The sequence below is a fragment of the Aricia agestis genome, chromosome 10 (genome assembly GCF_905147365.1).
Source record: "Aricia agestis chromosome 10, ilAriAges1.1, whole genome shotgun sequence".
In the NCBI taxonomy this organism is placed as follows: domain Eukaryota; kingdom Metazoa; phylum Arthropoda; class Insecta; order Lepidoptera; family Lycaenidae; genus Aricia; species Aricia agestis.
In genome coordinates this window covers 216,746-288,834 of record NC_056415.1, presented here as the reverse complement: position 1 = coordinate 288,834, position 72,089 = coordinate 216,746, and the positions used below count along the sequence as shown (strand labels likewise).

The 72,089-nt window shown below is 38.3% G+C and overlaps 2 protein-coding genes across 2 annotated transcripts; one reads left to right on the top strand and one right to left on the bottom strand.

Annotated features, from left to right (window-relative positions):
- The first annotated feature begins 6,959 nt into the window (after nucleotides 1-6,959).
- On the top strand, nucleotides 6,960-10,834 carry LOC121731264 (esterase FE4-like). The gene is made up of 3 exons (XM_042120625.1): nucleotides 6,960-7,230; nucleotides 7,924-9,197; nucleotides 10,554-10,834. Exons 1-3 carry the CDS (start codon nucleotides 7,006-7,008, stop codon nucleotides 10,720-10,722), a joined length of 1,668 nt encoding a protein of 555 aa, XP_041976559.1. The 5' UTR covers nucleotides 6,960-7,005; the 3' UTR covers nucleotides 10,723-10,834.
- A 30,511-nt stretch (nucleotides 10,835-41,345) lies between these two features.
- LOC121731148 lies at nucleotides 41,346-66,536 on the bottom strand. The gene is made up of 21 exons (XM_042120504.1): nucleotides 66,383-66,536; nucleotides 66,147-66,310; nucleotides 63,862-64,037; nucleotides 62,709-62,874; nucleotides 62,020-62,229; nucleotides 61,626-61,798; nucleotides 61,281-61,533; nucleotides 60,636-60,920; nucleotides 60,237-60,406; nucleotides 59,874-60,093; nucleotides 59,652-59,753; nucleotides 57,564-57,714; nucleotides 57,145-57,293; nucleotides 56,538-56,624; nucleotides 56,072-56,185; nucleotides 55,467-55,703; nucleotides 54,052-54,225; nucleotides 53,500-53,736; nucleotides 52,695-52,750; nucleotides 47,167-47,230; nucleotides 41,346-43,122 (listed from the first exon to the last, which is right to left on the bottom strand). Exons 1-21 carry the CDS (start codon nucleotides 66,438-66,440, stop codon nucleotides 43,030-43,032), a joined length of 3,339 nt encoding a protein of 1,112 aa, XP_041976438.1. The 5' UTR covers nucleotides 66,441-66,536; the 3' UTR covers nucleotides 41,346-43,029.
- Nucleotides 66,537-72,089: the final 5,553 nt, after the last annotated feature.

Genomic DNA, 72,089 nt, shown 5'->3' with positions numbered 1-72,089 from the left:
AAAATGTATTGAGAAGCAACAGTTAGAATACCAATTTCTTTAAATTTATCTCTCAGAGATTCTAAAGCAGACATTTTATAAATAGAACGTATGGCTCGCTTCTGCAGCACAAATATTGTATTAATGTCGGCAGCGTTTCCCCATAAAAGGATTCCATATGACATCCTACTATGAAAATAACTAAAATATACTAATCGTGCCGTGTCTTCGTCAGAAATTTCTCTAATTTTTCTGACTGCATATGCTGCAGAACTGAGCCTACCTGCTAGATTAGCAATGTGAGGACCCCACTGTAATTTACTATCAAGTGTAATACCTAGGAATACAGTGTTATCTACCAAATTCATCTTCTCATCATTTAATAGCACATTGGTTTGGACTTGCCTAACATTGGGCAAAGTAAACTTTATACATTTAGTTTTACTAGAATTTAAAAGTAAGTTATTAACATTAAACCAATGTACTATTTTTGAGAGAGCACTGTTTACCTCGTCGTAGTTCGACTGTTGTCGCTTCACTTTAAAAATAAGTGAAGTGTCATCAGCAAAAAGCACTATCTCATTATTATTATCCTTTAGTAGATAAGGTAAGTCATTTATATAGATGAGAAAAAGAAATGGGCCTAAGATAGATCCCTGTGGGACACCTAATTCTATTTTGGTTCCATTGGACCTTTTACTATTTACCTCAACCCTTTGAGTCCTATTTTTAAGGTAAGAAGTCAAAAGGCTGAGAGCAGAGTCCTTTATGCCGTAGTGGCGCAGTTTCCTGATCAATGTAGCATGCTCAACACAATCGAAGGCTTTGGAGAGATCGCAAAACACACCTAAGGCATCCTGCGACTCCTCCCAAGCTTCAAAAATACTACAAAGAAGTCCTATACCAGCATCCGTTGTGGATCGACCCTTAGTAAATCCGTATTGGTTATCGTGCAGCAAATTATTTGAATTAAAATGCACTAGTAATTGTTTTAAAATAATTTTTTCAAATATTTTACTAAAGGTCGGTAGAATCGATATAGGCCTGAAATTAGTGGGATCCGATTTAGTCCCGGCTTTAAATAAAGGAACAATCTTGCTATGCTTCATCAAGTCAGGAAAAACACCATTTTTTATGCAGTTATTAAAAATCATTGCTAGATGAGGAGCTACGATATCAATTATTGATTTAATAATTTTTGTAGACATGCCCCAGAGATCTGCAGTATTTTTAATATTCAACAATTTAAAGGTATCAATAATATCTCTGGGGTTAATTTCTCTAAACTTAAAATTGACATCACACTCCTTTACATTGTCTCTGAGTAGCTTTTCGGCAGCTTCAGGTGAAGAATTTAAATTTTTAGTCGTTGAGACCGGAATGTCAGCAAAAAACTTTTCAAAGACCGTCGCAACTTCTTGATCATTAGTAATCTTTTTATTTTCAAAGTATAGTTCAAAATCAGAGCTGCGACAGGATACATTTCCAGTCTCACCAGCTATAACCTGCCATGTTGTTTTTATTTTATTTTGAGAGTGTTTAATTTTGTTTTTTATGTACAGGGCTTTAGCAGCTTTGCAAACTTTTCTAAAGGTTTTTGAGTAGTTTTTAACATATGCTTTAAATACTTCACTATTGTTATTACACCTTTCATCATATAGTTCATATAATCTTTTTCTACTAATTTTAATCCCCTTTGTTGCCCATTCAATAAATTTAGTTTTTTTATTACTGTTTCTAACTGTTTTAGAAGTAAATATTGAATTAAATTGAGTTCTTATCACCTTAAATAATTTATTAAAAGCTTCATCAGAGCTATGTGACCTATCCAATAAATGGATATTTGAATTTAATTTACTTCTAAATTGCTCAATACGTTTTGTGGTCACAGGAATAAACACAAGATTTTTCTTCGCGTCACTGTCACATTTCATATTAAAAGAAGCTATTTGTCCACAGTGATCAGAACTTAGCTTATTAATTATTTCTTTTTTATCAGGAATAAGATTAGTAAATATGTTGTCAATACAAGTGGCTGTAGTCTCACAGACCCTTGTAGGTTCCTGAAACAAACTGTAAAGGTTATACGATTGAAATAAAGATGTGAATCTAACAGTAGTGGAGGTTAAATCTAATAAATTAATGTTAAAATCACCACATATAATAACCTTTTTATTAGATGCACATATTTTTGACAAAATTTGTTCCATTGTTACTTCAAAAGAATCGTATAACCCTGATGGAGGCCTGTATACGCCCACAATGATTAGATGGCTCAGCTCTATGCAGGCCACCTCTATTATTCGTTCAGTAGAGAGACTCACAATATCCTTACGTTCCTTAAACTTCAAATTGTTTCTGATTAAAATTAGAGAGCCTCCTCTAATGGCATTTTCTCTACTGAACGAACTTGCTATCTGGTGATCATTGAAATTGAAAATGAGTTCATGTGATCTGAACCAATGTTCAGATATACACATAATATCAATGTTAAATTCCTTTAAAAATAACTCAATTTCAAGTTCTTTACCTACCTAAGTAACTAAAGTAAACAAGTCGCGCTGTTTCCACTTCAGTTATTTCACTGATTTTTTAACAGCATATGCTGCAGAACTGAGCCTATCGGCCAGATTTGCAATATGCGGACCCCACTGTAATTTACTGTCTAAAGTTATACCTAGGAAAACAGTGGTGTCCACTAATTATCATTTAATAGTACATTGGTTTGTACTTGTCTAACATTTGGCAAACTGAACTTTAAACATTTCGTTTTGTTAGAATTTAATAGTAAATTATTAGCATTAAACCATTGTACTATTTTTGAGAGAGCACTATTTACCTCGTTGTAGTTATATTGTTGTCGCTTCACATTAAAAATTAGTGAAGTGTCATCAGCAAAAAGTACTATCTCATGCTTATCTTTAACTAGATAAGGTAGGTCATTTATGTAAATGAGAAAAAGAAAGGGACCTAAAATAGATCCTTGTGGAACACCTAGCTTTATTTTACTACCATTAGACCTTTTAGACAACTTCAACTCTTTGCGTTCTATTTACAAGGTAAGAACTTAAGAGTTTTAGGGCTGTGTCCCTTATACCATAATGATACAATTTTCTGATTAATGTAGCATGCTCAACGCAATCAAATGCTTTGGATAGGTCGCAGAAGATACCAAGTGCATCCTGCGACCCCTCCCAAGAGTCAAATATACTACATAGAAGACTGATGCCTGCATCTGAAGTGGACCTACCTTTAGTAAAGCCAAATTGATTGTTATATAGCAAATTATTACAGTTAAAGTAAACTAGTAATTGATTTAGAATTATTTTTTTAAATATTTTACTAAAAGTTGGCAAAATAGATATTGGTCTGTAGTTAGCTGGGTCAGACTTAGTCCCAGCTTTGAAGAGAGGCATCACCTTGCTATGCTTCATTAGGTCAGGGAACACACCATTTTTAATACAATTATTAAAGACTAGAGCTAAGTGCGGGGCAATGATGTCAATTATTGATTTAATAACTCTTGTGGACATACCCCAGAGATCAGTTGTACTTTTAACATTTAGCGATTTGAAAGTCTTAATAATATCCCTAGAGTCGATTTCTTTAAAAATAAAATTGACATCACATTCCTTGACATTTTCTTTAAGTAACCTTTCCGCAACTTCAGGTGAGGAATTTAAGTCTTTTGTAGTTGAGATCGGAATGTCAGCAAAAAACTTCTCAAAAACTGTCGCAACCTCAAGGTCAGAGTTGACCTTTTTATCATCAATATAAAGTTCAAGTTTAGAGTTACGACAGTTGACTCTTCCAGTCTCATCTGCAATAACTTTCCAGGTGGTTTTCACTTTATTTTTAGAGTTCTTTATTTTTTCTTTTATGTGGAGGGCCTTCGCAACTTGACAGACTTTTCTAAAAATTTTTGAATATTTCTTCACGTATGTTTTTAAGGATTCACTAGTATTCATTGTTTTTTCATCATATAACTCATACAATCTTTGCCTACTTACAATAATACCTGGAGTATCCCAATTTCTGAAATTATTTTTTTTATTATATAAACTGACCGATTTAGAAGTAAACACAGACTTGAATTCATTTCTCACTACTTTAAACAATGAATTAAAAGCTTCATCTGGTTTATTTGACATATCTAAGCGCTGAAGACTTGAAACAAGTTTACTTCTAAATTTCTCAATACGTTTTGTATTTACAGGAATAAACTCAATCTTTTCTTCAGTATTACTATCACATTTAATGTTAAAAGAAGCTAACTGTCCACGATGATCAGAACTCAGAGCATTAATTATTTCTTTTTTACAAGGAGTAACATTTGTGAAAATATTGTCAATGCAAGTGGCAGTTGTTTCGCAAACTCTAGTTGGTTCATTAAATAAATTAATTAGGTTAAACGATTTTAATAAGGATGTGAATCTAATTGTGGTGGAGCTTAAGTCTAACAAATTAATATTGAAATCACCACATACAATAATCTTTTTTTTAGATGCACATACTTTATTTAAAACTTGTTCCATTATTTCTTCAAAAGAGTCATATAGACCTGATGGAGGCCTGTATATGCTTACAATAATAAGGTGGCTCAACTCAATACAGGCCACTTCGATTATTCGTTCAGAAGAGAATTTCACAATATCTTTTCGTTCTTTAAACTTTAGCTTTTTATGAATTAATATTAGAGAGCCTCCTCTAATGACATTTTCTCTGCTGAACGAACTTGCTAACTGGTGGTTACAAAAGTTAAATATTAATTCACAATTTCTAAGCCAGTGTTCTGCTATACGTGGGAGAGCCATGCTTCGGCACGAATGGGCCGGCTCGACCGGAGAAATACCACGTTCTCACAGAAAACCAGCGTGAAACAGCGCTTGCGCTGTGTTTCGCCGAGTGAGTGAGTTTACCGGAGGCCCAATCCCCTACCCTATTCCCTTTCCTACCCTCCCCTATTCCCTTCCCTTCCCGTCCCTACCCTTCCCTATTACCCTATTCCCTCTTCAAAGGCCGGCAACGCACCTGCAGCTCTTCTGATGCTGCGAGTGTCCATGGGCGACGGAAGTTGCTTTCCATCAGGTGACCCGTTTGCTCGTTGGCCCCCTTATTTCATAAAAAAATACACATAATATCTATGTTATATTCATTTCAAAACAGTTCGATATCTAATTCTTTTCCCATCATCCCTTACAAGTTCTGGTGTACAAGGTTAATATTAAAATTACAGTTACTTCTTTTATTTTTGGTAGTTTCCCGGTGGTGGGCACGTATATTATTTATATTTCTTAATACATTGCTAGAGTGAGCCTCTGTTGTCTTAGTAACTAATTTAAATCACTTGGAACATATTCCAACCTGTTATCTGTACAGTTGTTTAAAAAAGTTGAATGCTCAAAAAAAGCATTGGATGATTTAGCCAATTTCTTGGCTTGTCTTAGAACTAAAAAATTAAATAGCCATCTGGCTATATGTCTGGTATAAGAATGTGATAAGTAAAACTTATCATATGTTAGATTATTAAACCTAAAATTTAAAATATTATTAATATCAACCACATCTATTTGTGGGATATTGTTACTTAAAAGTATACAATTTTGGTTGGTGGCACTACAAAGTAGGCTGTTCAGCTTATATCTTATATGATTTTCTTTAATCTCGTGTGGTACATACTACAGTCTTCATTATTTGAAGTCGGTACCAGCTAATTTTATCGTGAGTTCAGTCAATGTCAGAATATCTGAAGCTTTTGGGACTGGTACCGACTTCAAAGTAATGAAGACTAGTATGTACAGAAATAGTTGAGATTTAGACGAATTCTGAAAAAGGCACTATTATAGAGTAAGAGTTATTTAATACTTTTTAGTTCATATTATTATTGTTTTTACCTTGGAAGTCGGTTTTAATTTTTTGTTAAAAATAATAATTTCACTCTTTTTAGTTATCTACAAGATAAGGTTTTATGCGTAAATATTGGTAGCGAAATTGTGGTAAATGCTTGCAGTTATCTAAGCGCTGCTGCAATTTAAAAACTTTTATCTTTAAAGGTTCAGGAGTTCTGTTCAGTGCCTTTGGACCAAGGGACACCTTTGTATGAACTTTCTCTTATTCGTAACATATGTTTAAGTTACTAGAAACAACATTTTAACAACTATGACGACGTCTTTTGATAAATTTCAAGGATTTCCCTCGATTGCTCATAGATCTCATCATCAGCTCACCACTTTTGTAATTAGTAAAAAAAATCAAGATTATATCCTATACAACAACACAATAATTTTGAAAATCGCTCCACAAACAGCGATATAATCATCAAAAACATCTGCTTCGATGCAAAATATCACGAAAAGCATCAATAATTGGGTCATAATGTGATGACCCATGGCATAATTATGATGTTGATGACGATGATCAAATAAATTGATGTGTTGGCTTATGCTTTCAGTTGTTTAAACAATGCCGAAATCCCCGAACCTGTATCTATAAGGATTCAAAAGTTCTGTTGGGTACCTTCGGATCCAGGGTATAACCTGGCGCAAAATCTTACTTTATGGTAGCATTTACCTCGAATGCTTCAGAAAAAATTGAAATCACGATATGTTTTCATACAAATTTTAAGGCGTCCCCTCGATTCCTCCAGGATCCCATCATCAGATCACCACTTTTGTGAACATGGTACCAAATTCGAGTTAAACCCTATACAACACAAAAAGAAGTTTTGAAAATCGGATCACAAACGGCTGAGAAAAAAAAAGATACATACAGCCGGACGTATAACCTCCTCCTTTTTGGAAGTCGGTAAAAAAGCGCTAGCAAAAACCTTCGAAAGAAGTAGAATCAATTTTCACGGAAGATGAACATTGCTAATGATACACAACAAAAATTGTTGTATCATCATGATTCATAACGAATCGAGGTCATTATCACGACGTAACGATAACAGAGACCTAGATAACCATTAGCGTACACGCCGCGGACGCGGCTACTCGTGCTGTGAAATGTGAAATAACAAACGTTAAAATGAGGTCCGTAGGTTTAGGGGCAATGTTTTACAACACTCTCTTCCTTGGTAGTGTGAACATGAAGTATTTGGTACTGTTCAGTTTGTTTGTGATGAACCTGGTGGATCAACCGGCGCCAGAAGTGAGTCTGGCGCAGGGAGTGGTCGGCGGCAAAATAAGCACGGACGGCACCGTGATGCAGTATATTGGAATACCTTATGCCACTATTGAAAAGAGGTTTCAGGTAAGGATAACTTTAACATTACGATGCAGTGTCTTTGCGCAAAAATTAGGCAATAAAAAGCTAAGTGTCAACGTTGTTTATATATTTAAAAAAAAAAGTATCAAAAAACAAACTGTTGCAAGTTGTAACAGACAGCGGTGTACGGTGCACTGTCACCTACTCGTACATTTCGACAAGGCTTTAAATGAACGTGGGTGACATTGACGGGAGCGCTGCTGGTAAAGGAGAGCTGTCAAACACATGTCAAAAATGACGTTTTTGTATGATAGAAGCGTTTAGTTCCTTTTTTCGCCACGTTCCTTGCCTTGTCGAACTGTACATACGTTAACGATGAAATAGATAAAGTGAAAGTATCCTGCCCGCGCGCTGATTTCTCTCGGCACTCGCCAGTATCGTGATTCGTCACTGTTAGTGTATTACTCTCGATACCGTTCTATGGGCAATACGAGTTCTGAGAGGTAGGTCAGTTTTATGAGCTAATGCAAAACTGGCCTACTGATGTTCCCAGTAATTGAATTGTTATATTTCCTTTTGATACGGTTACTAATAATTTAAAACAGATAATATTATTTAATCCAACACAATTATCTATTTTATTTTATTGCCATCGTCTTTCAAATAGATCACCAAAGTATTAAAGTATATCTCCAATTTTAGGACAAACTTTTTTAAGTAATCTACTTCTTATTCTAGGCTCCCGGCCCCCCACCGCGATGGAAGGGTGTATACAAAGCCGTAAACGACATCTACATGTGCCCACAAGTTTCATCCTTTGGGGTCATAGGAACCGAGGACTGCTTGAAAATAAATGTATACGTTCCAGCTCATGCCGAGCGACCTTTGAAAGTGATGGTCTGGGTACACGGGGGAGCCTTCAAGCTAGGCAGTGGGGGGAACCTGCTGTACGGACCAAAGTTCCTGGTAAATAAGGACGTTATACTAGTAACGTTCAACTACAGACTCGGTGCGCTAGGGTTCACCTGTCTCGGAATAAAGGAGGCACCGGGCAACGCTGGACTAAAGGACCAAGTGGCAGCGCTTAATTGGGTAAAAGATAATATAGCAGCCTTCGGCGGGGATCCTGACGATGTGACAGTATTCGGTGAAAGTGCTGGAGGTACGTCCACGTCTTTGTTAGTAGCCAGTGAAGCTACCAAAGGGCTGTTCAAGAGAGCCATAGTTCAGAGTGGATCGTCGATCGCTAACTGGGCGGTAAACAGAAAGCCAGTGTGGGTAGCTAGTCTCTTAGCCAAAGAAATAGGATATGATACAGAAGATCCCGAAGAATTGTACAAAATATTTTCTGAAATGCATTACAAGGACCTAACTGCCCTAACAGCGACGAAGCCTTTGGATATATTTTTCGAGACTCAACTGTTCCACTTGCCGTGTGTGGAAGAAAATATTCCCGGGGTGGAACCGTTTCTAACTGACTTGCCATATAACCTAATAACTAAAAACCCCAAAGATATACCCCTGTTGTACGGGACGACGAGCAACGAAGGTCTGTTTTTGATAGCCGCAGAAACGACGGAGGATTCACTGAAACAAAGGAATGGTAGATATCTGTTCGCATCAGATTTATCCTTTCCGTCGCCTGACGAGGCGATGGCGGTGTCTACAAAAGTTAAAGAGTTTTATTTTGAGGACAAGAAAATTGGATTGGAAACTATTTTGAACGTATCTGATCTGTACACGCACGTCTTTTTCGAGATGCCCGTGATACTGGAGACTGAACTCTACACCCAAAGGATCAAGTCACCGGTATACAATTATATTTTCGATTATTCCGGTGGAAGAAACTTCATGAAGAAGTTCAGTGGGTATGCTGATCAGCCTGGAGCCTGCCATGGCGATGATATGGCATACTTATTCGACGGCTACCTTTTGCCATTCAAAATTAACAGTGAGGACGCAAAAATAATCGACTACATGACCACTATGTGGACCAATTTCGCCAAATTTGGGTAAGTTTTATAAATCGCAATATAATGTTAGCTATAGTTGAGGTCATGGTCTTCATTACGCGATATTATTAGAGGGAGTTTTCATTACGTTCAAAGACAAATCTAGTTAACCTTTTCGACTTTATTCCTTGGTAATAGAGTATAAAAGGGGTATACTGTATTTTTCTTCTACAAGCTGTGACCTTCGATTCTATATAAATTTATCTTTTTATTATAATTTTATCTTTATAATAAGATATTAAGATTATAGAGAATTACAGAGATGTTTATATTATAGAGAATATATTATATAATAAGATTATTGATACATTATAATTATCTTTATCAGTGTCGATATTTAATTAAAGACCGATATTATGCTGTTGAAATGTGATGTGTCGGTCACAAGTTGTGACCGACACATCACTTGTGAGTTATGATGCTTGTGAGTTGTGACTCACAACTCACAAGCATCATACGAGTTGCTAATTAAACAACGGGTTTAGTATCCTGTTTTTAACGAGTTATATGAATGAGGGTGTTTGATATTCTATTATCCATCAGGTCTCTCTATGTAGCCGGGAATTCACTACCGGGCTGAAGGGCCTATACTCTATAGTGTCAAATAGGCATAATATTATCGTGACACATGACAGCTATATCGTGACATATGACAGCAGTTTTATACGATAGACCCTAACGGCCCGCCAAAAGAAGAAGAAGAAGAAGTTCCCAATATTTGATCTACCTCTGGTTTTGCCCTACTAGAGGGAATAGCTCACATTAGACATTAGAGACATAATATATTTTATGTCAATTCAATGTTAGCTGCGATCGGTTGTACGTCAAACCAGAGATAGATTGAATATTGGGAGCGGCCGTAACGGCCGTTCCCAATATTTGATCTATCTCTGGTGTTGCCCTACTAGAGATAGGAATAGCTCACATTAGACATATTATGTCAATTGTGAGCTATTCCTATCTCTAGTAGGGCAAAACCAGAGATAGATCAAATATTGGGAATGGCCGTAAGACTACATAGCGGCACCTGATGGCAAATAGAATATTATCGTTGTTAATAGTCCAACCTCAGTCATGGAAGATCTTTAAAAATGCTACATATTTAAAATATTATGTAGGTACCTACCGTTATTCGTTAGGAAATAGGGACCTACTATACTAATGCATATGCAGCTATGCAGTGGCGGCCTTAACTATTGCGAGGCCCTTTGTTCGTCTGTCTAACGCCGCCACCGGGAACTCACCGCCAAAAATTCAAATAAAGTGCCCCTCCAAGAGCGAGGCCCCGGGGGATTGCCCTGTTTGCCACCCCCTAAGGCAGCTACTGCCATTGTGTAATAAATCTAATTGTTTCAGCAATCCGACTCCAGAGGATCTGCCGGTGCGGTGGGCGCCGAGCACCAAAAATAACCTGACATTCCTGTACATAGACCGAGACCTGCGGACCGCCGACATGCCTAGTCCGAGCGCCTACCGCCTGTGGAGAGACATCTATCACCAGTACAGAGACACTAACGTTACATAGCACGTGTGATAATACGTCTTAAAGACCAGTTAAATTGCGTGGGACTTAAGTCACAAACTTTTTTGTTGTGTGATGTGGAAAAAGATTCCTAATAATTATTATTAAGGTAGTGTTGGGGTGAATGTACAAAATAAGTATTATTTATTTTTTATTTATTCAAAAATATATTAAATGGTTACATTTGTTGTCATGATAGTGTAGTATTTATTATGATTATACTGATGTGTTGTGTAATAAACTTTATGAAAAAACTATGCTTATACTGAATTATAATACAACGAGCTGTTGCCCGCGGCTTTGCTCGCGTTAAGAAGTATTATTATATACAAACTTTTATCCCCTATTTGAACCCTTAGGGGTTAGAATTTATCAAAATCCTTTCTTAGCGGATGCCTACGCGTGCCTACGCCATAACATCTACCTGCATGCCAAATTTCAGATCCGTCCAGTGGTTTGGGCTGTGCGTTGATAGATCACTATGTCAATCAGTCAGTCGCCTTTGAGTTTTATTTAAATAGATAAAAGATAGATTACATCTCTGTGGTAGATAATATAATATTCTTGTAGATATAAATAATTATGATGAAAGTGTTATTAATTTATAAACCTAAGTACCTACACATAAAACCCTTCAAGAATCTTACTGACAACAAGATATCTGGAGTCATTAGAATCGATGCAGCGATGACTCTTGACACCAGCATTAGTTTTCACTAGGTCTACATGCAAAATGATTTATTTAGATGACATAAATTATTTAGCTTTGAAAAAGAGTAGCTCGTGAGGAAAGATGCATAATATTAAGATATTAATTTTTTAAGTAGATAAAATCTAGGACCACTGCGGGAATAGCATTCACGTGAGCGGAGTCCCTAGCCATTTCTAGTTAGTCTAGTTACGTTCATATTTTGTTTTATTATATTAATTACGTTTTATGTTGTTAGCTTAATATATTATTTTTGTTTTATTATATACATTTAAAGCATGCATTTGCAACGTTTAAATAACAGAAATCTGTTGAATGTACTATTGACCGGTATAGGGAAATCCCTAAACCGGTCAATAGTACATTCAACTCGCAAAAAAGGATATACCTAATAAATGGATAAAGTTGATTGTCAGTTATCTTATGTATGGGTTGTAACCTATGAAGACAATAGGATTTTTTCCAAAAATATTACATTTTTCAAAAATTAAAAATGTTGAAAACTTTTCGGCTCAGCTTTGGGAAATACTGAAATGAATTCTTGAGTGCTGACAACTTAGGGTGGGTTGCACCAACTTACTTTAACTATAACTTTAACTTTAACCATAACAAAATGTCAAATAAACTGTCAAATCCCCAGTAAAAGTCCATAATGGACGCTATATTTGACGATAACTCATAAGTCATAACCTTAAGGCTTAACCTTAACTATGACAATTGACAACGCCTATGGTGCAACCCACCCTTATAAACTACTATGCTTTTATTATGTTTCAATTCTGTCAAACATTTCCATTGGCTGTCACATTTCATTTACAAAAAACTCGTTCCTTTCTAGCTTATCTTTATTTCGTTAAAATGTCTGAATCCATCTTAATATCAGTGCAAAAGTGTGTCTAGGTAGTGTAGTAGTGTAGGTACTTTTAGTCCCGGAAAAGGAAGAAAATGTACGATTTCCTCACGATAACCTAATTTTGCATCGACTCATAACTTTGCCGCAAATTGATAACCATGAATAGTTTATTATAGAGAAATGGTATCGCAGTTTCGAGTATCAGAGAATGCCTAATAACCTCCTAGACCTCAGATCTAACACTAAGACGGCCTAAGCCTGTGATTACAATGCAACCACTCTCGCACAAACACCAGACCAGCTCCTAGGCTGAAATACTAAGACCTAGACTATGCTGAGGTGCTTTCAATCATTGATATACTCTGACTGTGTGTAAAGAGTAAGAATTTAATAGCAATATATTATCCCAATTCCCGAAGTGCACACTAACATAGAAAATTCGGCTGTACATAATACTTATAATATATTGTCGTTTTTTTGTATGTGATATCACATATTAATATGACGTAATACCACATATTAATATGCAATATGTAATAAACTAGGCCTAGAGAACGCCCGCAACTCCGCTGTGCCGAATACGTTCATCGTTTATCGGGGATCGTTAATTTTCCTGTCCTTTCAGAGACTCGAAGTTAAAGTATACTCACTACTCATACCAAATTTTAACAAAATTGTTTCAGCAGTTTGGGCGTGAAGTGGTGATAAACAGACAGACAGACGCACTTTCGCATTTATAATATTAGTATGGATTGCAAATAAAGATATCATTTCTACATATTTTTTTCTATTGGCCACGTATTTAAGTAAAATTTTTTACAGAAATTAAATCACCTCCATAAGTCCCTTACACCGCCACAAGAAGTGTAATGAGCATGAATGAGTGATGAGTGAACTGTTAAGTCATTAGAGTTAGTTCTGAGCTGCGGCCATTACCCGATCAAATATTCAGTCCCCACCCGAACTGAACTAAACGGCTCGTGACATCTCGTGTCCGAATTTGAGAATACATTAAGGTCTCGTCCAGAATGGGCTTGGCTGGATCTTGTAACGAGGGGTATTTGTATAATTTATAATATTATGTTAGTGTACTGTCAGAGAAGTTGATCCTAGGCAGATGGGGGACCTATGAAATTTGGTTGTGTCATGTCAAACCCAGCCAACCGATCACAATTAGGCGGGTTCCACACAGAGTGAGCAGCCTCGCGAGGTTTTCTCCTCGCGCGGCAGCCTCGAAATCTGCGATGCTGCCTGCAAACGACTGAGCAAATCAAAAGACCGACATTCCGTGAGTCGGGCGAGGCACATCCACATTCCACACTAACCGAGCTGCTTCGCATGGCGAATGCCTCGCGAGGCTGCTCGCTCTGTGTGAAGTGTGGACGTATGATCCAACCAAATGACTTTGGAGTGTCAACTGCCTAGGAATCAATTTCCTCGAAGTAATTTTACATAGAATATTTCCTACAGTGAATCTAACTTACAACATCCTTGCTCATGTATCCAACGGAAAGTGCTTGATATACAGCCTATTGATGCTGCTGTTAGCTGCCGCTATACAGCTAGCGTCCTGCGTCACGTAGCGACAGCGCGCGCTTTTTACATCTCAGTTAAAAAGTGCGCGACATCTCGCTGTCTGTGTGAACTGGCCCTCGGGGAAGGAACTGTTGAATTTTAACCCGCGACCGGCTCGTGACCGAAACCGAATTTAAATTCTATCCCTTTTACAATTTACACAACGCGACGCCACGCGGCCCTCCGAACGTGAGAATAATATTTTTTTAAGTGAATCCTTGTAATGTTGGTGTTTCATTTGTAATTTGATGATGCATTTTTTGCTCGTTTTAATGAAACTGTGATTAGGTCGGACCTTCAATTAAAGAATTCAAAAGGTTTATTTAAACACGACGTGGGTGTGAAAATGTTCCGCACGTGCTGTTAATATTCTAGGGTTTGTTTTAAATTTTAAGGTCAATGAGCAAAATTTAGTTGAACAATTAAAATTTTGCTTACTTAATGTAATTTTTTTATTATTATTTAAGTGTGCTATAAAATTTTCAGGACACGTTAAGATTTTCACTGAAGACGTAATGTATGCGTTAGCTGTTGGGTAAATATCAAGTAGAGAAAGGAAGGATCTGAGAACTGAGATCTGTTTTGAACAAATGTATGGAAACATACGGTCATAAAGTATTCAAATCAAATCAAATCATTTATTCACATAATGTAGTTTATAAAGGTGTTATCTTATGTCTAGTTTGTGCTTACATTATACCTTTTATTATTTAATTGTTCGGTATAGTTGTGCAGCTTATTAGTAAAATTTTCCTACTTGATGAATATACCTAAGATGTATCGACAGGAAGATTCATCTACCGATACTTGCATTGACAGAAGTCACCGGTACTAATTTAAGACCTCATTAGTAAACACCAGCCGTTGGGAACTTTTGCATTTGGTCCCCTCGCGGCGGGGGACGTTGAGGGACGAGGGGACGGTGGGGGGCGACAGGGGGGACAGGGATTGATTCACAGATGGTCATTTGCATTGCAGACGTGGACGCAGAGTCAGCTATTACCGACGACTCAAAAACTAATCTTCATAGTGGTACTGAAAGAGTAACGAGACGAAGGAGAGGTGTAGAGTGGACGTCTTCCTTTTTTATTTCTGAAAGTCAGTCCTCCTTAAAGTGACATTTATAACATGTCTGTTACTATGTAACGAAGAAAATGCGACTAAGTATGCTGATAGTGTAGATAAAGATATTATATTTTTTATAATGGATAAATCAATAATTATGAATTTCTCATAAAAAAAGCTGCACCAGGTCGCATTTGATGCGAAAATACTTTAGTGAACATATCTTTATATTTTTGTATTGTTCGTTGTGGTGTAAATGTAGATTTATATTTATGAAACACGAATATTTGTGAATTATAAACATTGCATCAAGGCATTATAAAATTCCACGAATTCCTGTAGCGACTAATTGTGTGACATAAAAATAACATGCATAAATATTATAGTTTTGTAAAACTCAAATATTCTAAATTTTATGCGCTTTATGTCTACCATTAAAATATATAATATTTTTAAATTCTACGAAATGAAATTGACCGAGGAAAAAAATTGTTACTAGCTACTCTCCACGTATTTCTGTGTTCCACTTGTAAGTCTCTCAAAGTGGGTGTTTTTTCCACAAGTCCTTGTGCAATAATGCACCGTAAGTGGACCGCCTACGGCTCACAACGCTCTGCGCGGTTTTAAATAAGGCATCCATATCTCAAGAATACAATATTTATGAAACATTGCTTTTACAAATTCGTTTAAAAATAACATGACAAAATGGATAATAAGTATACTACGATACTATTTACTGAAATATTATATTTTTGCCTCGCATTTTATACTGAATTTTGAGCGTTGATTGTCACATAGTTTTTATTAAGTTTGTTAAATAAACATTTTAATTCGTACAGCAAAAATTGTGTTCTTAATCACCAAACATTTTTACTAGTTATTTCAGTAGGTAAGTAATCCGTAAATAAACACTGTATTATACTACCTTGAAACCACCAAAAATAAATTATACATAATAATAATTATGTATAATTTATTTTAATTTTATGCTGTGAAATAGTATTAAAGGAATTACTATAAGTGCTCACATTTGCCTAACCTAAAGTGTTGTCTAATACAAGAAAATGTTTTTAAATGCAAATATTTAAAATTCAAGAAATAAGGCACAAGTACATAATACAGATAAAGACAAGAAAAATATTAACGTTCAAAAAGAAACATGAACGAAATAAACACAAAACATTACCCACCCCGAGCCATCATATGGTTGAGCCACAGTGTAAACAATTGTACAGTAGACCAGCATCATACTTAACCCCTTAAATCAGGCGAACGCAAACATACGCGTAATTTCTGACAATTTCAGAGAGCACGACAATGAATAACCTTAACGTTGTACGAAACGACAACTTTTTTCTGTCAGATAACATTTTAACGTTTTTAACGTCGAGAAAAAAGTATGTACTCGTAGTAGCATTACTACTTAAATAAGTCGCGTTAAGTCCCGATTAAAAAGTTTAATTTTTTCTGTCAGATTTGCACGACTACATACATGGCTATAACATAAAGGACCCCAATAATTTAGCGTTGATTTTAGGTGTGCTTTGTCTTTAATTTTTTTATAGACTTGTGTTCTCCTAGAAAAAGTTTTGGAACGCCCGCACTCATGATATAGTATCATATCAGACAGCCGTTTCGCATTCTTGGAAGTCTGTATGAAGATTTTTGTAAAATATTATACGTCATACCCTGAGTTTTCAGATTATTAGCCCACAGATCCCTTAAATTGTGCGTGGGGTCGGGGGTTGGGGGTTAAGCCCCCATTATAAATCAACAGCCGCACTCCATAACTGGAGACAATAATTCTCGCGGACGGGGATTGATATATTATTAAGTCTCGCGCATTCCTTCATTTGTAATGCTGAGTTCCACGCGAATGATCTGACATCGTGTGTAAAAAAAGTTCACAATGTCAGCTGCAAATTGAGCTAAGCTTTTTTATCATAATATTAGAAGGCTAACGAGCAATCAGAAGAGTTGTAAATGCGTTGCCGGCCTTTTAAGACGGAATACGCTCTCTTTCTTAAAAAGAAAGAAGCGAGCGGGCTGTAAAATTTTGCTGTATTTTCTAATAAGTAATAACGATCCCGGAAGACGATTGACTTCAATGAAATTGAGATTTATTTAATCATTGTATATTTATCTGATATTTGCCTAATGGAAAACACGATTCACTTATTTTGACTCGATAGTAATATTTTTCGAAATTATGTATCTTTCTGGGCTTTTCAACAAATATCTGTTAGACTTACCTATTGAAAAGTAATACAATATTATATTCCTGCTTTCTAACAAAAATAGTTATACAGAGGATACTGGATACGCTATAATATTATAACGTTTGTTTCTTGTTTGCTTAGTGCCATTTCTAACCTTACACACAAGGACATTATAGTGTAGGTTATGCATTGTTTGAATGTTTTTGTTAGTGAGGAAAGTCATAAACTACATGTACATTGTACCTACATGGTTTCCAAAATATGGTAATAATTTAAAATAATACACCTCTATGTATGTTGAATAATCTATACATACATATAAATAAAATTGGAGTGTCTGTTTGTTATATTGAAAGAACCTTTTTTTACTACATGCATATTAATGTACATATACCCAAATAGCAATTTTTACAATTTTTGTATGTCTGTATGTCTGTCTGTTTGTTCCGGCTAATCTCTGAAATTGCTAGGGCGATTTCGACAGGACTTTTTTGGCAGATAGCTGATGTAATAAGGAGTAACTTAGGCTACTTTTTAACCGACATCAATAAAGGAAGAGGATTCATTTTTTTTATATTTGTTCGCGGATAACTCCGCCGTTTGTGGACCGATTTCCAAAGTTATTTTGTTATTGTGTAAGATATAGTCCAAATTTGGTAGCATGTTCACAAAAATGGTGATCCGTGATGCATTCCTTGAGGAATAGGCATGATGACTATTTTTTTTTCTTATCGGTAATTGAAGGACACTTAAAAAATAGAAACATCGTTGAAAGAATGACTCTGATAGCTTAAAAATTCACCAAGATATGACAATTCAAATATCTCATAAAAAAGACCTGCCCGAAACGCTCCATACAAAGTGCTACGAAAGACTGACATCAGTCTTTCGTAGTTTGTACGCATCGAGAGACAACTTTGTTCGACAGATATATTAAATATTGTGTTTATGAAAGTGGTTTCATAACAAAAGTTGCTTTTAATTGCATAAGTTATCGAATTGTATACAAATATTAAGAAATTTAATTGAAAAAAAATTAGACTTGAATATCCAACTTTAAAGGCGCATAACAAAAAAAATACAAATGCTATCAATCTGAAATTTTGGGAACACTTATTTTTTACCGTGATTTCTTTATTTTATTAACAAAATTCGCTAATCTTTGACCTTGTCATCATCCCTAATTCTCCTTGAAATTTATGTGGAAACATATAGTGATTTTACCCTTTTCTGAAGGATTTCAAGCAAATACGACCAAAAAATAAGAATTTGCAACGAGGCATACCTTGGTTCCGAAGATGCTGTATAGAATTTTTGAATCCTTATAGATAGGTACAATATGTTCAATAAAAACAATAGTATGTCAATGTTTCACGATCATCATCACTTGAAATATATTGCCATACATCATCACTTTATGTCGACCTTATTAATAATGGTACTTCTCATAATCCTTTACATGAAAATGGGTGCCTTTGATTATTACTATTCCTCCGTTTGTTGCCTGATTTTCTAAATTCTTTTATTATTGTATAGGGTATAAGTATAACCCAAATTTGGTACCATGCCTACATTAATCGAGGGAACTCCTTTGATTTTTTGGGACACGCATTAGTGATTAAATGAGTTATGGCGTTATTGGTACACGACATACAACGAAGCAGTGGTGATTTAAAGTTATTTTCTAAGAAGTGGTGTAAAATGTTATTATATTTTACTTAAATGCACACAAAACAAACCTAATTACCTATATACCTAAACCTCCCGGAAGAATCATTCTATCGATTGGTGAAAACTGCATGAAAATCCGTGCAGTGAACTTTGAGTTTACCGCGAACAGACAGGCAGAGGCAGACAGACCATGGCCAGGGTACAGGGGACTTTGTTTTATATAATACCCTAAATGATGCCCGCAACTCCGAACCGTCCATTTCCAGGATGAGAAGTATCCTATGTCCTTTCCCGGGACTCAAAGTATACCAAATTTCAGCAAAATCGGTCCAGCGGTTAGGGCGTGAGTAGGTAACAGACAGACAGACAGACAGACAGACAGACAGACGGACAGACAGACACTTTCGCATTTATAATATTAGTATACTATGGATAATGGATTATATGGATGTAGTGGTTATTAAGGTATATAAATACATTTGAGTATTTTGTGGTCGTATTGTCAAGTGCCTACCTGTTACCATTATTGATGTCGAGCAAAAAGGGCCAAGGTAATCGAGTATGCTGTATGGGAGCCCCCCTTAAATATTTGCTTTATTTCGTTTTTAGTCTTTGCTGTTATAGTGGCAACTGAAATACATATTTTGTTTTTTTTTTTTTTTTCTATGAAATAAGGGGGCAAACGAGCAAACGGGTCACCTGATGGAAAGCAACTTCCGTCGCCCATGGACACTCGCAGCATCATAAGAGCTGCAGGTGCGTTGCCGGCCTTTTGAGAGGGAATAGGGTCATAGGGGAGGGTAGGGATGGGAAGGGAAGGGAATAAGGGAGGGTAGGGAAGAGATTAGGGTAGGGGATTGGGCCTCCGGTAAACTCACTCACTCGGCGAAACACAGCGCAAGCACTGTTTCACGCCGGTTTTCTGTGAGAACGTGGTATTTCTCCGGTCGAGCCGGCCCATTCGTGCCGAAGCATGGCTCTCCCACGTATGTAGTTTCAACTGTCTAGCAAGCGCGGTTCTTGAGATGTAACAGCCTGCAGACAGACTATTATATTGCCGCGGACGAAGTCGCGGGCAACAGCTAGTAATAAATATTCATAGCCTTCATAACTTGTCAGTCAAATTAACACATAAAACAGGTTCATTGTTCAATGCAATTATTATTATTCTATCGCGGGTACATGTTCACAAAAACTGACATTGAAGTTAAATACTTACTAATTAATAGTCGTATGTAGAGAAAAACAATAATATTATTGTTTTTCTCTACATCCATACAACTAATATGACTAAGAATAACTAGGTACTTGTGTTGCTCAAAATTTATTTTAATTTTATGCTTTGCTTCAAGATTTATATATAAAGTAATAAACATGACGTGTCTTATGTATCATAAGTATGTATCCAATAAAATATGAATAACTAAAACTTAGTGTTAGTGTTAGTTTTTAGTATAATTGTATATGTATATAAGGTATTTATAATATGGGCCAAGATGCCCGAGTTAAATAAATAAATAAACAAAATAAAAATAAAACAATGTGCAAAAATTACAATAAAGAGGAGTGATGTTTTTGTCAAAAAAATCCTCGTTTTGAGAGGGTCCACATTTTACGTGTATGAAATCGTCTACCTAGATTAACCCGTTGAAAATAATAACCCATTTTTATTATTTTCAACGGGTTTCATCCCGTGGGTTTTAAAAAAAAATTAACACCAACCGTAATTCAAAACCCCTAAAGTTCGCCAGTCGCCACATAATGTGTGTCAGAATTTGCATTCCGAAAACAAATCCCGCAATCGATTCCAACTTCGGTCGGAGCCCAAATATTATACAACGAACTCGTCACTCCACGTTACCGCGTCAAAAATATCTGCTGAATATTTTTTACAATCTGCTAATGTGCGCTTTTATAATTCTGGGCGTCACGTTATCGTGGACGCCGACTTTCACGATAAAACATTGGGTACTAATTGGGTTTAAATGCCCTTTAATTGATTTTACGCACCGCAGATGCTTTGTGCGGTTCAGAAGAGTGTAGACGTCGTGATGTCCTCTAATGCGTCTTCATATTATATTTCCATACATTTTACTTCCCTATGTTCTCGTTTTACCACGGACGTCCACGATATTACCACCACGTCCAAAATTATAAAAGCGCACAATAGCTGTAGTCTCAAAGCAGACCAAAATATGAATATAATTATTAAAATGAGCCAATCAGCTTATAATTAACGATGGGGATAACTAAAGAAAGGAAATGATTTTGCAAAAAACTATAGAATCAAATGTTAGATTTAATAGAAAATATTATAGACAAATTAAGACAGAAATGTGTGCACGTTATATCGGCCTGCGATCAGTTCAACTGGAACCGTCGGCCTGCCCATAATGCGCGAGCGTTCGGAGGTAATAATCAAGTTTGTAGGTGAACAATATACAATGCAAAAGTTTCTTCCCGGTTAAAACTACATCGCAGAGTGAGAAGCGATCGTCTCAAATTATAACCGAGCCTTAATTAACCCAATACACGGAGAACACTTAGTTTAAGACCTACTTTGATTACAGTTATGAAATCTTGTTATTTCTACTAAACTCTGCTCAGATACTGGTAACAGTTTATCGTTACCCAGGTTATGTATGAAATCTCATCCTTATTTAATATTGGATGTCGCCTGAAACTCGGTTATACAAATAGATAGTAACTGCCCAAGTGTTTGCGCAGTACACAAGAGCACTCTCTATTCCTTTTACTCTCATAACCCAGTGTGACGGAAGACCGACACGACTGGCGAGATATCAGGCGCAGGACCGACTTTTTACATGCCCATCCGACGCATGGATCATCTTACTTGTCAGACAATCAGGTGATCAGCCTGCATTGTCCTAACCAAACTTGGAAATATCATGTTTCCAACGCGGGAATCGAACCCACAACCTCCGAGTCAAGAGCCGTGGTCTTAACCACTGGACCACGGAGGCGACAAATAGATGGTAACCTATTTCCTTACCCGGGACTCAAAGTATCTCCATACCAAACAGCAAAATCAGTTCATTTCCTTAGGCGTGAAGAGGTAACGGACAGACAGATAGACACACTTTCGAATGGATAATGGATAATATGGATATACCTATTATCGTCTCTTAGTCAACTACTATAAATCTAGCAAATGAGGATGGACAGACAACTACAGCCACACAAACAGATGCAGTTGTGTGTAGCGACAGTGACGAAACGATAAAAGTTTGGACTTAACCTTAACATACGCTAACACCTATTATAGAGAATAGTGTTGGAACATGAAATAGCAGATCAAATAGAGGTGGAATTTTGCATGAGCGTCTTACGTCGGTAATCGTTTTAGAGTTACCGGCGAACTCCTCCTACGTGCGGTGCGGTCCGCGCATCTCAATACTGCCGCTGACTGCAGAAAGAATAAGTATCCCGATAATGTTGGCGGTGAATTATTTCGTTTGCGACTTTGTTTTAGTGGGGTTTAGGACATCCTCATTAAGGGGTAATATAGTACATTCATACTAATATTATAAATGCGAAACTGTGTCTGTCTATTACCTCTTCACGCAAAAATCACTGAACCGATTTCGCTGAAATTTGGTATGGAGATACTTTGAATCCACGAAAACTTTTTATTCTGGAAAAATGTACGGCTCCCACGCGATATATAAATTTTGCGATGCAATTGCAAAATGCAAAAAATTCGTGCATGCGGTAAAGATGATGCGATGCAATTCGTTTTAAATTAGTTACATTACTTTTAGTCTGTTCATCGATGTGTATCATTTAGAGTAAATAGAATTCAGTTTTTATGGATTTTTTGATGTTTGAAACTTTGCCTCATCTGGATTGGTTTTTATTTTAATTGAGGTTATGTATGAAATCTCATCCTTATTTAATATTGGATGTCGCCTGAAACTCGGTTATACAAATAGATAGTAACTGCCCAAGTGTTTGCGCAGTACACAAGAGCACTCTCTATTCCTTTTACTCTCATAACCCAGTGTGACGGAAGACCGACACGACTGGCGAGATATCAGGCGCAGGACCGACTTTTTACATGCCCATCCGACGCATGGATCATCTTACTTGTCAGACAATCAGGTGATCAGCCTGCATTGTCCTAACCAAACTTGGAAATATCATGTTTCCAACGCGGGAATCGAACCCACAACCTCCGAGTCAAGAGCCGTGGTCTTAACCACTGGACCACGGAGGCGACAAATAGATGGTAACCTATTTCCTTACCCGGGACTCAAAGTATCTCCATACCAAACAGCAAAATCAGTTCATTTCCTTAGGCGTGAAGAGGTAACGGACAGACAGATAGACACACTTTCGAATGGATAATGGATAATATGGATATACCTATTATCGTCTCTTAGTCAACTACTATAAATCTAGCAAATGAGGATGGACAGACAACTACAGCCACACAAACAGATGCAGTTGTGTGTAGCGACAGTGACGAAACGATAAAAGTTTGGACTTAACCTTAACATACGCTAACACCTATTATAGAGAATAGTGTTGGAACATGAAATAGCAGATCAAATAGAGGTGGAATTTTGCATGAGCGTCTTACGTCGGTAATCGTTTTAGAGTTACCGGCGAACTCCTCCTACGTGCGGTGCGGTCCGCGCATCTCAATACTGCCGCTGACTGCAGAAAGAATAAGTATCCCGATAATGTTGGCGGTGAATTATTTCGTTTGCGACTTTGTTTTAGTGGGGTTTAGGACATCCTCATTAAGGGGTAATATAGTACATTCATACTAATATTATAAATGCGAAACTGTGTCTGTCTATTACCTCTTCACGCAAAAATCACTGAACCGATTTCGCTGAAATTTGGTATGGAGATACTTTGAATCCACGAAAACTTTTTATTCTGGAAAAATGTACGGCTCCCACGCGATATATAAATTTTGCGATGCAATTGCAAAATGCAAAAAATTCGTGCATGCGGTAAAGATGATGCGATGCAATTCGTTTTAAATTAGTTACATTACTTTTAGTCTGTTCATCGATGTGTATCATTTAGAGTAAATAGAATTCAGTTTTTATGGATTTTTTGATGTTTGAAACTTTGCCTCATCTGGATTGGTTTTTATTTTAATTGACGTTCGGCCACGCATCCCTTGATGACTGTTTTAGCACTTTAAACGGACTTATTACAGCTAGATTTATGTGTTCCGTATAATTTGCATTAATGTATACCTAAATTAATGTAACATGCTCTAAAATAATATAATCTATTATTGAGAGGCTAGAAAGACAAACTACCTTGTTAGGAATCTTTCCTTCATTAATATCAGATGACCATGGAACAAACATACATGAATACAATATGAATACAGAAACTGTAATTACATAAAAAGAAACTAAACTACACATGCACGTTTAGAGTCCCCACAAGAAGTCCGCTGTTGACACCGTTACGGTGATAATTGTGTGGGCGATACAGATAATGAATGTACGTAGACAGTATCGTAATGACGGGGCACATGTCGCCCCCGCCCCGGCGCCCTGACGCCCTAGGGCGACAAAGGCCAGGCCCATTGTGCGACCACAATGCCCGCTGTCGGATCCACTGAATTTGTGTTCCAGCCGCACGCTGTTGATATTGCTCTTCATTAAGATAATATCGCTTATAACTAGCTTTTACCGGTTGGTATCCCACGAGAATTGTGTATTTTATAAAGATAGAATTACAGCCCGTTCAGTAATTTGTACGTAGTATTAATAGTGACAAATATTAATTCATCTATTTTACGTCTTTGATCTGACAGCGCTATAATTCTAATATTTTAGAGCACTAAAACAACGCCAATACCTATAAAACTAAATTAATCGCTTCTGATGTATCTATGTTTAATTAGATAACTAAGACTGCTTAACTTATTGAAATGTAGTTTCTAGGCATGACAAAATTTCTATAAGATGAAAAAGAAGGCTTATAAAATTATTCACGTCATAGTAACCGTGCCAAAGATGAGAGAGTATGACAGCTAGTTAGAAAACAGGCACACCCAAAGAAACCCACGTTTAACTATCTAGAGGTATTACTGTCACAGGTAAACCGTCAGTTAAATGCGCTTTAACAATGTACAGTGTACACACAGACATCAGACATGCATTATTCAGACGTGTGATCCTGAACAAACAGTTGAAGGGTCCGCTATTTAAATAGATTAAATAGAATATTTACACTTAATATACATAGCAATTTAGTTATTTTAAGAAACTATTTAAATAAGTAACTGTATTTCAACCGGTTAATTCTTCTCTAGTCCTTTAAAATTATTATTAATTGTGAAGTGCGAACATCAGAAATGACCGGAGACTAAATTAAAAGATACCAAACATAACATTACGTTCGTATTAATTATTTTATTATTCACTGCAGACCTAACAGTGCGCAAATAGCACCCAGCTCGGGAAAATCTTTTATTAAAACTTACCATCATAATATTTTTACAAGTCAAACACGAAAACCTTAAAAAATACCAAAAACGGTGCATTTTGTAGATTTTTAAAGCTTTATAAACATTTCTAATACTAAGTATACAGTTTTAATACGCCATGCAACAGTAAGCTAATCCGGTGTTAATAGAACATAATATAAACTAACTACACTAAAATTAGCTCGCACTTGAAAAATAAACTGACATAAATGCAGACTTAAAATTTCCGCAGGGACCTCTCAAGACAACCTCTTTTTGTCGAGTGTAGTACGAGACACGGGCGGCAGCGTTTTGTTAAAGATATTCGTCATGACACCGATTTTGGGAAAAGTCTGGTAAATAAGAAGACTAGTCGCCTAATAAGGTGTAAGTACGGAGAACAAGACGTAAGCATGTGCTTGATTGTGATGATCAGTCAATTTATTATATTTAGACTGCGTAACGTTTGAATAACGCTCGGAAAACAATGAAAGTCAGTACTCAGAGCGTAGACTCAGAGCCTACTTCAGATTTGATTTTGAACAACAATCGTGTAGAATATATTTTATTAAAGATCTACATTAAAATAAACTTTTATTTAAGTACCTATTATTCTCACATGTACAATAATTATAAGTAATCAATAAGCATTTTTGACAAAAAAAGAAATAGAATATTAGGTATATTTTCTGTCCTTTTTTGGTCCTTTTCTGAGAAGCCTTCCTTCACCGCTTGTCTACATTAGCCCAAATACGAGACCATTAACATTTACTCAGTCTTCCTGAGAGCATAATACATAATTTCACTTAGATACAATATTTAAATCCTAAATTGTAAATGGGGCACATATTTTGTGTACTAAGCCTTACACCATACGTTAAGAATCCGCCGAGCGTGCGACTAGGGCCCTTAGGTTGTGGTAATTAAGAGATATTTTCGCTTGGCATGTCATAGGGTCGGAGTGTCAGACGGTCTTACGAATGTTTCTAGCTTTGAAACTTGTCCGCGAAATTAAATTCAAAACTGGGAATTAAACATTTTTATTTTTAAATTTGTTTGTGCAACTTTGAGCACACCGTAGCTGCTTGTGTACCCGCTCGTTTAAAAATAAAAGTAAAAAAATAAAGGTAAAATGTATTTGAATATTTACTTTTTTATACAGTTTTTGTAACATTTCTATTATTTACAAAGCTACGAGCCATTACGTTTTTTAAAGCATAGTTTAAAATTAAAGAGTCTGTATATTAATCGCCGTGTCCTAAACACACGTTTACATACTAGTATAATATTATTAGAAGACTCCAGACGATTACACAGTATCAGTTGAAAGTAGATCCCTTTGTATCCGGCGTCTCTATGATATAGTTGAGCCTAAATGTATAATGTCTAGCGATAAACCCCATCCTTTGGTGAGGCTTACTATGGAAGCCCCTGTCCAAACGTGTGATTTACACCAGCGCCGTGACTTGCTATTTATTTTCGGCAGGCGCACTAATATTTTAAGTTTATTTTAACTAACCACAAGGCTGGTTTATGCTATACTAGCTGTTGCCGGCGACTTCGTCCGCGTGGACTTCAGTTTATAGCGCGCGATGTCAACAAAATTGGTGTCAAAAGCTTTTATAAAAAAAAAACCTGGTACCCCTTAAATCAAAACAGCTGTGCAGACTGCAGTGTGCACATAATATTTCATTTTGTAAAATTAAACTTTATATTTTATGCCAAATTTTATAGCTTATTTAGCCCCCCAATTACACAACTTTACCCATAAACTATTTATCATTGATAGGTTTAAGGTTACGTCACTGTATATAATATAAAGTACCGACTTATTAAATAACGTATAAAAGAAATAACAATCGAAAAAAAATCGAAACTCGAATGTACGATGATACCACCTCTTATAGAAAGATCTTGGGCAAGCGCTAGCGCAATGTAAGCGACTCACGGCGCCATCTAGTATGAATTTTTGGAACTAACTTAAATTGAACAAATTTTCGTATTTTCACCCCCCTACAACCCTTTTTGCCAGTAAAAAACTAGTCTATGTCCTTTCTCAGACTTAAGACTATCTGTATACAAAATTTCATTACAATCGGTTCGGTAGTTTTGGCGTGAAAGCGAGAATAAAAAATTAAGAACGAATATTTGCCATTTGTTTGCAATACAATATTTTTACAACTAAAAATTATTAATTTTGTATTCTTTATAAACGCCCATGTGTGCAAGGTGTATGCAATTTGAGCCCTATAATATATAATATTATGTACATACAATTCGCTAATGGCGATTTCATACAAACAAGGCGCGAAAATAACATTATTTATCGGTCGGCCAGCCTTTGTTTCGGCCATAAAATTATGGTAATAGATAATTTTATTGTGAGCAGTTATCGCACATAAACGATTGTAAGAGTTGAGATAAGAATAATAAAATAACACGCGGCGATAAGGGCGCCGTAAAAAATGAATCGCACCATTAAAGCTTGTCTTTACACTTTATCAACATGGAAGCACTTCGGAATGCTCCAAATTGAATACAAGCGCTTGTTTATGGACGTTCGCCTGAAATTACAGCCCGCGGTTATGACGGATACTTATCTAAAGACCCCTCTCCACGTTCAGTGATGGATAACCACGATTGTCAGGCTGATGATAGCTTGCACAATAGACTTCAATTATGGGAAATAACAGATTTTGTGATTTCCCATGAAGAAATATCAGATTTATTAAAGTGTGTATTAAAAATTTAAAAGTTGAAACAAAATAATTCGTTACTAATTAATGAGACGATGTAATAAAAAATTTATACCATAAAACTAAGACGTTATAATTCCTTCATCTTACGTACTAAAAAGGAAAAGATAATATATTTAAAAAGTGGACGAAAACTAAAACGTAATACAAGACATTATAGTAGGTACTTTGTCGATGATTTTGCCTAAGTTTCCAGGTCATACATCATGCATCACGCCGAAACCCTGAGGACCCTGACTGAGGGGGGGAGGGGGAGAGGGAGCCGGGGGGGATCGCTCGCAGCTCCACGGGGAAATCACCACGTCTTTAGCCCCGGCACGGTTGCTTAACTTCGACGGTGGGTGATTTTTTCACGTGGAAATGTGGATTTTTGTTTGTTTTTCAGTTGAATTTACTTTGGCCAGATTTGGCAAGTCATTATTATAAATTTTTGGCATTTTTTTTTTGGAAATAATATGTGAAAGGATTTGAACGAGATATAATAATATGGGTACCGTCCCAACAAGCAAGACAAGCTAAGCGATGCGAAGGTATACGGCGTTTTCTCAACAAATATTTTCCTACTTCATAACATACCTAGTAGTACTCATAACGTATGCACCGATAAAACTAGGTACTTTATAAAACCAACGCAACGCTCCTTAAAGCAACATTTTCCGTCAAATAGCCAATACTTAAGGCATGTAAATTGTTAAGCAACGATAGCCCGGCGTGCTCCGTCACAAAGACTCGCGTAATATTTTAAACATTATCATCGTGCGCCTGAAAATGTTCGAAAATAGGGGAATAAGGTTATGGCGTATGCGGCAGGCGGCAGGCGGCAATAAAGTGAATTATGCAGACAACCGCAGCAATACTTTGTTCTTAGCCTCAAGTGCTGGGAGACACATGGTGCATGAGATTGCGATAAGCTGAGCGACGAGCGGAGCCGTGAACAGCGAACCGTGACCAGTAGAGCTTCGGTAATACGCTCACCAAGGTGGTTAGCAAGTTGACAAAATTTTAAACCAATAGAGACTATAAACCATAGGGTTCGGGATCGAAAAAATGTAGGTTCCGTCTTAAGAAAGAGTTGTTTAGTTTCATCATCTACCATTTGGACAGACAAAATGTATATTGCTATAAATTACTTCTAGCATTAACTACTTCACATAGCATTAACTAAACTGTGCAGTTAGCTATTTAACAAAAATATGTAAACCACACCAGCGACTTCTAATCGCATTGTATATCCTCCGCCCGTCCATGTTCCCGTCCTTATATTCTTTTCCCCCGCGGCCGCTAACGTAGACTCACGCTTGTACGTTCAATTTAAAGTTTAATATGCACCAGCACCACACAAATTGGAAGTAATGATGTGCCGGTACACACTTTTTACACTAACTCCGTTCAAGTGTCTACAGTAGCAGTAACTGTACGGGCGCTACGGGGCTCGGCGCAACATACTCGTACATATTCCCCGTAAACAGTTTCTTTATTAGCTCCGTGGATGCAATGTATTTTCTACTGGTCTCCCTTTTATTTTTATAGAAGTTGTCGTTATATTAGGACAGACAACATATTCTAGTCTGTCTCGAGATAGTTATCTAGTAACTTGCATAATATTTTCTTTTTCTAAGAGCGTGAAGTCTGAAAGCTGAGCTATGATTTTGGCAGTCTTTGTATGATTTCATCTTAAGCATCTCAACGTACTGTTTAATTGATCTGGATAAATATCGTGTTATTGGTTCGTTGGTTACGATAGCCACGTCGGGTTCCTGTTACATTGAAATTATAGTGCGCCCAATTTAAACGAAATCTGGTTGCCAGAAAAGCTGGGAAAGCGGGAAAAGCCGAAAAACGGAAAGTACATAAACCAAAACGAAAAAAAATTTCAGCGAACATTATTTTATTTGATTCAGTTTCATTTTCTGGGAACACGCACTAGCTGTATGGAACTATATCCGTCTATTTAGAATCTCATGAGCTGTGTACATATATACTAATATTATTAATACGAAAGTGTGTCTATCTGTCTGTCTGTCTCTTACCTCTCCACACCCAAACCATTTGTTTTGAGTTTGAATACTTTTTATCTCTGAAAATGTGTGTCTCCCGCGCCATTAACGAATTTTGACGCAACGGAGTTGCGGGCATCGTTCTAGTTTAGTATATCCTAAGCTGTGTACATTTAATATAAGCCGGATAAATTGTTAGCGCGGTGCATCGATACGGGCGCGGGGTAAGCCTGCGGTGTGGCCGCCGCTGCAGCTGCCGCCAACTCAAATACTCCGCCGCTGAGCCCGGGCTTAGCGCTGTGCTGTGACGTGAACCTAGCATCAGTCAAGTTTTTGGTGCATTCATATAGAATTCAAAAGGTGACCTGATTGGCTGGTAATTGTGACAAAGCAGGCTAGAATGGTCAAAAATAAATGCCACAATTAGCGGTTAGTAAAATAATAAAAAATAAAATTTATTGCTAATTTCCAACATTTTGACGTACGAGAGCCATGCTTCGGCACGAATCGGCCGGTTCGACTGGAGAAATACCACGGGAAAACCGGCGTGCAACAGCGCTTGCTCTGTGTTTCGCCGAGTGAGTTTACCGGAGGCCCAATCCCCTACCCTTTTCCCTTCCCTACCCTCTCCTATTTCCTTCCCTACCCTCCCCTATCCCTTTCCCTACCCTCCCCTGTTACCCTATTCCCTCTAAAAAAGCCGGCAACACACCTGCAGTACTTCTGATGCTGCGAGTGTCCATGGATGACGGAGGCTGCTTTCCATCAGGTGACCCATTTGCTTGTTTGCCCCCTTATTTCATTAAAAAAAAACCCGAAGCCTGTGTCCACACCAGTTACGGTGTTGTTTGTCCGACCACAATAATTTAGCGTGTAATAACAATAATGGTCGATTTCATTTTCAAAACTCCATGCGCCGCACCACAAAACAATTTGTAAATACAGTGCATCATAAACTACATCACAAAAAAGCACAACTTTTAACACGAAGCGGTCGTAAAGCGGCTATTTTAAATTTGCGAACATTATTAATATTCGATAAGTATTTACTTTATTTTCATTTATAACGTCTATTTCAGCAGTGTTGCATAGTACTCGTAGCTGCTACGCCGTAGCCGTAGTATCCCACTACGCTCAGTAGCTGCTACGCCGTAGCCGTAGTATCCCGCTACGCTCAGTAGCTGCTACGCCGTAGCCGTAGTATCCCGCTACGCTCAGTAGCTGCTACGCCGTAGCCGTAGTATCCCGCTACGCTCAGTAGCTGCTACGCCGTAGCCGTAGTATCCCGCTACGCTCAGTAGCTGCTACGCCGTAGCCGTAGTATCCCGCTACGCTCAGTAGCTGCTACGCCGTAGCCGTAGTATCCCGCTACGCTCAGTAGCTGCTACGCCGTAGCCGTAGTATCCCGCTACGCTCAGTAGCTGCTACGCCGTAGCCGTAGTATCCCGCTACGCTCAGTAGCTGCTACGCCGTAGCCGTAGTATCCCGCTACGCTCAGTAGCTGCTACGCCGTAGCCGTAGTATCCCGCTACGCTCAGTAGCTGCTACGCCGTAGCCGTAGTATCCCGCTACGCTCAGTAGCTGCTACGCCGTAGCCGTAGTATCCCGCTACGCTCAGTAGCTGCTACGCCGTAGCCGTAGTATCCCGCTACGCTCAGTAGCTGCTACGCCGTAGCCGTAGTATCCCGCTACGCTCAGTAGCTGCTACGCCGTAGCCGTAGTATCCCGCTACGCTCAGTAGCTGCTACGCCGTAGCCGTAGTATCCCGCTACGCTCAGTAGCTGCTACGCCGTAGCCGTAGTATCCCGCTACGCTCAGTAGCTGCTACGCCGTAGCCGTAGTATCCCGCTACGCTCAGTAGCTGCTACGCCATAGCCTAAGTATTAGCTAGCCATTAATTTGTAATTCAAAATATTTTATTCACGGTATGACACTCATCACAAATAATTCTTTTGCTGCTAAAAAGCTGCTCCCATCGCCCGCCAGTGTATGTATAAAAAACAAAATACATATTTCGCTACTGAGTATTCGTATCACACCGATACATAAATATCCGAACTGTAAACGCACCAGTCGTTGAAAAAGATGTTTAATCTCAACACCGCTGGGCTTTCACATTGAACTTTGGCGTCGCATATGCAGCATCACAATATACTCGTAGGTCCAACTCGCATAACACTGCAATGAGTACGTTTTACCGACTTCGAACTGTTTTGACTCCTGGCAGACATGAATTATTTTGTTTTCGTTATAAAAAGATGCAAATCTACCTCTATTCAGCTTATCCACGTTCAGTTCCAGGAGTTCCTGAGCCTGGATGTCCAGAGAGGGATTCTCCAACGCAGTTGGTACCCTCCTGGGGTAACAAATTGTTTTTCAACTGCGGCATTTCTAGGGGGGTAGGAGATTGGGCCTCCGGTAAACTCACTCACTCGGCGAAACACAGCGCAAGCGCTGTTTCACGCCGGTTTTCTGTGAGGCCGTGGTATTTCTCCGGTCGAGCCGGCCCATTCGTGCCGAAGCATGGCTCTCCCACGGACAAAAGATGAGATGTTAACACATCTACATAAGTATAAAAAAAATACTATGTTAAAGAACACATCAATAGCTGGCATGATAGTTTTTCCGTGAAGTGTATTACAAAATGTAAAGATTGTGGGATACACAGTACACTAGGGCTCGCTTCGCGCGCCCTGATTATTAAATCAAAATACATCGAACGCAGAATACGCTATTAGATAATATCTCAATCACAATAGAAAAGTTTTGCTGCTACGGAATAACAGACAAAAATCGTAAAGACAGTACATAATATTGTTATCTTTAGCATTTCTACTGCGATCGGGCCGCTACGCACCTCAGTGTGCAAGCCCGCTGGCAGGTACTTGGTGTTCACGTGCGAGCAATCATCGCGCGTGTGATATGCATGCAGAGCGCCCGGCCACTCCGCTAGATTGAACACAGACGTACAGATTCCGAGATAACATAAAAATGTATCACGCCGCGGAAAAAATATCCGTCTTGAAGCCTCGGGAGTAAATAAGTACTACTTAGATATCTAGCTTTTGCATTTTATTTGATATACACATTATAGCCTAGAATATCCATGTTAAAATTATAAATGCGAAAGTGCGTTCGTCTTTCTGTTACTTCTTCACGCCTTAACCGCTAAACCAATTTTGCTGTTTGGTCCCAATTATCCCGGAAAAATGTACGATTCCTGCGCGATAAACAAGTTTAGCGCAATGGAGTTGCGGGCGTCATCTTGCAATGTAAGTATAATATTGGATAATTACTAATGTTTAACGCCGGATGGCGGATAAAGAGGGGCGCCGAACGCAAACAAAAGAGGCGCCGCCTTTTTTAGCACTACCAGCACCCTAGGCGCCGAAGAAATCTCGCCCAGGGCGCTGGAAGTGCTAAAATAGTCAGCCAAGTGCGAGTCGGACTGGCACACGTACCATTATTGAGCAAAAATAGGCCAAAATTGTGTTTTTTGAATGGGAGCCCCCCTTAAATATTTACTTTATTTTTAAAAATATTGTTATTATTTATTAAAGTAAATACGAGTATAATATGTAATTAAGGCCTTTGTGAAAATTTTAAGTGCCTACCTGTTGTCATCATTTATACCGAGCAAACAATGCTTGAAAAATCACGTTTGTTGTATGGGAGCCCCCCTTAAATATTTAATTTATTGGGCTGAGGTTCAGTAACGTCTTAATTGGCTGTCAAAACGTTAGCGCAATACCGAATCGTACCAAAAGTTTATCAACGTCCGAGTTTCATTTGCGCTTCAGTTAAAAAAAATCAGCGCGATTGCCCTGCAGGAATTAATAAATAAAATTCAAGATGTTCCTGTTCCAAGAAATGCGATCCTGGTTTCCTTTGATGTAAAAAACCTATTTTCTAACATACCCATCAAAGAATGTTTAAATAATATCGACGAAATTTTATGTACTTCAAATTTAGACGCACAAGAAATAATAGACTTAAAGACCATATTGAAGATTTGCCTAGATCAAAATTATTTTATTTATAATGGTAAAACTTATAAACAGAAGGATGGATTAGCGATGGGTAGCCCCTTGTTTCCTCTCTGTGCAGACATTTTTATGGATAATTTTGAATCTAGAATATTATAAACCTCATATAAAGAATATATTATTTATTGGTACAGATACGTAGATGATATAATATGTTAATGAAATGGTAAAGTTGCAATTTTAAATGAATTTTTTAATTATTTAAATACAATTAATAGTAAAATACAAATGACATTAGAAATAGGCAACAAAGTTTTAAATTTCCTGGACTTATCTATAGATATTAACCGTGGTCATCATAGGTTTAAAATATTTAGAAAACCTACATATAGTGAAAATGTCCTTCATGCTAACTCCTCTCATCCGCGCCAACACAAACACGCCGCTTTTCACGCTTTTGTTCACCGTTTGCTAAATGTACCCTTAGAAAGAAATTATTTCAGGACAGAACTAGACACGATAAGATATATCGCTGTAAGTAACGGTTACAAAAGTGAACTTATTGACAGAATCCTTAAAAAAAGCTAGGAAAAGAATGGCGGAAAGACTGCTATACGATCATTCAGGGCATAAGGAAAAAGTAAATAGCACTTGGGTTAAAATACCTTATATTGGCCCTTTATCGTATAGGTTTCAAAGGATTTTACAAAATAAGGAGACCAGAGTAGAATTCTACACTACGGGTTCCCTAAAAAGTCTGTTGTGTAATAACAAGGACAAGTTTAACGTCACGGACGATAGCGGAATATACAGCCTTTCTTGTGAAACATGTGGAGGAATATATATAGGTCAGACAGGGCGGAAATTTAAAACCAGGATAAAAGAACATATCACAGCTTGGAAAAGAAAAACAGAAAGATCTACGTTTGCTGAACATTTAAATAATAATGACCATAATTTTGAACCTGACAAGAGCATTAAATACCTACATGTTTTACCCAAAAGCAAGAAAATGGACGCACTCGAAGCACTTGAAGTCAACAGACATAAAAAATATGGGAACTTGTTAAACGACCAGACATGCCTATCAAATTCAATATTATTACAAGATATTTAAACTTTTATTATTTATACATTAATTTATATTTACATTTCACCGCTAATTTAATTTATTGACATGATATTTATTAATTTTATGTAATTTTATGGACATTGTATTTTATTTATTGACATGATTTAATTTAGTTTAATTTATTTGACATTCATTTTTTATAATTGTAATATTATGGACAATTCAATTAAATTATTGGTGATGTAATTAGACAATTATTTTATCGTCTTATTAAGTTTTATTAATGTTAGTTTGACATTGTTTATATTATTTTTTTGGCATTTAATAATTTTATGAAAATTTGGTGACATATTTTAATTTTAAGTTAGAAATTTAACAATTATTACTTAATTTTAGGCTCTGAAATCTGTATATGTGACATTACCAGCATAATATTATTAATTTATCAATTTAAATGGGTAATTTCAACTAAATATTATTTTTAACATCAGTAGAAGATAGTCGTATTTGGAAGAAAAATTCTACCAAGTTGTAAAAAATACCATGATGCTGACAACCCTAAGGTTTGTTTTGATTATATTTAATTATTTAAAACTACCGACGTTAAACTTACACCTGATGATGATTTGTTTCGAAACCGGTCGTGTAATTTGTTAAAAGTTGTAATAATATCTTAATATAGTGGAAAAAGTTCACGAAAAGTTGTGTTTTATTAGTGTTCAATATGAATTTCCACCAAGAACCGACAGTACAATCAATAACAGACATCGAAGTCTCAGTAATAGGATCCCATTTTTAACATTTGGGTATGGAACCCTAAAAAGGCGGCGCCCCTTTTGTTTGCGTTCGGCGCCCCTTTTTGGCCCCCGGCCCTGAATGTTTGTCACTTAACAACCACTAAACCAGAAAAAAGATACCAAACTAAACACCTTTGAAGAAAATAAATATTGCTGAAAATTTAACTTTGCTATAATTTGCAACGCCAAGAAATGTGTTTTCTCGGTAAAAGCGAGTGTTCTGTTGAATACACCGCAACATAAATAGTTTAATGATCCCGCGGGCGGCCGCCGGCAGATCATTGAATATTTCGTCCGCCTAATTGTGTCCCACGAGAGGACGCGGTACCCACACAGTACTCTGCAGCTACACATATGGGTATTTTAATATTCCAAATTGTCAAGAAGGTGAGTACTTGCTTTTGTTTGTAACTTTCTGTTTAAAACATAAGTCGACTATAATAATTTGTGTAGTAATCATCACAGTCAAAAACTTAGAGACCTACAAAATAAAGGTTAACTAGTTTTTACAGTATCACTCGGCGCCCTGTAGGTACTTTTGCCGGATAAAAAGTGTTAATCCAGTATCCAAACTATTACCATCGAAATGTCTGATTAACATACCTACTTTTGAAAGTTTTTACGTTGAGTTACTATTGCTAAGGCTAACTTATCTATCAAAATTGTCGAACACAAGTTGTCTAAGTACTTTTAGCTAAACTCCCTTTTTTTCAGTAAAACATCTAATATCTTACGGCAAAAGAAAGTGTCTCACCTAATTGGCGCTAATTGTATCCGGCGACGTCTAATGACAACTCTTATATTCAATTACGAACAAGAATTCGTTTTTAAAAAAGTCCCTTCCCTGGCCAAGGGGGGGAGAAAAGAAGGAGGGAGAGGTGGGAGGCTTTAATTAATTCTGTCCTATTAATAAAGGTGATTAAAGCGAGTAATGCACTCCATTGTGCGGATTAGTACGATGTAAAATGATTTTGATTGGACGGTAGCACAGTGTACGCCTGTACGGAGGAGACGAAAAATCGGAAATTTTCTATTTTCTTCAATTTTGAATAGGCATTAGTATAATGAATGCGAGAGTAGAACACCCGCGCGTGTCAATACACAATAGTTTTGATGCTACAAGCTACCAAAGTTTGGCGATTTTTAGCGGCCCGGAAGCGAAAAGTCCATATTTCTCCAAAACATTTACGTAATAAATAAAATTTTGTATTCCACCTGAAAGCCTATTAAATAAGGTATATTTCAAGCCTTTTTTCTGATCCACTGTGTCGATATTTTACCTATAATAAAATAATTTTATTTTTAGGTTTTTATTTTTTTTATCCAAAACCAAACAAAACGCGCAATCGAAAATATCGACAAATTAAAGGTATACAAGCATTCTATACACACAAAAAAAATCACTTACCAGATCCGTTTAGTATTGGAGATATTTGATCGTGAAATCCTACGCTAGGGCTGCCACCATACGTCTTTCAATGGATGGCTGTCAATAATGCAATAGAAATAGTTACATAATATATTAACATTTATAGTATGAAAGTTATATATGCTTTTATGACTATAATTTAAAATTATAAAAAAAGTCTTAGAAAAAACACATAACCTCCTCTTTTTTTAGAAGTCGGTAAAAAAATCGGATGTCAGTTCGTAATACTTCAATCAATTAATATTATTTCTAGTATTTATTAAAAAAAACAAGGTAAGTGATGTTCACGCCAAAACGAAAAGACTACAAAATATAATCCAGCGTTGCGGTTGCGTCGTTTGATAGCCCTGTTGACAATTAAGTTTGTAAATTGAATAGATTAATTTAGAACTGTTACAAAACGGATCTCACGGGTGATTTTTTTTTTGTGTATATAGAATACTTGTATACCTTCAATTTGTCGATATTATTTTCGGTTGCGCGTTTTGTTTGGTTTTGGATAAAAAAATAAAAACCTAAAAATGAAAATTATTTTATTGTAGATAAAATATCGACACAGCGGATCAGGAAAAAGGCTTGAAATATACCTTATTTAATAGGCTTTTAGGTGGAATACAAAATTTTATTTATTATGTAAAAGTTTTGGAGAAATATGGATTTTTCCCTTCCGGGCCGCAAAAAAACGCTAAATTTTGGTAACTCGTAGCATCAAAACTATTGTGTATTGACACGCGCGGGTGTTCTACTCTCGCATTCATTATACTAATGCCTATTCAAAATTGAAGAAAATAGAAAATTTCCGATTTTTCGTCTCCTCCGTACACTGTGCGTAGGGCTGCCGGGAACATTTTTATCGAGAGTAAACTGTACTTAATTTCTATTGTAAGTGCAGCGTTATTCTGTCTTGCAGACCTTTTTGATCTTAATTTCTTCGTTTACTTATTAAAATTATAGGTACCTTATTCTTTTTAATAAAGACGAAAGAATCAATGCATAACTCAACATTACTCGGTATTTCAACTTCAAGTTTTAATGCGTTGACCGGGGGTGTGATAAATTATCAGTAAAAACAGTTCTCCAGTCTATATTACAACGTTAATTCCGTCAACACATATAAAAATATAATCGCTCTAAAATCTTAATTTTTTAAAACGGGCAAAAGGCCAACTACACATTCCCACCACTGCAACTCCTGTGTCGCCAGGATCAACAGTGGTAACCAACCACGAAAACCCTTTGATATAATCTCAGGGGTGCCCGAGTGACAAGCTAAATCTCTTGGGACCCGCAACGAAATTAATCAAAAGAAATGTAGGAGGAGTAGGAGATATCCAATTTCCCTCCCCAAGCAAAGCGGGAGACAGCCAAATTGTAATGACATCGATGTCCGAACAAAGTGGGATGCACCACGGGAAAAAAAAATAGTTATACTTAATACAATATGCCTACTTCATAAAAAATTACATTTATTTATAATGGCAAACTTGTGTTCGATTGTTTCCAATAGTATTTATGGCAAAAACGTTTGAAAGCACTGAAATTCTTTACGCTGCTTACGAGGCCATTGTAATATACGACTCCGGAGACACATTGGAAGCTGTTTAACAGATCGGTTCTTTCCTCATGCCAGAGACCGCACTCCCAGAGTACTTGATGAATCTAAAATCTTAATTACGGATATTAACTATTAAAAAATAAGAACTACGAACTAGTCGAGTCGGTAGCGCGCGGGAATCTGGCGGGTGCGTCTCGACTCTCGGCACAGAATACATATTAGTTTAACAAGTCTCGGATGCGTCGCCTGTTGGGGGCTTGGGGCACGCTCGGGCTTTCCAAAATCCCCGGAATATGCGAGTGAGAGGGCACGCCATGTGTTGCCCTCGTTACAAAGTCAACCATTTAAAGTAGATATTTTTATTGATAACGGGTGCCATACTTTGTGACTACCCGAATCTTGCCGCAAGCGTCCACGACCGACAAAAACTCAAATAAAAGTTGAAATTTTCTCTACGCCTCTACAGACTCATTAAAACAATAATTATTTGGTATAAAACTTTATTATTTATAGAACAGTTGATATAGACACGCGCACTTTAGGATACATTCATTTCATTTTGCTATCTAATTGTATAAAAAAATATAAATTTCACATCTAAATGTATATAATTGAACTTCATCACTTACTATACTACAGAGTGAGCATATGCCATATACTACCTACAGGGTAAATTATCCATATATTGACACTTGTGGCTACTTTTAAAGATCGATATATTTTGAAACGCAGTTATTTTACTCCAAAAAATAATTTATATAATATACCCTTTCACTAATAAAAATATGTATTTACACAGCAAATACATATACAAGATCTGCTTGTCCTTGCCTCTTGAAAGTCACATGCTAGACAACGACGACAAACCTTGAATACGCTTCTTAAACATTCTTATTAGTAGTCAAGCTAGTGTCAATAACAGGTAGTTTTGCCCTAATTATATAGGAACAAACTAAAGGCCATCGCAAAAGTCCGCAAATTCAACAAACGAGCATCGGAGCTGCTGAAATTGCGAACTTCAGGCTCGATTACACTCTTAGGGCCAATTCACACCGGATCGGCAGCGGCCGGCAGCGGCGCGGAGAGGCGCGAAGAGGCGCGGCGAGGCCGGCAGAGGCGGCTCGCGTCGCCGCGGACGGTCGCTTGTAGACGCTCGCGGCCGCTTGTGGACGCTCGCGGCCGCTTGTGGACGCTCGCGGCCGCTGGCGGCCGCGCGCTACCTTCAGAGCGCCGCACAGTGGATCGAAAATCGAGTTTCATAGACATAGGAACTTGAATTTCCAGACGTCATTTCTTTTGGTTTTTTTGCACGTAGCTGCGTCTTTTTACATTTTATTATGTAATAACAACTAGGAGACCATATTTCAGCCCAAAAAAATGACATCTGGAAATTCAAGTTCTTATGTCTTGATACTCGATTTTCGATCCACTGTGCACCGCGCGTCCGTCGGCGGAAAGTGCTCGCGGCACCTCGCGACGCCTCGAGGCGCCTCGAGGCGCCTCGCGACGACGCGCGCGGTCGCGGGAAGCCGCGAGCACTTTCCGCCGACGGTCGCGCGGCGCCTCGAGGCCTTTTTGAAGTTTTCAAGCGATACTAGTAGTTATAAGTATGTAAATAAAGTTTAAAATTATTTCACACTAAAAGTGCTCTTCGCGCCGCTGCCGGCCGCTGCCGATCCGGTGTGAATTGGGCCTTAAAGCGATAAAGATGAGTGCAGCTGCTCCTTAAAACATAATTAAGCATTTAGCCTCTAAACGGAAGACTTAGTGGCTTATTATATTATCAAAAACTGAACTAATTAAAATGATTACTAAATTATAATGTGCGCTTAATGTGTTTGTTAAGAAGCATTACAAACATAATATTATGTCTCTTTCAGTCTCTGGCATCTATATAGGAAGCTCTTGTATATAGACTTCGCATTAGAAAGAGACACCTAAAGTCACCATCATCATCTCCGTCACTTTCACACCTTTCGACTTAAAAGCTATTCTAAAATAATTGGTAAATTACTAGCTAGTACATACATGCATTCAAATATCTCACAACGCGACTACTAAAGCTTGATAAATATACATCTCTATATTAGTCCTCTTACTCATGAAGATATTCGAAGCGAATAATTTACAAGGTATGCCTGTCTTTATCTAACAAATCAGAAACGTCATGTGATAGAAAAAGACGACGAGCCCTGAATCTAATCTTCATTGGTAGAAGGATATTAAAATCTCTTATGATTATGGACGACATTATACATAGTTCATTCAAACGGATAAATACATAATTTTCCCATATACATTTCATTATTTCATTACGCTATAACATAATAATATTATTAAGAATAAAAATATATATTGTTTGTATGATCACTCATATAAAAAATATGTATTTTTATTCGTATGGACTGGTAAATATTTCATCGTTCTTCATGCTACTAATAGATAAATAATAAATATATTCTGCATCGATTTGTTGAAAATATATTATAATAAATATCAAGCGAGTCATAACATTATACTAGTGTCGCTGTCATATACAAAAAAAATATTATATTATGGTATGGTGAGACAAGAAGGGCCTAAGGTTCGTAGCATGATCACTACCGTCATTTTGTCATCTTGTTAACATGTTCCGATCCTGTGACCATCTTACCGCGCCACCGCCCGCCCTTATAAATTCCATTTTCAGTAATATCTTTAGGAACATCATTTATAACTGTTTACAAGCAAGTCAGGTCCTATATCAATTATAAAATGTTTACTGATGCCTTACTGCGGCAAATATTACTAATGGACGTAAGAAAAAGCTTTATATTTGCAAGTATTACACAAACATTTAGCTCCTAAGCTCAAATTAACTAACGCATCTCAAATTAAGTGGCTTTTAAATGTATAAACTTTTTTACACGCGTAAATATTTTTTACAAAGCTATTAATTTTAAAACACCAGCGCCGTTGAGTATCTAAAGTCCGTTAAAATACGAAATAATATTGTACCGCACCAGTCAGTCTTCTCATTATAATACAATACATTTTAGTTCCACATTCTTGCTGTTATTCTAGTATATTCAAACATTTTGGCACTATAATATATAACTATATTTACGATATGAAGTTTATGTGTATGATTTTTAATACCTAATTTCCTATCCTAATATTTAGTTTATATAAAACATAGGTGTTGTTGTTTTAAATCGCATTTTTAAGAATTAAACACAGCCTAAACTGGGGTTCTGATGTATCATTGAACTTGATAAAAATAATATTATTATGTAGCTATCTCAAATACGAAACTTGATAAAAATATATTTGATTGTAGAATACATTGCCTCGTCTAACAGTTACGACTATACAACAATAATAATAATAATATATTCTACTGCAGTAAACGCCTATTTTCAATAACATTGAGCACTAGTACAAACTCATTGTATTTTCAGCAAAACAACAAAACTTTATTTAGGAACAAACGTGAGCATTATTTAGACATCTTTAATAAATTTGTATGAGAGAATGGTATAAATAGCGGATAAAATATTGTGGTATTTGAGCGATCTATAAATATTATTTAATAAAATAAACACTTTTTAACGTCAAAGTGTAAGTTTCTAACTATTTCTAACGAGTTTAAATCCATTTTTATTGTTACTAGCAGTGCCTCAAGCGGAAACATCCGTTACTTACTTAGTTCCAACAAATCTAACACGACAGAAGTAGTTCTTGAAATGTTTTCTATTGATATACGTATATATACACATAAAAACATAATAACAAATTAATATCGGTATAATATAGTTGAAATATCGATTGAATGTCACGATTATACGTCAACGACATTAAAATCACCGCGGCATGTAGGACAACATTTTCGATATGCAGACTTGTTGGCCAATATTGCCGGTATGCCGACAAATTCTCGTCCAACATTGCGAGTTTGTAGGCCAATATTGTCGGCATGTTGGCAGATATACTGTCCGCCAAATATGTTGTCAATACGTCGGTCGATAAATATGTCAGTCAATATTGTTGCCACGTCGGCGAACATTGTTGCCATGTCGGCCAACTATGTTGGCATATCGGGCAACACCGCTTAGAGACGTCGTTCGACGTCAGCATCACTTCTTTGTCGGCCATCTTGCCTCATCATGATCGTCGTACAGCGGTCAGGGTCTGTCGGGGCGGCGCAGCGAGTAAGTCTCCGGCGTGAAGGTGGGCGGGCAGCCCAGGTGAGAGTATTTCTCCATGCGGCTGCTTTCCTGAAAACGCACGAGAATGGGTAAGGGTGAAAAAAATTGCTAGAGATCGTCATTTCAGTAATATAATATGTACTTATTTATAATATGTTATAGGGAACTTACAAACAAAAACAAAAATATGACGCTAGATTTTTTTTTTTTGTATATAGAAAGGTATGTTAATAAGACAGTAATAATTTTTAAATAATATTTTTTTGTATATAGAAAGGTATGTTAATAAGACAGGTCTTATTTAACATACCTTTATTTATCACACAGGTGTGATGAGGGTCAGTGGGCCCCAAGAAGATAAATTTTATTGTGCAATATCATTAAGCGCGTATGAGCAGTTGGTAAATACCGCGTAACAGCAAAATGCGCAAAATTGAGATATTGTGCCAGCCGATTCGAAACGCATATTGGCTTATATTAGGCTTCACAGAATTTAAATTATCCAATTAGAAACGTACATTTTGCCATCGAAACAATACCGCGGAGCAGTAGGCGGCCGGAAGTTAGAAGCAATTCCGCGTATTTACTACAGCGGCAAGAAAAATATATTTGTAGCGAGTAGGCAACACAGTCGGGTGACGGTTGCTAGGCGACGGACTGTGAGGGATCGGAACTTGGTTCTTGGCGATATTGTATGTTTTGTAACCATTTCTAATTTACACTTTGTGGATTCTGTGGTAATAAACGATTGCACTGCATTACACTGGCGCCCAACCCGTGGCTATATTTTTTTTCAAAGAAATAACAGACCCAATCCCAGTGCTCCGTGAAGTGTGTTTAGCTAGCCGCTAGCCGGACTGGTATCGAAAATGCCACGAAACACAAGACAACATCCCCGTTACGAGAGTGAAGACGAAGAGGAGACACAGCAAGCAAGCGACGACGGAGAGCCCGGGAACGAGACGATGGTTTTCGCCGACCCGCGGCCCACCCCGCCTACATACACCGCGGCTGCTGGAGCATCTACCACCACCTCGACAGAACGAGTGATGACAGCGATGTTAGAAATGATGATGCAATCGCAGCGTACGCAGGAGGAGACCAACAGAGCCCTCCTGGAAACACTCCGAGCCCTCCCACGGTATGCCACCCATCCGGCAATTTCGGAGCTTTCACCCCTAACACGGCGACCTCAATGCAGAGAAGCTCGACTGCCCCTGCTGCAGTCGCCGCCCCGCCGGGCAATTTCATTAAATGCACCGCGCGGTTCAACGGGAAATCACGCGACGCCGAGAAACTGGAGGCCTTCTTGAACGCCGTGGAGGTATATAAGGAATGCGCAGACGTCAGTGAACAGCATGCGCTACGCGGCCTGAGCATGCTGCTGGAGGACGACGCGGCTCTCTTCTGGCGCGGCGTCAAGGACAACGTCTCAACATGGGCGGACGCCGTCGTGCGGCTGCGAGGCATGTACGGCACCCAGCTGCAACCGTACAAGATCTTCAGAGAGGTTTTCCGAACTGAACAGTGTGAGACTGAACGTGCCGACGTATTCGTGTCGAGACTGCGTGCCCTAGTAGTGAAGCTACCCTATAAGGTTCCGGATGCGATGCAGATCGATATGGTTTACGGGTTATTGCATAGGCGTATTCGTAAAAGACTGTCGCGAGATGATGTAACTTCTATGGACAACTTCATAGAGAAATTGCGAGCCGTAGAGGACGCGATCGCGGAAACCAATAGGTTATCTATTCTAATCCCTTCCCTCTCGCCTGTACCCACGACCCCGGCTAAAATCGTAGATTTACCCGCGCATGAAAGAGGCCCTAATACACGTTCGGTCCCTACTATGAATTCGGTTCTCACGCCAAACTCGAATCAATTATTGAAACGTAAACGGATACGTTGCGCGTATTGTAAATTGTATGGCCATATTATTGACAATTGCCGCAACCTGCAAGGTAAAAGCGAGAACATCGGTAAGTCAGAGTCTAATGATATTTCTAGTACTTTAAGGTGTTATGGATGTGGCCAGCAAGGAGTAGTAAAGTCGAAATGTAAAGTCTGTTCGAACACACAGAGAGCTGATTCGAAACCAGCTGATTTCAACACTTTTTCTTGCGATATCGATTTGTCAAATACTTCTTTAAGTACGGTCCCGAGCGAGAATAGTGTGAGTTCAAACTCACAAAATCTGGGGGCACGGCAGTGCCTCCGCCAAGTCGAGCACGATATATTTTTGAATCATAATAATCGCCCTTGTAATTTACTTTCGAGTAATGTTTATTGCGACGGCGACGACAAAGCCGCTTTTATAATAAATAATTCCAATGTAAAGGAATCCGAGGCTTATGATATTGATGCGACATCACTTCCCACCGTATGTATTAATGTTGCAAATCGCGAATGAGTGGCTATTATTGATACCGGCGCAACTCATTCTATAGCTAGTACTAAGCTGTACTCCGTGTTAGTTCAACAGGGTGTTCGATTTAAGGAGACAGAGCGCACAATAGGATTGGCTGATGGAACGCATAGTAAAAGAAGAGTACTTACCGCTGATGTAAAAGTCACTATTGGAAATCGCGATGCAATTATTGAGGACCTGCTTGTCTTACCAGGAGCCTCAACTAGGACGTTGTTAGGACGTAAATTTGTTAAAGAGGCTAATATTATCCTCGACATTCCGCACGATGTATGGTATTTTAGGGATAAACCGGATCAGACTTTTGATTTCGTTAAGTCTTATTTCCTTATCAGTCCCGAGCCGATCGCGGACAGCAGTGGATACGGTTTGGGAGCGGCTTTAATGCAGGGGGAGAATCAGGTAAAAGATCCGCATATTAGGAAAATATTAGAAAACATTAAATCCGAAGATCCAATCCGTCGTAGACTACGGACGGATAAAGGTCAAACTTATTTTGTGCCAAAGAGGAATAGCCCTTATAAAATAAACAAAATAATAAATACCTATGAGTTGGGTAGTTTCAGTAATGGCACCTCCATAGGCGAATATCACGCGACACGCCTTACCCCATTTGTTGGTCCCATCCAAACTCCTCTAAGGGACAAGCGCAAACGTGGACGGCCACGAAAGGGTCCTATCCCAAACGCGGGGACGTCAGGTTCGGGATAGAGGGGGAGGATGTAGCGAGTAGATGTAGCGAGTAGGCAACACAGTCGGGTGACGGTTGCTAGGCGACGGACTGTGAGGGATCGGAACTTGGTTCTTGGCGATATTGTATGTTTTGTAACCATTTCTAATTTACACTTTGTGGATTCTGTGGTAGTAAACGATTGCACTGCATTACACATTTTATATATATATATATATATATATATATATATATATATATATATATATATATATATATATATATATATATATATATATATATATATAAAATAGTAAAGTGCTCACAGAAATAACTATTTTTCTGAGATAAACCACCACGTAAGTATATTTTAATCATTGTTTAATATTGTTCATATGTATTGTATTCATGCTAGAATGTTTCAATTAATTTACCACCATTTCCATTGCTTTGAAGATCAAGGAAGGTTACATGACGTGATCATTATATCTTCACCTTAAAAATACAGGCGGCCACCAATCGCCACGACTAAATAATATGATCACCAGGTTGGGGAAGTAGCTCAGTTAAGCTAAAGCACCCCGGGGATATGGGCGACTAGTTGTGCTAACCCTACCTACTAAAACCACCTGCGATTTGCCTTCAGCCGTATACGGAGGGATGATTTGGATTTGTCAAACACAGGGCTCCCTCCACGACCGGACGGTCTTCTCCAAAAGGGAGCAGACTACCGTTAAAGTAAGGAAACGCTTCGGTAAATTGTAGAGTTCCCTTCGGCGTCGGGACCAACTAAGCCGGGTAGGTTTCCAGCCTCACCCGGTACCCCAATTGCATTGAAATTTGGAGGTTCGCATAATGATACATGCGGAACAGATACTGCTCATACGCGGTATCGCACGCGCAGCGACGATATATGTTATGCATGTTTTAATCTAGATTCTAGACGGTGTCTTTTCAAAATCAACTTTCTTCTGAAGTTAAAAAAAACCTTCGGATGTGAAAAAAATAAGTGAAATACCTTAGCAAGATCTCTGCGACCGCCGCCGAACATGAGTCGCAGCCTCGACACGCCGCCGCCCGCGCTGAAACACAACACAGACGCTTACATTAATAATAAATATATTTATACAGTCACTACATTTGATACGCTCGCTATCAATGAAAAATCACTCGAAAGGCAAAGAAAAAAACATCGTAGAGTTCTTTCATTGTGTAATTTTATTTTTAGCAACGGTGAAATTGTATTGTGTTGAGATATCCATATTAATGTTATAAATGCATATTAATTTGAGCCCCAGGAAAGGATATAGGATACTTTTTATCCCGGAAAATGTACGATTCCCGCGCGATAAGCGAAGTTTGGCGCAACGGAGTGTGGGCATTAAGACTATTGTGTAGTACCGCGAGCGTAGAAAAATAGGTATTTGGAAAACGATTCTTTGCCGCCACAGCACTCGGCCCGGCCCCCGCGCAGCACGCACTATATACACCCACGCACACATTCACAGACCCGTGACGACGCGGCCGCGCGCAGCGTCAGTTTCGCTTGGTTTCGCTCTCGTCTCGCGCGCAACCACTCATAATATTTATAATTGAAATACTGCCTGATCGTTTCTTTTGATGAAGTTATATTATATTATAATATTTTCAAACAAGTAAGTTTACTTATTTTTACAATTATCTCCCTGTATTTATCAATCCTGACTTGCTACTGACTTGATTTTTACTATGGTAGGTAGTCACTGGCTGGCCATACTTACTCATCAATACGAACAATTTTAACTATGAATTTGCAAGACATACCTACTTAAATAAGATTTTGCGGATTTTCCATACATTTCGGTCGAGTACCTAAGTGTGTACTTAGGTCTGTATAATATTTATAATGTTTGCAGGTCGGTAAAATGGACGAAAAAAAGTATAGAAGAGGCAACAAAACGAGATTGCGGTTATCTACTAAACGTAAAAGAAGTAATTTACGTCGCAAATCTACAGCCTGGCAAGTTTTTATTATTTTCTTACTTTTTCCTACTTTTATTTATGCCTACGACAATTCTTTATTATTTTCTTCATCTAAATAAACATTTAAACATTGACAGGTTTTATACTACAACTAGGCTTTGCTCTTGTTGCCGTGTCAGGCCTATCTCAGGTAACTTGCGAAACCTAGTTAGTTATAAAAGGCTATAAAAATTGGGACAGTTTAAAAACAGAAAAAATAGTACTTTTTGTAGAAATTATCCAATTACGGTTAAATCTTGTAACTTACGTTACCGTGAGTTGTCTATAGATACGTACAACAAACTGATGCACTAAAATCAAGAAATCTTTTATTCTGTCGGTAGTAGACTTAGGAAAAATAGGATTGAGACCTATTACGCGTAACTTATATGTACATACCTGAGATAGGTTTGACACAGCAGATTGATTTTCATATTGCCCATGCTCACAATTTCACAAAGCACGTACCTATGTAGGTAGGGTCAGGAATTGTTGCCTATCTGCAACCTAATTGGGTAACAAAAATAAGTGTATATAATAAATATGTTATAGTCAAAAGTTACTACAAATCTCACTCTGCAGCCCGTATTTCATTTAGTTTTTCGCCTATAATTTTTTTTTTTTTTTTCAGGGCTCAATCCCAACAGCAGTCGTCGTATACGATTGGATCTTCATGTTCAATATCGAATTCTACAATAAATCGAGCACATCCAAGTCACTGCACTAAAGAAAATATCGATCAGGAATTAGAGTATAACGTTACGCCTGAAAACACGCCATCTTCAAATATTAGTTTACTAATTGAACCTGATCTTGAAGAAACTGAGAAAAAAGAATCACACATTTTACAGGGCCGTAGAATAGTTGATATTAAATACATTTTTGACACTATTAAAAATATAAATCATTCAGGACTCGACTGTAATTTTTCACATCTCGATTTTGAAAAAGAAATCAGACATGGCCTTATAAGTACATTTGTGTTCAAGTGCCGTTTGTGCAATAAACTAGAAAAAATAATTTCTGAAGATTCATCAAAGCAAATAAATATAAATGTAGCCCTAGTCGAGGGAATGGTTTGCACTGGTAACGAGTTTTCTCAGTTGGAGGAAGTTTGTGGTGCTGCTAATATTCCATGTATGGCAAATAAAACTTTTTATGAAATAGAATCCAAATTGCAGACAACTTTTGAGAAATGTGCGCTTGACGAAATGTTCCACACTGGAGAAGAGGAAAAGAGGCTATCCATATTAAACGGAGAAGTGGACTCGGAAGGTTACCCACTAGTCCCAGTCGTCACGGACGGTTCTTGGCCTAAACGATCTTTTAAATCGGGATACAGTTCTTTGTCGGGATGCGCCTGCATAATTGGGTACAGAACCAAAAAGATTATATTTTTAGGAATTAAAAACAAATACTGCTGCATATGCAGCAGAGCAGATAATAAAGGTGTTGCAAAACCAGAACACAAATGTTATAAAAACTGGTCTGGTAGTGCGACGTCCATGGAAGAAGAGATAATTGTGGAGGGCTTCCAACGAAGCATAGAAATGCACGGTATCAAATATAACATGCTGATAGGTGACGGAGACTCAGCAGTAATGAACCGCCTTTTGATCACCATGCCATACGGTCCGAATCTTTTAGTGAAAAAAGTAGAGTGTAAGAATCACCTACTGAGAAATTTTTGCACTAAGATGAAACAACTGGGCAAGAAAACGAATAACCATAAGGGTTATGTACCAGTTCCTCTCAGGAAAAAGGTTGAAAATAATGTACAACGACTTCGTAAAGCTATTGCAAGTGCTGTCATGTACAGAATAAACGAAGACTTACCTCAGGTCCAAAAAGTACAAAATTTGAAGCAGGACATACGGAATAGCGCAAACCATGTTTTTGGCAAACATGATTTGTGTGCCTCATATGTAAACATCCAAACGAACCAAACTTAGTACCAGAATTACAAGATACTGGAATGTGGGTTGACATTCAGAAATGTTTAACGATTCTCGTCAACAATGCGAGCAGTCTTTTATTAGATGTCACAAATAATTGCGCTGAACAGTTTAATTCGGTGATCGCAAAGTTTATAGGCGGCAAGCGAGTAAATTTCACTTCACGAGGCTCCTATCAAACCCGATGTATGGCTGCTGTAACGTCTTGGAATAGTGAGGCACAAACACAACTGTGTGTTTGGAACTGAATACTAGAGGCCAAGGAGACAATGATATGTGGTTAGCTGAAAGACGAAAAAGGTTAACGGCATTCAAGTTCGGAACAATCTGCAAAATGAGACAAAGTACTTCAGGCTTAGGGATTGTAAAAGCCTTACTTTACTCAAATTTCAAAGGCAACTCTGCAACAGAATATGGTAAACAAAACGAATCAGAAGCGATTCGCCAGTTTTCAGAATTGACCAATCTTGAAGTTAGATCATGTGGTCTTTTTGTAGGTATTAATGATTGTTACCTAGGTGCAAGTCCCGATGGACTCATTGACGAAGACTCTTTAATTGAGGTAAAATGCCCGTTTTCAGCATCGAATATGACACCACTTGAAGCAATTTCTAACAAAAAAATTAATTTCTGCCAGATACGTGAGGGAAGACTGTTCTTAAAAAGGAATCACGATTATTTCTACCAAGTACAGGGTCAACTTCACGTATCTGGCAGAAAATATTGTTATTTCGTGGTATGGACGCCTCATGGACTAGAATCACTCATGAAAAAGAAGAGATGATCAGTTCTGGGATCGAGAAATGACTTAATTAATAACTAGCTATTTGGCCGAGCCTTGCTCGGTATTCGATAAAACACGAATAAAATGACATTTTAATTAATTCCATGAAAATTACATTTTCTAAAAATGATTCCTAGCTAGATCGATTTATCGCCCCCGAACCCCCTATATACTAAATTTCATGAAAATCGTTGGAGCCGATTCCGAGATTCCAATTATATATATCTATACTAATATTATAAATGCGAAAGTATCTCTGTCTGTCTGTCTGTCTGTCTCGCTTTTACGCCAAAACTACCGAACCGATTGTAATGAAATTTTGTATACATATAGTCTAAAGCCTGAGAAAGGACATAGGCTACTTTTTTACTGGAAAAAATGGTTGTAAGGGGGTGAAAATACGATTTTTTTTTTCAAATTAAGTTAGTTCCAAAAATTCATACTAGATGGCGCCGTGCGTCTCTTACATCGCGCTAGCGCTTGCCCAACATCTTTCTATAAGAGGTGGTATCATCGAAACATTCGAGTTTCGATTTTTTCAATTGTTATTTCTTTTTTATGTTATTTAATAAGTCAGTACTTTATATTATATACAGTGACGTAACCTTAAACCTATCAATGATAAATAGTTTATGGGTAAAGTTGTGTAATTGGGGGGCTAAATGAGCTTTAATTTATTATAGATCATACAAATTTTGGAAGCTTAAATCACTCTCCCCTGTTGGCAAAATAGGAATCCCTTTTTTTACAGAGGTCTTTTTGATTGATTATTCTGTGTTATAAAAGTTGACCAATCGTGTTATGCTATGGGTAATTCAAAGACAAAGACATGATGAATACTGACAATGAACTTTAATTTCTTAGCTTTAGTCATTGCTGAGAAAAATCGATATCGCTACAGCCAAATTATCAAGGCGTCGTGTTTCACTCTGAGTGCGGCAGTTAGTGAGTGTGAACTTTAATATTGACAAATCTAAAAACCTGCGGAATCAGGCGTATCAAAAATATGTTTTGTATTCAAGTGTTAATATGGACAAAAATATTATATATTATAAAAAAAATCTTTTTAGAAGCTTTTATTTTACTTGTAATGTTTATAAGGATGTATGGTAGCCGTTTTTTGCAAATGGCCGGCCCTTGGACGTCGCGCCGTTGACGATAGGTTACCGTCTAAATCACAAGTAGTTAGGTACTTACCGATACATACCCCATCCCTTAGACATCGACATTAGTATTTTACATCACTACCGCTGGTTTCAGGCAACCCTTCCCCCCGACCCGCAAACGTGCGATAGAGAGAGTTGCAGCTCGGCTGTGATTCTCGGTATTCTTTAGACCAAAATCGCGTTTCGGGGCATAACGTTTTACATCCCCTACACTGTACTAAAACTAATATTTTTTGGTATCAATCTTTTCAGAAGAATATAATCTACGCTTGTACGTTTTGCTTTGTTTGAAATTTTACTTTGTTTTTCAAATACAAATCATTTAAAATGAGAATGTTTTGAGCCTAAAATGCTAGATTTCAGAAGCTCGTAACTTTCAAACTAACATAAATTTTGATAATAGGAATACGTACAAGCATAGTTTTATCTAGAGGCAATAACATAGTGAAAAATCGTTAAAATCGGATAAGATTTTGGAGTAGGAAAACGTTATGTCTTTTTGTATGGAGATGGACCCGGTAGTCGATCCTCTTAACTAGTATAGAAATATTTTGCGTCAAATATCTTCTCCCAGCATCTGATAGCGCAACATAAAGTTCATATTCTCATACGTTTAATGCCACATAGTGATAACTCCTACCTGTCTGTAGGTGATGCGAGCACGGCTTGCGGCGCGGGGGGCGTGCCCGTGTGGACCTGCAAGTAACGGCATATTATGTCAATCTTTATTATGTCTTTGTATTCTTCTATAATATGACATACCCTGCCACCTCTAATAATAATAATAATAATTTATTTGCAGAAAGAAGTACAAGAAGTTGTCGAATTATTAAACATGGTTCACTCTTTCTACCTATAGTATTTAGGCATGCAAATGATAAGTAAAATTAAATTTAAGACATTATTAGAAAGTAGTCATTAGTCATAGCATAATAAAATGGTTAATATAATCATTAAAAAAATCAATAATCAATAAATACATACAAATTATTACAATAAACCTGTGTCTTTGTCAATGCAATAAACATTTTTAAATATGCACTGATTAAAAATATGCAACAAAAAGACGAAGGAGAAGATAATAAAAGAAAAAGAATGTCAATGTCAGCTTATTTTTGCGGTGCGCGCTCTAGTTCCTTTACTTTATCTTATACAACGAAATAAGGCCATGAATGTCGACTGGCGACATGAATACAAAACTTACAACTGAATTTACTGTTGCATATTCAGTAATTTTATTGGATCTTAAAAACCTCTAAACGCAACTTCGATGAATACGCGGTCGTGAAACAGACGATCGTGGTATTGGAAAGAAATCCAATCCCATAGTATTTCTTGACAGCATTTCATTCATTCAATAGCTTAGTAATTTATTTATGTTTACGTCAGCCAATCAAAAGCACATGTGTACTATTCTCATAAACCTGTGTATCAATGATGTATACCTTATCATTCCTCCTGAGCGAGTCCTTCCAGTCCGGCCTCTCGTCACCCTCCCCCCTGTCCCCCCTGTCTCCCCGATCCCCCCTGCCCCTCTCGGGCGGCAGGTCACCGTACACGACGTCCGGGCGGACGGTCCGCAGGCGGCGCGCGAGGTCGCCGCGCTCCTCGTCCTGTTTCTGCAGCATGAACTGCTCGAGTGTGACGAGGCCCACCTCGCCGATTGTGCGCGGCGCTGGCGGCTGGAAATGTATGTGTTATGCAGGGAGTAACGGTGAAAATAATAATACATTAGGGTGACACTGTTCATTGTAATTTATGTCCCTAGAGTTCATTTTAAAAAATTAGAGTGCAACGTCATGGATTTGCTCATACAATAATAATAAAAAAATATTCCGTCAGGGTTGCTACTTAGTCAGTTAACTATTATATAAGGGACACATACACATTATACACCCTAAAGTATTATCACTGCAAAGTGGAGTCGTCGGGTCGCTGACGAAACATGCGCATAAAGTTAGTAAAAAAAAATGTACACTTGTCAACATTGTCCTCACCTGCACCGTGGGTTTGGTGACGAAGTCGCTGTTCTCGAAGTCCAGCAGGTTGGGGTTGGAGGCGTGTATGTAGTGTATGGGCTTGGGCGGGCGGGGCGCGGGGGCGGGGACGGGGGCGGCGCGCCGGTAGCTGCGGTAATGCTCCGTGGGGACCGGCACACCCGGCTGCTTGCTCTGGATTTAAGGTTAAATATATAATTGGTTGTTTAGTATACGCTGCAGAAAGGGGTATGAAGATTTTTGTATGGAGCCTGGCCGACCTACTTTCCGCCGTTGTATTTTTCCACGTTCACGAATATTTTTTTCAAAAATGGATAGCTAACATCAATACAAGCAAAACATAATCTTGAACAAAACCGCGTAAAGTGTCACATTTTGAAGATTTGAGCTGCCAAAGTTGCAACATCTTAAATTGGTAAAACTTTGGCAGCTCATATCTTCGAAATGTGACACGTCCAACGTGGTTTTGTCCAAGATTATTTTTGTTTGTATTGATGTTAGTTATCCATTTTTTTTTAAAATATTCGCGAATGCGAAAAAACACAATGGCGGTACGGTAGGTCGGCAAAAATCTTCGTACCCCTTTCTATTTATGGCATTCGGAGTATATTAAGTAGCAAAATACAAAATTGACACTTTATTCCTTTATTCAGTGGTTAACCTCAGTTGTTTGCTTATGTGCAAAAATTTAACAATTTATTGACAAGTATTATGTGGTTCTGCTTCAGTTTTTTAGCTAAAATACTTTAAAACAAAATCTAAGATGCCAACAATAGGATGGGGTGGTTTTCTTTTTATCTGACTGGATCTTTTTTGATCGACTTTATTGATCGGATTCCTATCCGATCAATTTCAAAAGGAAAATACTAGATTTGGTCGACTGTCGTTTAATTTTTTTGAGTTATTTTGTATATTTTGTTTGATAAAAATACATTATAGGGATATCTACAACATAAACATAAGAATATTTTCTTAAAAAAGCATAATATTATGTATTATGATTTTTTGCTAGCGTCGTTAACATTGCTGACTAAGAGCCATTCCACACGGCGCGTCAGCGTTGCGTCGACGCAGCGCTGCCGTTGCCTTGTTTTAGAATATACCCAAGGCTGCTTCGTCGCAAAGCACACATGACGGACAGCAGCCCCCGCGACGAAGCGGGAGGGAGTGTTGACGTTGAGACTGCTTCGTAATAACGCTGCGATGGCGCAGCGCCCGTGTGGCCGGCTATGCGTAAAAATGTTTTCGTTGCGACGACGCATCGCAACGCAACGCACCGTGTGGACTGGCTCTTATAAACTTAAAGCGTTTTAAACCCACACTGTTTCGTCACAATTTTTATTTACTTTGACAGATTTACGAATCCCGGCTAAGTTACATCAAATTCAAACTAAACCTAAACAGATGATGCGCACCTTCGGTTTAGTCTCCTCCTTGGTTCGTCCGCGCGAGAAGAATCTCAGATACTTGCGGTCGAGGCTCGCGACATTCTCGCTCGAGCCGCGCCTCGTGAGTTTCCGCAGCGAGCCGAACTTGGACTTGCTGTCTCGCTCCCGCTCCCTCTCCCTGTCCCGCTCGGACCGCCGCTCCGACTCCGCCTCAGAGTCGGACTCCGAGTACTCCGTTTCGGAGTACTGTTTGGAGAGGTCCATCTGTAATCGATAAGTTTGTTTGTGAAATATTTAATGAATGTTATTATACTTATAAACGTTCCTCTTTAATCACTCTATCTATTAAAGAAAACCGCATCAAATTATCCATTGCGTAGTTTTAAAGATTAAAGGGAACAAAGGGACATAAGGACAGAAAAAGCGACTTTGTTTTATACTATGTAGTGATTATCACAATTATTTTATGTCAAATCAAATTCTGTGTCTCGTCTTTTCAATTATTATAGTAATGTAAGCAGTAATAAGTTTGCGTTATGTTGAGCAGTGGAAGACTTTGGGGGAAGTCCTTGGCCTTGCAGTGGGATAGCATAGTCTCTAAAAAGAAGTAATAATAGGTCAAATGGTCATACCTGGTCAGGTCTGAGCGAGGGCAGCAGCGTGGCGCGGTGTATGAGCTGCGTCCACGCGGCGGCGGCGTCCTGCGACTCGCACGCGAAGTAGAACGCCGTGCCCGTGTGGTACACCTGCAACAGACATCACTAGAGTTCGCTCCACTTGGCCTCAGTACACCCGACTCAACTTGAATCCGTACTATTATAAATGCGAAAGCGTGTCTCAAGTTTCAATGCAGAAGTTATGTGTCACGTGAGTCGTGACTGCTGACTGGCTATTTCAAAAACACATAGTTCAAAAATGCCAGCAAACCTTCAAGAAGAGAGCGAGCCAATTAAAAGGCCGGCAACTTCCTTACAACTCTTCTGATGGTACGAGTGTCTATCTATGGGCGACAGTAGTTGCTTTCCATCAGGTGACCCGTCGTTTGCCCCCTAATTTCATAAAATAGTTTTGTTTCTTCCGATATAGAACATCACTGACCTTGAACGCATGCGCGCGCGACCGCACCTCGCCCGCCGCGCACACCGTCCACCCCTCAAGGTAGATCATGCACGACGCGCGAGAGTCCTGAAACATACAAGTCATGCTTTTAATTTAATAGCCTCTTTATTTAGACATAATACACAAATTTGGTAACATTTGTTGGTACAAGTTACAAAGTAAAAATGTTTAAAAATTTAGTCTAAATGCCTTGTGGCAAAGTCCTCCTCCAGTCTTTTCCATTCGTCTACGTCTTATGCTGACAAGTCATTAGCTTTTATTATAAGCTGCCAGAGTCAAAAAACAAGTCATACTTAGGTCTGTAGTCGTATATTTTGAACATTTTTAACTTAAATTAGTTCCATGAAGTTATACTAGATCGCACTAGTGGCTAGCGCTAACAATATTGTATCTCTAGTTTAAACTGTAACTGTGAATACTGTCCTGTTTTCACTAGACGTTAGTTTTGCTATTTTGGAAGTCTACGTGTCCCATTTTACACGAATATGTCCTGGTTTTTCCATCATATTATAACCTCTTTTTTATTTCACGTTGACAACCCAACGTTAGACGCTAGCCACGCCCCCTACACACACTATGTACACACCTCGGGCGTGCGGTAGGCGTAGAGCAGGTTGTGCGCCAGCAGCAGGTGTCGCTCGGCCCAGCGCGCGCGCCCGCCACCGCGCACGCGCTGCCACACGCGCCCCGCCGCGCCGCGCGCCGCCAGCGACCGCGCGCACACCTCGCGCCGCTCTACACATTACATAGCACTGATATATTAAAACACGACATTCGGAAACTTACCACGTCATTTCATTTGTAATACTAGGCCAGACAAGCATTTATCAGTACGTGCATTGTAAATTAGGTCCCAGATAGAGGTAAATTCTCGTAGACACAAGGTATTAAATAGAACTCCGTTGTTGCGCTGATAAGTTGTGAGTACAACATTTTTCGTTCCTTAAAGTCTTTACCCATCCAAAAAAACTTTTCCGTAGTCGGTTAAAAGAAAAGTCAACTCACTAGCCAATATGGAGTTTTTCTTCTTGAGGCTGCGCGTCTTGGAGGTGGGGAAGATGGCGCGGACGCCGGCGCGCTCGCCCCCCTCCCCAACAACGATCTCGTCGCGCCGCCGCCCCCCGCCACCGGCCACGCGCTCTGGCCCACGCTCCGACTGACCATACAAATTATATTTTAGTTTTTACTACTTATATTTATTATCTATACTAATATTATAATTCTGCAGAGTTTGTCTGTTTGTTTGTTTGAACGCGCTAATCTCAGGAACTACTGGTCCGATTTGAAAAATTCTTTTACTGTTGGATAGCCCATTGATTGAGGAAGGCTATAGGCTACATTTTATCACGCTAAGACTAATAGGAGCGAAGAAATAGAGGAAAATGTCGAAAAAACGGGGGAAATTGTATGAAAGGGTTTATTTGAACGCGCTAATCTCAGGAACTACTGGTCCGATTTGAAAAATTCTTTTACTGTTGGATAGCCCATTAATTGAGGAAGGCTATAGGCTACATTTTATCACGCTAAGACTAATGGGAGCGAAGAAATAGAGGAAAATGTCGAAAAAAACGGGGGAAATGGTATGAAAGGGTTTATTTGAACGCGCTAATCTCAGGAACTACTGGTCCGATTTGAAAAATTATTTCAGTGTTAGATAGCCCATTGATTGAGGAAGGCTATAAGTTATATTTTATTACGCTAAGACTAATAGTAGCGAATAAATAGAGAGAAATGTGGAAAAAACGGGGGAAATTATATGAAACGGCTTATTTGAACGCGCTAATCTCAGGAACTACTGGTTCGATTTGAAAAATTCTTTCAGTGTTAGATAGCCCATTTATCGAGAAAGGCTATAGGCTATATTTTATCTCGCTAAGACTAATAGGAGCAAAGAAATAGAGGAAAATGTGGAAAAAACGGAGGAAAATTATTACTGGAGCAATTTTTTTGTTATTTGGCAAACATGAAGAAAGAATAGACCACGTTAAGGAACAAAGGCTATTTTATGCGGAAAAATGTACGGTTGCGTGAAATTCCTAAATTACGCAAGCAAAGCTGCGTAAAAAATTTGTATATAATAAATATATAAGTCTGTATATAATGAATATTTTTGTACAATAAATAATACTTGGGATGTGATCTACTATGCTAACGCGGACGAAGTCGCGGGCAACAGCTAGTTTAGATATAAAGTTATTTATCTATACAAACTTAATATCCCTATTTTAAGTTTTATAACTTACCCAACAGGGAAAAATACGTTGCAGAGATAAGAAAAGCGGATAGTAATGTTAAGAATATGACATGACATGTACCATCGATGAAATTGATTCATATGCAGTTGACGAACCTACGTCATTTGGTCCGATAATGTCAATTCAATATTCGTCGTCATAGGTCAGCTGGGTTTGACGTAACGCGACCAAATTACATAGGTGATCCGTGATCTGCCTAGGAATCAACTTATTTGATAGTACATACAAAATTTTATTAAAATTGGTTGAGCCGTTTTGGAATAATTAAATTGACATTTGCTGCCACCTTTAGATAAACAAGGGACACCCGGATGGAACAAAGTTATAAAAATACGCCATCTATTGACGCCCAGCTGTGCTAGCATAACGACAGTAGACTTTAGAAAGAATCGACATATTGATAGATTGTCACTTGTCTTGTCTAACTGTCACTTTGTCTATTCTTCCGTTTCTATAATGACCATGCTACGCCTGGAATACTAACAACGATACTTTTGTGGAATTGTAATAAAATTTATTTAAACGTCCGGTGGATGTCGCTGTTTAGTCTCAAAAAATCCCATCTAGCTGACGCACAGGAATACTAATTACTACTCAATATTATACTTATCAACGCCATCTGCCCCTACTTCGCAGGTACAAAAAAAAGTGTCGAGGTCAAGTGTCGTTCCGTCTAGCCTTTTTTGGCAACGCACGATAAGGAACTTCGTTCGAATATTCTGTGTCCATACAAACATTAAAGTTATGTAGTGACTTACAACACACAGATAAGCAAAGTACTTCTATCCGTAATGACATCTAGCGGGACAAATTGTCAATAATCCTCCATGATATGTACCTGCGGGCTGTCTGGCTCGCAGTTGAGGGGCGGCATCTCGCGGCGCTCGTGCGACACCAGCTGGATGTCGTGCTTGCTGATGTGACGCAGCGGCGACAGCGTCTGGAATAACAGCTGCTAGTTTCAACACAAACAATGACCCAGAAGATGTCTCAATACAAAAATTAAAGTGAGTCTGTAATTAGGAGTAACATTATTAAATGTAACTCATAAAGCAGTAACCTGTGTAGAGTCCGTTAACCGCGGACGTGGTCGCGGCGCGGGCACGGGTGGCTCACGGGGTGGGTCGCGGGACGGGTCACGGGGTAGGTCACGAGGTGGGTCGCGGGGCGGCTCCGGCGGGGGCGAGCGCGTGAGTCGGGGCGCTGGAGCGGGGCGCGGGGGCGGCGGCGGGGGCGTGTCCGGCGCCCGACGCCTCTCCGACACGCACGGTACTGGGTATCTGTGGAAAATAAAAATCAATCTATCTATTAAACAAAACCGCATCGAAATCCGTACATAGTTTTAAAGATTAAAGGGAACAAAGGGACATGAGGGAAAAAAAAGCGACTTTGTTTTATAATATGTATAGATGATGGTACTCACTTAGTAGTAAGCTCGGCGTCGTCGCGCATCACGGGGTTGATGGCTTCGTGGTCGGCAGCGGCACGCGCGCGCAACGCCTCGCCGATAGCCGAGCTGCACTTCAGGAAGTCCAGGATCTGACCGCCGCGCGGATCGCGCCCGTCTCCGGGGGGCGGGGACTCGGGGATCGGCTGCAAATGATGTAAGTAAATTGGATACATTTTTTTTGTTACGATAAGAATATAAGGTAAAAAAAAGACCAAAGTTTCATAAGTTTTAAGGGCGTGGCTATGCACTTGCTTGTTACATCATTGTATGTGCAACGTGCATCCTACCGCCGCTTCTCATTTGATTGACACAGTAAAGTGTGTTCATTCACTGATTTTTTTTTTATAAAGTACCGTAAAACTACATGCGTACCTGAGCAGCGAGCGGCGCTGCACTCGGGGGCTCGTCGTACGTCGGCGCCGACTGACTCTTGTCGAGGCGAGCGCGGGGCGGTGCGGGAGGCGTGGGGGCGGACACTAGCGCGGGGGGCGGCGCCGGGGGCGGGGCGGGGCGGGGCGCCACGCCCAGGTGCGTGCGCGGGCGCGGCGACAGCTGCAGCCCGGTGCTGCACGACACGGCCTTGTCGCGCCGGTACAGCGTGTCGCCGAGCGTGTCGTCGCCGTCCGCCCAGCGCTGCTGCTGCAGCTCGCGCCAGATCTAACACACAATTAAAATATAATTTTACATACATGTCCACATATTATGGACATCACATGAAGTGCGACGTCCTTGGCGCACGGAACTCGCGGACCTACGGGGGTGCCGGGGGCAAGGAGGGAACGGGTTCGGAGCGGCGACGGCATCGAGCTGCACGGCGGGGCTCGCTCTCTTCTTCGCGAACCACCGGCACACGCGCACGTCCACTTATAATATACCAAAATTTAACAAAATTGTAAAAATCATAACATATAGGAGTTCTATCTTTTGCCTCTTTATACACAAGTCATGTCAAAATCGTGCCATCACCAAAAGCGATGTCGACGAACACGGTGACTACAACAGTATACATGTACACACCTGGTCGAGCGGCGTGTGCGCGCTGCGCGGGGGGCTCCCCCCGCACACGCTGTGACGTCGCGGCGGCGGCGCGCGCGGCTTCCCGCGGTACAGGCGCTCGGGCGGAACCGGCGACGCGGGCGGCGACAACGCCTCGCTGTCGCTGCTGCCCGCCCCCTCGCCCTCCCCCTCCCCCTCCGCCACGCTCTCCGCCGCCTCCTTCACAGCGGCCACGGTAGACCGCGATAGCGGCTCGCGGAACTCGAACTCGTATCTGAAAATTATGTAGTTGTTATTTTGATGGTTGTGAATTTATGTCGATGATATGTTGTCAGCACCATCCTTGGTTCGGCACACCCTGTATACCTGTGGTCGTGCATGAAGGCGGGTCTGCGGCGCTCGGGCGCGGGCGCGGGCAGCGGCAGGGGGCGGGCCCCGCGGCGCCGCAGCAGCAGCGCGAGCTCGCCCGCCGCGCCGCACCGCCGCTCCACCGCCTCCCCGCTCCACCCTATCACGCACATCCCGCCTACTGCCACCACCTGAAATTAACCAGTTTATTATTATTAGTATTTCGCCAAAAAAAAAAAAAAAAGATGTTGTTACACATTCATTTTATTTCATATTATGTTCCCTCGTTAAACTAGTCTTCCTCCACCAACTTTTAAACTAGTCAACAATGAGTGGGTTATAGAATATATGGCCTGTTAAATATTATGTACCGTATTTTACTAATGCACTCATTACTATATATTTAACTGACCTCATCCCCCTCGTGCACTCGTCCGCAGGCGTGCGCGGGCGAGCCGAAGCGGATGTGCGCGAGCTGGTGGTGTCCGCAGAACGACGGCACCACCTCGAAGCCGAGCGCCCCCCCGGCGCGCCCCACCCCCCGCCCCGCCCCCGCGCCCGCCTGCCGCAGCGACACCGCCTCCACCGTCGCAGGCTGCAGGATGCCCGGGTCCGCCACATCCTAAAATGATAAGAATAAAATAAAATATTGTGCATAGCCATATTTTTGCTAATGGTGCATTAATCCATACATTTATTTAAGTATTTGAAAACTTACAGCTATTTGTTGACAAAAAATCTTGTTTCACCATGTGTAGTATATGCATAGTGAATTAAAGTTAGTACTTTATTGATGCAGTTGAAATTTAGTAAAGCCGCCTTGCGTGCGCTCGCTCAAGTGCGTGCGTCACGGCCGTAGCTAGGGGGGGGCATCGTGGGGCAATGCCCTACCTTAAAATCATAATGCCCTACCTTAAAAATACCAAAAAACCCAAGAAAATCAATCAATTATGATTTTTTTTTACTTCCGCCCTACCTGTAACCAATGCTGCCCTACCTCAAATCTGACTTTAGCTACAGCCCTGGCGTGCGTGCGTGCGTGCTTGCGTGCGTGCTTGCGTGCGAGCGAGTGTGTGTGTATGTACTACATATTATACACACCTGTATGATGTAGTCAGCCACAGCAGCGGCGGCGGCAGCGGTGGCGGCGACGGCGCGCGCGGGCTGCTCGGCGAAGCGCTCGCGCTGGGCGCACGTGGCCGCCTCCAGCGCCAACTTCAATAACGCCGCTTTACGCTCCGACAGCGCGCCGCCGCACATCGCCCATCTGTGGACAATGGACATAGACATAGGATGAACTCATCTTTAAGATCGCTCGGCAAAAAGTGAAGGATAAAGTGCAGCTTTCTATTTTTTAGGTGTCTTTCAAAGAGACCTAATATACTATATTATATTGTATGACTGAATTATAGACTGGTCTACACGAATACTGATGATGATCCTAGTGTCGGATCAGTGATTTAATTTAGGAATATCTTTGTAAATTTTTTAGTGAAAAAACAGGTCTGTTTATTTTGTTTAAATGTTGCTTGTCATTAAACATAATATGACTACAATGTACATAATATGATATTATGTAAAACAAAACATGTGACAGTTACTGAAATAATTTCGCTAAGTTCTTATCACAACACAAACCTGTTACGGAGAACTACAAACAGATAATAAAAAAAATTAAGTAAATTTTGATAAACATTTTTAACCTTGAAAATAATATTATTGAAGAACATTCTCCAAAAGAACTCAATACATCTTAAAAACCTTAATGTACTTATACAGAGTGTAACAAAAATAAGTGATAATACTTTAGGGTGTGTATGTGTTCCTTGTAGAGAGTTCACTGTGAAAGTAGCAGCGCTAGCGTATCACTTATTTTTGTTACAAAAATTTAAGTTTGATACTAGTAATAAATAGTCTAGTATGTTTTGATTTTTGAACCACATTTAAAAATATTATACTAGTAAAATCTAGTACTTTTTGAAAAAAATGTTACTAATTTACACATTATACAAAAAACCATCAAAAAAGATAAATGTTCAAATAATGGTCCTATTATGTTTTATGTTTCATCTCTACTCCTGTTTTATGATTACCTCTTATAAAATTATGATCCTGTTTCTAAACTTCTAAATGTTGTGTATGCAAAGTCAGTCAAAATTTTAGTGACTCATAATATCATGGTTTGTCATTACTACTAAGTTCCAATTCAAACAACATACCCAACAGTATTTGCTATAACAAAAATGCATTCTACCTGTCCAACCAGCACACTAGAGGTTTGATAGCCTGCACGGTGCGGGCCACGTCGGCCAGCGTCTGTGTGGGCAGACGGGTGTCGGTATGGTTCCGCAGCTCCCTGGCCAGAGACGACGCAGCAGCCGACACTCGAAGAGCCAGCTGTTGCACACACTCTCGTGATACTTCATAGTGCTAATAAATAAAACATATTTTTAGTTAATGGTTTTAGGCTGTATTTTTCATTTTGTATGATATGTAATAACAATATTACTAATATTATGAAGACATTCACCAACAAAAAGTGGAACTTTCAAAATATTGTTGACTCTTTTAATCAGTGCAGAGAAAAGTACAACGAAGCACTCAAGAACTCTGCTTATCTTAATATATATATTTCTTGTGTGCGTGTGTATGTGACTGAACTCCTCCTAAACGACTGGACCAATTTTGATGAAATTTTTTGTGTGTGTTCGTGGAGATTCGAGAATGGTTTAGATTTACAGTTTGGTCTACTGGAAAATGTTTTTTCAATTAATTTCTTATTTATAAGGAGTTGTTGATTTTGGAATGTTTTACATTAGATCCGGCGGACGGCGCTATCATCGCATTCAATATTATTCTATTTCAATTTTAGTTTGTCCTGACAGATGGTGCTACGATTAATTTGAAAAAAATTTTGTTATTCAATTCATGTGCTGATTAAAATATTAAATAAATAACACATAGGCTACAATTTTAACCGACTTTCAAAATGGGGGAGGTGTTATGTTCGTTTTCTTATATTCAACGATTACTCCGCCGTTTGTTAACCGATTTTCAAAATTTTTCTTTTGGTATATAGGGTATCATCCCAATTTGGTATTATATTCAGAAAAGTGGTGATCTGATGAAGGATCCATAAGTAATCGAGGGAACTCCTCAAAACTTATAGGGAAACATATGGTGACTTCGGTTTCGTGAGAAGTATTCTAAGCATATGCTACCAACAAGTAAGATTTTGCACCGAGATATACCTGGTATACCGTGGTTCGGAAGGTGCTGAGAGAATTCCTGATTCTTTATAGATACAAGTTTGGGAGTTTCGGCGTTGTTTTAAGAACAGAAAGCATATGCTACTATGCAAATTACATTCTTCATCATCATCATCATCATCATCACTACCATATTATACCATTTCATAGTCTTTTAGATCGAGACTCGAGTTTGTCAAGCGATAATTAAAAAAAAATCTATATCTACCTAATATTATAAACCTGAAGAGTATGTTTGCTTGAACGCGTCAATCTCAGAAACTACATGTCCGATTTAAAAACTTATCTCAGTGTTAGATAGATCATTTATCGAGTAAGACTCATCATTTATCGAGAAGGTTATATTATATTATTACTCTAAGACTAATACGACAGAAGAAACTCAGGAAAATGTGGGAAAAACGGGGGAAATATTTTTTATGGGAAAATGTACCTACGGATTCTGTAAAATTTCTAATTTACGCGGGCGAAGCCGCGCGGGACATCTAGTCTTAAGATAAAAATTAAATAGTGCTGAGGAATTTACTACACTCAAACTGGCAGCAATCAAATCAAACACAAATTTTATTCAACCAATCAACTAAGTATGATATAAGTGTTCTGTTTTTAACACAATGTCTTGTAACAATATTATCACCATTGATTTTACTGCAGATGATACAGTACCATCATGGACAGTACGAGAAAATTGAAGAAATATGTAAAAATTAAAATAATAAATTGGAAAAACAGACATGTAACATATTTGACCTTATTTGAGGTTCTTATCAGAGGTAACTTCAGTAGCCAATTTGCAATTATTAAGTATTGCATAATTATACACCCGTTATAATACCGTGCTTCCTAAATAATTGTATCATAACATGGAGATGACTTTATTTATTCATACATATATATATGACTTCATAATATCAATTGGTAATCAATTGTTAACAATTAACCAATGTAAGTGCAAGTATACCAAGTATTGGATATATGAAAATACATATAATATTACCAATTCTGTATTATAGCAAATAAACATGACATCCTTCATCTGTATCTTAGTTTTACTAAGCAGTTGTACAAGCTGTACATCTTGTTCACTTGTGATAAAGCATGCAATCAATAGGATTTTCCAATGCCTAGGCCTAAATATGATAATATGTGTTAAGTAACAGTGGAGTTGTTTGTACAGTATGTTGTGCAACATCTCCATGCAAACATTATATAGTCAGAAACAATAAACATTACATAGGAATTATGTAAAGCATTACATAGTATTACGTACATAGTTTCGTAAGTGCTCGACGGCTTCCAGCAGCAGCTCCTGGTGGCCGATGATGTGGATGCCGAGGTACTCCAGGTCGTCGCAGCGTAGAGTCAGCAGCTTGGCCCCGTTCAGGCCGCGGCGGCGCAGCTCCGGCACGTACTGCGCCACGCTCGCGTCCAGACCTGCACACAATCCTCGTGACTCACCGCACTCCACAGTCCACACTCACGACAGCTCTCCCCAACGACACTCACCCGACATCCACTCCGCTACCTCGTCTGGCGTCCATTCCGCGATGTTTAGCGCACCCATCACGAGCTACTGATATTGTTTGTTACTGTTCTTCTGGTTAACATATTTTACAAATAAAATACAGACGGACTCCGAAAGTCCGAACCAGCCGAACGATGTTTATTGTCAACTTGCTCCTGTCACTGTCACTTTAGTCAAACGTCAAACTGCTGTCAAACTTTTTTTTAATAAAGGCACTGAGTACCAAGCTTAGCGCCAAAATACAAGTTTGCGCATCAGTAGGTAATATTTGTAAGAAAATAATTATGATTTTCGGTATTATTTGATGTTCCTACATATCTTTCTACCGTAGGTTCGCCGCAAACGTCACACTTTTTGTGTGATCGAGTCTGCGGCTTACATACAGTGTGCATGGCGCGCGCCATGCGGACTGTATGGTCTGAATGTAACTTGTAACCCGCAGACTCGATCACACAAAAAAGTGTGACGTCTGCGGCGCGCCTTATTTTCCTGTTCTGAACTTTCTACCTTGTCTTACTAGTTTTAATAAAATATTAATTTACCATTGAAATTGAAACTATTCCTTTACTGATAAATGATTTGACCTACTTAATAACCATACAAGTTTATGTATCACATATTTGATATTGTTTTTTGGCCTTATATAATATTATAAATTTATAAGTAATATTATTAGTAAAAGTGGTTGAAAAAAAATTTAAATAGTTGGCGTCACCATGACACAAGATGGCGCTGTGTGTCGGTTTTAGTCATAGACATAATATATACCTAAAGACCAACAAAGAGTGCGAGAGAGAAGAAAATCCTTTATGGAATTATAACAAGATGAAAAGAGAGAGGCAGTCTAATGAAAATTGTAACAACTTTTATTTGACAGGTCGTCAAAAGTCGTCAATCGTTTTTATGCCCTTTCGATAATTGCAACGTATTATTTAAATCGTATGTTATTTTCAACAAATATTATTATATATAACAATAATAACTTGTGCTGTGAGTGATTGCAGTGTAAATCATAGGAATAATCCTGAAAAATATACATTTCACCCGTAATTAATCTTCATGTCCTAATTGCTACGATGTGTTTATTTTTGCTATATTCTGGTCTTTAGTTCTCTATTTCAAATAAAATATTGTGAATCCTCCCTTTTAATTTCATATTTTGCGTAACTAAAGGTACTATTGTTCCTATATTACACAAATTTTGAAGAAAAATTTTTCATCAAAATTTCTTACATATACGCTAGTGCTTGAATCAAATTTATCGATATGCTTATCGATATTTTACAATAACATAAATCTAAAATAAAAATCATTTACCTTTATATTTATCACCTTAAGCCCGGCCGCACATTATCCGAAATTTCTGATCAGAAAAATTCGGACGCCCGGCGGAACGCACTCTGTTCATACATTTTGTTGTAGACCCATCATACTAAAAGAATTTCTGACGTGTCAAAATGTATGAGCGGGGCGGGGCGTCCGAATTTTTGTTATCAGAAATTCGGATAATGAGCGGCCAGACTAAAAAGGATATATTATCTTATTTTAACTAATATAGTATAGTATAATATAGCAAATATACTAGCTAATATAATATAACTACTATAATATAGAGTGACTCTAAAACTAGAAGAAGGTTTATATTTATATATCATAATAATTTGTTTTACAGATTCCCTCAAGATCCTCTAATAAGAGGAAAATGGCTGAAATTAATTGGGCGTGTTGGTTGGAATCCCAAGAAAAATTCAACAATATGTAGCAAACATTTCATTGAAAATTGTTAAAGAAAAATTAGAATAAATACTATTTTGGTTAAAGGAGCTATCCCAACTTTATTTGTGCCAGTAAGTTTGACATACTGTTGCACTTGTTACTGAAGCAATTATTAAAAATATGCAATTATAAGCAATTAATGCTTTTTAGTTCATTTAAGATTATACTTATATGAACTAAAAAGTATTAAATAATCCTTATTCTGTACTACTATACTGAGTACAGAATAAGAATTATTTAATACTTTTTAGTTCATTTAAGTATAATATTACTATTGTCATTGCCTTGGAAGTCGGTTTTAATTTTTTGTTTAAAAATAATAATTTTACTCATTTTAGCTGTCCTTAACGTTTTCTATACTTACAGTTGGTGTTTTAAAAAATCAAAATCAAAATTGCTTTATTTCTGAACAAATCTAAAATAAAATATATTTTCAGAATACATGGTGCCTACCACCGGTTCGGTAACTAAGCCGACGAGAAGAACCGGCGTAAGAAACTCGCACGCCCACTTTTTACCAAAAAAAGTGAGAAAAAAAAAATCTTTTAAAACAAAATTTACAATGCTGTAACTAAAAATTATACAATGTAAACATAGATAGATACATAATAATTGTAAGTCATGTAGAAGTAGCCTTGCAAGCAGTCATTCAGCATTCTACTCCCAAGATGTGCCATCAATTATGAAATCATTTTGGCTTTGGCACAAAACGTTCTTTGACTACTTTTTTAAATTTATTAATCGAAAGATTTTGAACGTTTTCTGGGACCATATGTTCCCATTTGAATATCAAGGAGTCACTTCGATTTCTCATTGTTTCCATCACCAGACCACCACTTTTGTGAACATGATACCTACTCGGAACAATACAATGTACAGCAAAAGAAAAAATTTGAAAATCGGTTCATAAACGGCGGAGTAATCGTTGAACATACATAAAAATATATCCACAGGCGAACGTCTAGACTCCTCCTGTTTGGAAGTCGGTTCAAAATAATTGTAATAAAATATTATGATATTTTATAATATGTATTTAATTTAAGAATAAAATATAATATACTATGTGTGTTGTTTACTTTCAACGTTTACTTTCAATGTAAGGACTGATTTACCAGATAGATTTTACCTGAGTAATAAATAAGTAACTTTATAATGTGTTAAGTGTAAATTATTTACCCCTATAAGAACCTCATATCATAACATATCCAACGATTGAAAAATCATTCCAAAAGAAAATGTGTATCTACTTTTCAATCGTCACCTTTTTTTGCCAATTAAAATTTATGATACCTAATTTGAAATACAAATCTATCAAAGTTGCATATTATTTATTTCTTATAGAAACTCAGGTGAAATAACTCGAACGGACTAAACTATCGATAGCAAAATACTATACTATCGATAGTAAAATATACATCACTAGCACACGCACACATTGACAGATCAAAAATGGTCACGCATTTTCGAGTTGTCAGGTGGTCTTTACGACAGTATATATTATGTCTATGGTTTTAGTCATAAACCTATAATATAATATTAAGTCTATGGTTTTAGTCACTGACCTCCATTAAACAAATGGAGATCAGTGGTTTTAGTTCGTTGCGCTATCGAATTTTAACACTATTCGTAATTCGACGGATAGCTGGCGACCAAATCGGTATGAATGTAGCTTCAGCTGTGTTAAAACTCCGTTAGCTACTTCTCCGAACAACCTTTTCTGATAATCTGCGTGCTGGCTGGCCGTGGGCGGTGGGTGTAGTGGGGTGGGAACAAAATGGAAAAAATGTAGGTTCAGCGACTAGAATTTTTTTCCCAAATAGTTGCTCTGTACTTCCTGTGCACCCAAAAAAAATTATATCTATCGATCGGGTGGTGGGAAGAGGCAAGTATTAATTAAAAGTAGGAAAATCATTATTATTTTCATGTGGGCTCAGCTGTGTTGGCTTTTTTTCTGACGCGAGATTAGCTAGTATGTAGGTGCCAAAAAATTGCCAAAAAAATCAAAACAGCTGAGCCCACATGAAAATAATAATAATTTTCCCACTTTTAATGCTGGCAACCACTTCCCACCACCCGATCAATATAATTTTTTAATTGCTAAATTGATTTGCCCATGAACCTTTTTGCCATTTTTTCCCCACCCCACTACACCCACAGACCACAGTCCAGTGTCCACGACACCCAACACCCACGACCTGCCAGCACGCAGATTATTATCAGAAAAGGTTGTTCAGGGAAGTAGCTAACGGCGTTTTAATACAGCTGAAGCCACATGACCGATTTGATCGTCAGATCTTAGTCGATATGTCATGTGTAACAGTGTAACACCATGTAACAATTGGGCAGAAACTGTATATTTTTCGAAATGAAATTCAACCGGCCTCAACCTCAAATTGTAAAGCGAAGTTCGGCCGAAGTTCGTAGGAATGGTTTAATTTAGGTATTTGTTTAATTTGAATAGCTATTCGTCTAAGACCATCTCTAATTACTAATTAGTCATTATACAATTTAATTACAAATAATAGTTGCAAAATTATGTGTCGAAAACTGAGGAGTAGATAGCTATTATTTCCCTATTTCATTGTAAAAATAGTTCACTAGATTTTACGTTGCTACTTGCTTGTAACTGTTCCCGTTCCCGTAAGGGAAGGGCCAGAGCCCAGAAGTCTTTCCAAATCGTGACTCATACAACATTAAATTGGGTCTTTATGTGGGTTATCTTTAAAGGCTTGTTGAAAATCAATAGGAATTAAACACCCGTTATAAATTTACGGGACGCTCATAGATAAAGTTGACCGCATTCTGGGGGTATTGTACAAGGACCACCTTTACACCGCAGCGATAACATCGACGTATCATCAACAGATATCGCATTCGGGTACACTGTGCAGCAAGAACTTTTTGGCGATTTGCAGCAGGCTGGGTTGAAGTTTATATTCGGTAAGTTCATTTTATTTATCTCTGTATCTCATTCAAAATAATATTATATGAAAGAGAGACATAATATTATAATATTACAATATACACATAATATTATAATATTATGTTTGCAATTGGATGCGTAGCTGCAATGCACAAGTGGGCCCGAGTGCATAATTCCCTAAATGTAATGTAATCTAAATCTAATCTAAGTAGGTACTTAAATAGATTCTACATAGACGATTACTAATTAATTAGTCTTGAAATTACAATGATCTATTTAATTTTAGTACCTGGATGACCGAGCTTTGCTCGGTATAGCAAACACTCATTGACTTCGTGTTACTTAATAACGCCATCTACTGGTCGTTCAAACAATTAGTTGCCAACAAAATAGTATTATTTTTCGCCAATAGATGTCAGGTAGAGTCATAACTTTCAGTTTATCGATTATCGATAAAACACGAATAAAACTTTTGTGCTCAACGTTATACACAGGCCACAACAAATTAAACTATACACCAAGGCGAGTAATAACAAACACATCAACACAACACACACGAAATCAAAAGCAACGCACACGATCACAAATCCCAACGTCCATACAGACACACTTCACATCAACCCACAGGCCAGGAGAAATACATGCGCCAACACAATCACAGGCACACACAGAAATACAACGGGCAGTTTCAACCGAAATTGTAACACAGCCGACCCTAGAGCAAACCCAACAATTACTAGCCCGCGTACAAAACGGGGAACCGAAAATTAAACTAAGGCCGATCCCTCTCTTTATGTCAAATCCAACCGAAACATTGGGTATAACATACAGCCGTCTTAGCACTCCCAACCACGTCAACATCTCACCGGGACTAGCAGCAATCCTAAACGGAAGTACATCAAAGACGAAAATGAAAATGAGCAAATATTTAGCTCTCCCAACAACTACCTTCGCTGGCCAACCATGCAGAATACTGAAATCAGACACCA

Coding starts and splice junctions, on each gene's coding strand:
- LOC121731264 (XM_042120625.1), top strand. CDS start 7,006: ATGAGGTCCGTAGGTTTAGGGGCAATGTTTTACAACACTCTCTTCCTT. Junction 7,231..7,923: donor CTATTGAAAAGAGGTTTCAG/GTAAGGATAACT, acceptor TTCTTATTCTAG/GCTCCCGGCCCCCCACCGCG. Junction 9,198..10,553: donor ACCAATTTCGCCAAATTTGG/GTAAGTTTTATA, acceptor TAATTGTTTCAG/CAATCCGACTCCAGAGGATC.
- LOC121731148 (XM_042120504.1), bottom strand. CDS start 66,440: ATGGGTGCGCTAAACATCGCGGAATGGACGCCAGACGAGGTAGCGGAG. Junction 61,799..62,019: donor GAGTGCACGAGGGGGATGAG/GTCAGTTAAATA, acceptor GGTTAATTTCAG/GTGGTGGCAGTAGGCGGGAT. Junction 55,704..56,071: donor CCTCGCTCAGACCTGACCAG/GTATGACCATTT, acceptor TATCGATTACAG/ATGGACCTCTCCAAACAGTA.